This window comes from Dromaius novaehollandiae, chromosome 1, assembly GCF_036370855.1.
Source record: "Dromaius novaehollandiae isolate bDroNov1 chromosome 1, bDroNov1.hap1, whole genome shotgun sequence".
In the NCBI taxonomy this organism is placed as follows: domain Eukaryota; kingdom Metazoa; phylum Chordata; class Aves; order Casuariiformes; family Dromaiidae; genus Dromaius; species Dromaius novaehollandiae.
Genome location: NC_088098.1, coordinates 64018028 through 64068635, shown reverse-complemented (window position 1 = coordinate 64068635; position 50608 = coordinate 64018028). Strand labels below are relative to the sequence as shown.

General features: G+C 46.7%; 1 protein-coding gene across 1 annotated transcript; it reads left to right on the top strand.

The window, feature by feature from the left end:
• Nucleotides 1-23677: 23677 nt before the first annotated feature.
• Nucleotides 23678-50269, top strand: LOC112993370 (sodium- and chloride-dependent GABA transporter 1-like). Its single transcript, XM_026116971.2, has 14 exons — nucleotides 23678-23915; nucleotides 29188-29319; nucleotides 30031-30131; nucleotides 33416-33525; nucleotides 33932-34064; nucleotides 35388-35522; nucleotides 37712-37815; nucleotides 38208-38332; nucleotides 39491-39603; nucleotides 45220-45351; nucleotides 46111-46213; nucleotides 46653-46753; nucleotides 47554-47721; nucleotides 50165-50269. The coding sequence occupies exons 1-14, from the start codon at nucleotides 23678-23680 to the stop codon at nucleotides 50267-50269; spliced, it is 1800 nt and encodes a 599-aa protein (XP_025972756.2).
• The last annotated feature ends 339 nt before the right edge of the window (nucleotides 50270-50608 follow it).

The following is a 50608-nucleotide window of genomic DNA, read 5'->3' as shown; positions in this document are numbered from 1 at the left end:
TCCTTCCCATTTTTCCTGCTCCCTCCCCTTCAGCCCTCCCTTCCTCCTTTTACAGTGGAAAATGGAAAAATGAGGAGAAGAAACAAATAGCTGCAGACTTTTACTGGAGAAAAAAAACTTGAAGAAAGAAATATAAAACCAACAGCAAACAAGCCAAACAAGATGTTAATTTGTTATTTGTTGGTCACTGTCAGCAGTGTCAGCATCTCAGCAGAGAGCCTGGGCCAGAGGAGGAGGTGGGGGCTTTCAGGGATGGATAGGCATCCTCTAGCCAATGTGCTCTTACCCTCTGCTGCTGCTGAAGCCTTGCCTTTACTGAGGAGGACTCTTGAGCTGCCTAGGATGAGGTAAATCCAGAAAGGAGCCTACTCTTGAACTGGCATGGAAGCTGCAGTGTCCTGGTGAGGATTTTCTCCCACGTGGGTCTGCATAACCCGGCTGAGCGCAATGGCACAGAGATGGCCAATGACCAGGGCCGGCTGGCAGGGCCTTGTTGATGCGTGCCTGAATGAGCCCTTCCCAAGTCCTTTTTGTAATTTTGTTGTTGTTGTTCCTAAGGGAAATGTGTAATTTGTGAACCTCTCCCCTTAAAACCACATCAAAGTGAAGGTGGTTCATGGTCCTGGCCAGACAGATCTCTCCTGTGCTTGAGTAAGGGAAAGAGAAGCAGTGGCATCTCCCAGGCAGCCCCAGGGCTGAGCTGGCCCAAGAGCCTCCTGGGGAGCCTCCTTGTCCTGTGCAGCCCATGGAGGGCTGCCTCCAGGCCCTGAAGGATCAAACAAAGCCCTTCACTTTCCTGCCTGGACAAGGAGATCCTGCTCAGCTCTTCAGGTCAGGTGTCAAGGCTTGGGTCACGTTAGCCAACAAAGGTGCGACAAGCCAGGCCTAGCGTCTACCGTGTGGGGATTTTTTCATAGTTTTCACAGAAATTCTTGCATTTCTACCTTTGTCCAGCACAAAATAATATATATTTCTTCTCATTTTCAGGATAGCTTCAATTTTCATGACTCCAGCCCTCAACACAGTTTCTTCGGTGGAGGAGACATGCATTGGCATTTGATTGTGGAAGGGGCTCAGCTCACAAACCCTGCCCCTGCCCATAATGACTGTGGTAGCCTGAAGGGAGAGGACGGTGATCTGCTGCGGCTCCCAGTGAGCTAACAATACAGCTATGTCCTACTCCAGCCTTAGCTCATCTTGGCTTTTTGGGTGGACAGAAACTGTGCCCAATATAGTCATAGCACAGTGGATAGTTACTTTTCTTAACTACCAAACGGTTGGAGCTGTAGCTCTGTCCTGATTAAAGCTCTTGATTTTCCCTTGGGTCTGTGAATGTATTGCACCTTGCTGAGGGCCAGCAGAGGACAAAGGGCAGTAGGGACTGAGCTGGAGTAAATGGGGCATTTTTGTTTGTGGAAAACCTATGGGAGAGTAGTTGAGACTAATTCCTCAAATGCCAGCAATCTTGGCTTGTGCTTGTGCTGCATTAGTTATGGGTGTTCTGTCTGCAGCCACTGTGTGGTTTGTGTTTGCTGGGGCTGCCATGAGTGTTTGCTGTTCTAGGTACGTGAAGAGTGTTTGGGGAATTGGTTTTGAAGGGAGCTGAGCCTTGCCCAGGTAGCAATAGGAGACAATAGCAAAAAGACTTGGGTGCACAGCAAGCAAGGGTTGGCAAACAGGGCAGTCTGCATTCATGAAGGTATTGAGAGCTTTGGATCATCTTGTTCTTTGTTTTAGTAGTTTACATGCACTTTTGTATAGTTCACCTCTAACTACTTAGCTTAGTAGGGATTGAACAGGGTAAAAGGAAATGAATATTAATCAAAGGAGAAGATAAAATAATGTAAGCTTTCAAAAAATAAAAATTATTAAGTGCTGGACTCAGGTAGGTGCACAGCAGCAGAGCAGGAGCTTCCCAGGTTTTTGAATAAGGTTTAATGTGAAAGGTTGCCCTCTGAGGGCTCTGCATGTGTACACACAGAGCAAGCATCTCCCAGTATCCGGCAAGTTGGTTTGCTTTGACTAAGGGAGTGGCTGAACTGGAGCAACTGAGAGGATTTGAGGGGGGTCCATAGATGAGACCTGTGAGCGGCTGTTGTGGAGCTGCCTGTCCCCACCACGGCAGCCTTTGTCCCACGGAGGACCCCCAGCTGAGGAGGAGTCCTGCTCGGGAGAGGGCTGTCATCTCTTTGGTAAGAGTCACCGTTCAGCTGACACCCCACTATCGCCTTGTGCCAAGGATACTCCTGCAGCAGAGGTGATCTCCAAGGGCAGGAAGATGGTAGTTGATTCTGCTATGGGACATATATATAGCTGGTTTGTGTTGTCCAAGAGGACTTTGTGGTAACCTGCCTGCTGGGCATCAAGGCAGGGCTGGGCAGCTGAGCTTGTGAGATGCCTCAGTAGGTTGCTTGCAGGTGTGGGGGAGGACCTGGTGGTTGTCATCCACACTGGTATCAAGGGTGGAGGGAAGGGTGAGAGGGATGCTCTGGAGGCTAAATACAGATGGCTAGATAGGAAGCTGAAGATCAGGATGTGAGACCTGAGAGATCTGTGTATACAGTACCACTCAGTTCTCTCCACAGGCTGCAGAAAAGGGATGAGGCATCAAAGACTTTATTACTGAATCTCTTGCTGGGGCAGAGGGAACAGAAGAAACTGTTCTAACAATGCTTGCTATTTTGTTTTGTTTTGTTTTGTGTTTGTGGTTTTTTTTAACCTAGAATAGCCTGACCCGTTGAATGCTCTTGGAATGTGATTGTGGATCTGTTTTGAATCTCTGACCCATGACCTGTCTCTGCAAAGGAGGACATATATTTTCAGAGCTGTCTGTTTCGGTTTGTCAAGCCTGGGCTTGGAAAGTCATGTAGAAAGGAAAGAGATTCCAGGGAGAAATGCTTTCAATGGCTGTGGAAAGACAATTGTGGGCAACTCAGTCCTGTCTTGCTTTTGGTGACATGCCAAGACTATGCTGTGAAATGCAGTCTCTTAATTTTTTTCTCCTCTTTCTACAGGCTGTATAATAGTTTCCTGCCTAGTTTGGGTTACGGCCAGGACAGGGAACTTTATCCCATTGATAGGCTAGGATAGCTGTTCTGGATCAGAGGAGTGGTCACTCTTGTTCTTTCCCTGCCAGTGGCTGCTAGACTTTTCCAAAATACACTTTATCAAGCGTGTGGTTTGTGTTGTGCTGTAGAGCAGATAATGGTCCCTAGAAGAGGGCTGACTGATTAGAGGCAGTTTGGTGGCTTTCTCAAGCTCATATTTCATCAGTAGATCTTTTTCTCATGGAGAAATAAACCCATCCTCACCCTGCCAAACAAGAAACAACCTGTCACTTTCCTACATCCTGGAGGGCAACCAGCACTGTGTCTTCCAAAGTGAGCATCCCCTCTCTGTGTACAGATTTCTCTAGATTTTGAGTGCGGATGAGCTAATTGCATTGAGCAGGAGACTGGTGTTTCTTGGCAAGTGTCCCAGAGATCTGGAGTGCTGTACGCTGGGACACTGCAAGCAACTCACATGTGAGCTCCCAAAGCTGCTAAACACAAAACCCACTCAGTGGCAGTGCAAAGTGCCTTAAACTGGGAACTGTGGGTTAGCCTCCCCGGTGAGACTTTAGGACTGCAGTGGGCAGACCGTCAACTGGAAGTGGCCCCGTGCTGGGGTCTAATACCATAACTTAAGGGAAAAGTGTCCAGGCATTCCCATTTTCTAGGTTACTCTTTTGTATGAGGTAAGCCTTCTCCAGATGGGCCAAGGGGACCATAGTTCTCACTGGCAGTGTATTGTCTGTCACATAATAGGGAATGGCCATGGAGCCATTCTTTCATTCCTTCATTCATTCTTTTCAGCAATCCTTTCCCACCAGCTGTGCCTATGCAATGAGTACCAGGCACAGGTATCTGTCCTGTTGCCAGCACTGGGCTTTCCAGTTCCTGGCTGCTTTTGTAGAGCTCAGATTTAAACTTCATGCTTGACTAAAGAGGAGGCTACTGGCTAAGTAAAACTGAAGCTCATGGACAGCTTTAGTTGTCCTGTCTCATAAACCTTCGTTTCCAGGAGCCCAAGAATGGGAGTGTGTTTCTGTATTTGGGAGAGCGGTACGGGTTAGGCCTATTTAATTTCCTTTCAGAGTCTGTGGGTGGAAGATATTCAGGCCTTGAGATTATGTTGGTTTTGCAGTGGCAAGATGGGAAATGGCAGGTTAGAATTAAATTCTCTTTCTCATTTTTTGGTGAGTTACCTGCCCTACCAGTGACTAAAAGAACCAGCTTTTTGAAGTTATTTAGTGCCTAAAGTTTCTAAAGTTTTACATAATATAATTTTCTATATGAACCAAAGGACCTCCACCCTGGGCTCTTCTGCAGTTCAAGACAGTGGTGGTGTTTCCCTTGTATTTGGGGTGGGAGAGCTCAGGACCACTTTCCAGCTTCGCCAGCCTCCAGGCAGTTAGAGCTGGGCTTTGTTAATAACGAGGGTGGCTCCTCCAAACACCTCCCCTCTCCCGTTCATCTCCCAAGTCACCCAAACACTTTTAAATCTGAATCCTAAGTGTAACCCAGGTTGTTCTAGTCTGTGCAACCAGTCCAGCCTCAAGAGGGATGGCAGTTACCCAGAAGTGGGGGATGGTGCTGAGCAAGAAAGTTGTAAAGACCAGCATTCTCTATGACTGGGGTCTAATCTGTAAACCTCATGCACTGTTGGTGGCTGGGGATGTGTGCTGCTTTTCCTGAAGAGAAACTTTTGAATATGCCTCTATTCTGTTGATGCTGATAGAAGCTGCTCACTTACTTCTGGAGTGTTTCTTCAAGGCAGCTGTCATAGCCTGCAACTGGTGGCAAGCAGTAGCAAAATATTTGCTGGTCAGTCCTTGGGCTCCCACAGGGTCTCATGTAAAGATAGAAAAGCTGAAATGGGGTTCCTTTCATAAAGTTTGAGATATTGATCTGAGAAGTGGCGTATCTCTCTGTGCATGCATGAATGTCAGGGTATCTGAGGGGGAATTTTGCTTTGGTATTTTCTGAGTCTTAATTGCGCCAGACTGATGTACACGCTGTGACAGAGCCCTGGCAAGTAAATACGTCTCTGATGGCATTTCAAGTTTGTGAGCCTGTATACCCCGACTATAAATAGAGGTAGTTCATAATCTTGGTAAACCTTTCTGAAATTTCTTCCCTCTCTGGAAGAAAGGGAAGGGCATTTTATTTACCCTAGGCTGAGGCGTCAGCAGCACCTTCCGGTCATTCTGGCCCAAGTCCCACCAATAGGTTGACGTATGGCCCATCGAGTGATGGCAAAGCAATTTCCAACTGTCCAATTCTATTGATGGAAACACGTCTTCCCTGAGGGGTGAAATATGATTACTGAAAACAGGAGTTCATTTTGTATCTGTGCATCACATGAGCAAACAGCAGCAAGGCTGGAGACATCTTCTCTCACCCAGGGCCCATTGTGCCCCTTCCTCTCCCATTCGCACACATGCAGACATACCCATGCACAGAGGTGCGTGCACAGTCTCTTTCTAGGTACTCTGCTGATGTAAATTAGATTCTGACTGCATGGGGCTTTGCAGAGGGTTCAAGACTGCTTTTCTTTGGTTTGGGATACTCCTTGTCTTTTATCCCCTGCTTATTCACTCACAATTTGCCAAAAGACCCTGTCCTGGAAGGTCCCACCCTGTAGCCCTGAAGCAAAAACTCCTTTTCTTCATCCTTCTTTTAAGACGTTGTTTTCTTGGATGACTAACTTGTTTGCAAGCTGTTTATAAGCCATTAACATGGGAGTGTACCAGTGACAATCTACAGGGCTCCCACGATATCTGCAACATTTGTCCTTTGCTCCTTGACATGGTTCAAGACCTTGCCCGCCGTTCCCTCAGAGGGAGACCTGTGTCTGCGATCCTGGACTGGCTGTGGGTCTTCCTCTTCTGCCATCTCCTCTCTTCCTCTTCTCTCCAAGTCTTTGCAGTTTTCCTGATGACTCTGATACCTGAGGTGGGCAGTGATTACACTGTCTGTTGTTAACATCACCTTCATTGCCTGGCTTGCATCTCACCGCCGAATCTGTCCTCTTTCTCCCTGAACCTATGGCACCTTTTTTCCCACACCCGCAGGTTTTGGAGGTGCATAGCACCAAACAAAGCAGCTCAAGTGCTTCGCAATAAGATTTCCTCTCCCTGTGGAAAGGTGTTGGCATATGATTGTACTGGGAAGTGACTTAAGCTATACCAGTATAATTGAACTTCAACTGATTTAAAGCATCTACTTTCGAACTTTTATCTGCATAAGCCTCTTAGTAAACAGGGAAAAAAAGTCATACTCTCTACCGGCAGGACTATACTAATGATCTAGCTAGACCTAAGGACACATCTACATTTGAAGTTTGGATGGTTTACTCGGTATGCAATTTCAGTTAAATCTTCCAAAGTATGTGTGGACATTTCTATTAATGTTTCTTTTACACTAATTTCGATTTACATTAAGTCCATCAGGATCAAGTTTAAGCTATGTTGAACACAGTGTTACTTTTCACACTGCTTTTGGATGGATTAGAAGCAAAACAGCTAAATCGTCAGTCCCTCGTGGAAGCAGTTTCACTGATAGAAAGATACCCCAGTTTTTTAACTACACTTAGTGAAACAACCTGTAACCACAGGTGTATTTGCACCAATGTGACTGTTTCCACCTATTACTTTAAATGGTCTTTATACTGCAACAAGCATGCTTACAAAGTGGACTGTTCTGGTTTAATCTAAACTAACTGGTTTTGATTTAGATGGACTACATGGGTTGCTTATGTGCAGACAAGACAAGGCCTAACAGAGCTGCCTGCAGTTTCTGTCAGTCGATAGTGTCATAGCCCTTGGGTCAGCGCCTGTTAGAAGCCCTTTTCCCTGCAAAATCCTGAGGCTGGTGTCTGTGATAGCTTACGCTTCTGGTTCCTCACTTTTTAGTTATTACCATGATCAAATAAATAGGTTGGGTTACCCACGTGCACCAATCACCCTCACATGCTACTGCCAGCTTTACTGCAATTGAGGAAGGAAACTTTATGATGGTATAGCAGTCTGAGCTTTCACTGTTCTTTAGTAGTTAACAAAAGCCATAGGCATGCTACTTTGTGTGAAACAGTATGTTTTTCTCCTCCCAGAAACATCCATATTTATATTCCTATTTAGTTCTATTGAATGCAAAAGTTGATCACATACCTAGAATTACTCCACTGAAACAAACAGGAGGTGAAGGCTCTTCATTTAGAGAAAGGGTAGGAAAAATGCTACTGTAACCTCTTTTGAATAAATGCATTTTCTTTTAGTGGACTTTTCTTTCTCTGGTCCCTAATATCCCCCCTTCTCCTCCAACATATCTCAGGACTTGTGAGATTGATCTTTATTTTGTTCTGGAGTGCTTAGTCCTTCCAGTGTGGATTGTGAAAGGTCTTGCTTGCTAACTGAGAGCACGGCGATAACGAGTTGTTAGCAGAGACAGCTTTTCTCCTAAGCGTGAGTTTTCTCCTTACATGAGTTAAGCTGATGTACACAGAAGAAACAGCAGAAAAAAAGCTGAGCTTCAGAGAACTTGGCTGTTTTTCTCAGCTGATGAAGTCTTACTTGCCGTATCTCCAGTGACATTATCTTACCCGTTCTCCAGACCTCTAGAGTATTCCAGGGGAAAAATTGAATAGGCAAGTGCTGAGTGAAAGTGTTCCAACCAGATTTATTTTTCTTTCACAGGTCACCTTTAATCTCTACCAGGTAGGAGATTCCTTTACTTCACTTCTTTTTATTTTCAATTTTGTTCTTGCTGTATTTCTTTGTGTTTGTACTTCCTTTACCCTATTCTGCTTTGTTTTTGTTGCTGGCAATGAAGTGATTTAAAAACACCCAGTCTTTGAAACAAGTAAACTCCAAATGAAATTGTTCCCAAGGGCTCCTAGCAGCTGCAGGGGCAAGTGGCATAAATGTAGTTTTAAGAGCAATGGATGAAAGCAGCTGTAAATAAACATGCTGGCTGTGGAACTTACTGGCCAGATTTCCAGGGGAGGCATGGTTTGCAGCTCAGTGCCTGGGAGTGGGGCTGGCGGTCCATGAAGAATTATGAACGAGTGGGACAAGACCTCTCTATATGCCTGAGGACTGACTGGTCCCAGCTAGACTGGGAGAGATCACAGAAGGTGTCCAAAGCCAAGACTGGAAGGAGCCTTGGCTCTGGCAGCTTTCATGGGGAGAAGAGGTCAGCAAGAGCTGGGAGATGATTTTTTTACTGAATATTAGCAGCCTGACTGCTGCTGACAAAGCAACTGCAAGACACAGCCCCCCCAAGGGAGTTTAAATATGCCTTCTAGGTTGGCAATTCTCTATAGCACTTGTGGGATGAAGCTTGGAGGATTCAGCACAGGAATTGTCATGTTTTACTTACCCTCCTCTTACAGGTTTTCCCTAAATTTACCCTACTGACCACTACTTGAGCGAGGCTATCTTGGGTGGCTTGACTTTGCTTCTCAGACTAGACTGAACCCTGAGCCCAGCCAGTCAGGGAGGATGGAGGGAAGGGATCTTGGCCTGCGGGGCAGGTTGGCAGGATTGCTATGGTTGCCTAAGAGAAGGCCATGCTTTAGAGAGGTCTCAAGAAAGCAATGTCTGACAGACCTGCAGCACCAGCCAGCTTAGCTTCCCTTTGGAGCTGGTGGGAATCTTAGTCAGAGCCAGGCAGCCCAGGAGATGGTAGCAGCTCTTTTCAGTGAGTGCAGCCCTCTTACTCTTTGCAAATTATCCTCGAGTGATTATACCTCTGCTTATTTTACAATGATTGTGCTAATGATTTTTGCAAGTGAATTTTAAACCAAGAGATGGCTAGCCTGATTATTGGCTGCTTTTTCTGCTGTCATTACATCCAATATCTGCTATTCAGAAAATGCTCTTTGCACTTGTGTTTACTCACCCAGATTATATGGTGGGGTTGGGCTCTTTTGCTGGAGAGTTCCCAAGCCACCAAAAGCTTTGGAGGTGGCAGCCCAAATGCTTCAAATGCAAATACTCAAGCCAATGTGTATTTGTCTGAATATCTGCCAAGTTCCCATTTTCTGTGAACACTCTAGTGAATCAAAATTCAGTTTCATGAATGTTTATGGACAACAACCAACAGAACAGTTCCAAATCCCACCCTTGCAAACAAATTCTGCTTCTCTTCTAAGGCACGTTCCCAAATTCATTTGGGTTTACTGGTCCATGTCTGGTTCTCGCCAAGCATGAAACATCCCCATCCTCTCTTCTTTTCTTGGTTCTTTTCTTGGTTCTTAATTCTGGAAAAGAGAGGGGTTGCTTGTGTCAGAGTGATGCTGAGAGGAATCCTTGCTCCCCTGTGCCTTAAGTACCCACTGCATATTTCTGTTTCTAACTCACACAATTAATGTTCTACAAAGAACATCTGTTGCTTTCAAGCTCATTTTTTGCTCCTTCAATGGAAATTGCTGCCTTGTGGCCTGCTCCCTGTCCAGACCAGCAGTGTACGAGGTGGGGAGATGGTCTATGATGTTTCCAAAGAAAGGACTGGATGACTTTGCCTACTGAGCCTGGTGTTTCCACTTGAACTACTGCAGTTCTTAGGTGTCCCTCAGTTAAGACTATGTAGGGCACTATAAAAATGCATATAAAAGGCTAGTTCCCAACTGTAATCCCAAACCTGATTTCCTCAAGAAACTTAAAAGCTTATGTACAAGCAATTGCCTAGACTTCAGAAGGGCAAGTCATGGGCCTAAAGACTGGTCTCTGGCTAACCCAGAATTAGAAAGAGCAGGTGACACATCCCAGCAGTGGCACCTGGTTCATGTGCACATGAGGGCATCTGCACCTACAAGGCTAGCGTGGCCAGGAGCAGTACCTGGTAACTCCTCACCTGCTCTGCAAGCAAACTGCTACAGTCTCTCATCTATTTTTTTTTTTAAAGTAGGTGTCACATCAGCAATGGGGCTTGAAGAGAGACCTGGAGGCCAACAGGGAACAGTGATAAACTGGCACCAGGTATGGAGTGGTCAGGAAGTTCCTTTGGACTAATGGAAGCCAGAGGCTTTGCTATAGCTCCCTATCAAAACTGCCATTTGCAAATAGCTGTTCTAATTTGACGATTTTGATTAATTTTGATGAATTTTGATGGTTGGATGAAATAAATCTGACCTGGTAACACTGTGTTACATTCAAGAAAGCCTTTTCCAGCCCGGGGCCTACATGACTGCTGCTAAGCAAGCCTGCCAGCACAGAGAGTGCTAAGCCTCCTAAACAGTCTAGCACATTTCAGTGTTGTACCTTTGCATTCTCTGGGATATGGAACAACCTCACTACCATGAGTCTCGCTTTCCCCAAGATTTGTCAAAAAGCTCTCTGAAATGCTGCGAGTCTTGAATGACAGGGCAAAGACTTAATCTCACTTCTGCGAGACTCAGCTGGGAGTAATTCCAGCAGAGATCCACTGCTGTGACGGGCGATAATTGTTTTCCTGTTCTGCACTACCTCCTCTGTGTGCTTGTGGGCCTGTCCAGTGCTGGCTGCACTCACTTAAATGTAGGATGGATTTTTGCAGGGAGGAGGGGCAGCACGGCATCTTCACTGGCTGTTTTCTATCCCAGACAAGAGTCTAAAGGAAAGAATTCTGAGACAAATGCAGTTTAACTCTCTTTTAACTTTATTAAGTGCTAAATAAAAGGTACTCGAGATCACAGAGCTCTCTGTTAGAGGATCAGGGAGTCTCTGTCAGTCTCCACAGCTTGTTCTCAAAAGGGACTCTCACCTACAGCATTGGCTCCAACTCAGAGCAGATGCATTTTTATCAGGATGCCTGCTTGTGGTCCTCCCTTTCAGCATTTAGACCCTCCTGGGTTTACCCAGCAGAAGGAATTTTTTCTCTCCATTCTCCCTCTCTTTAGCCTTGCTTGCTCTTCTGGCACCAACATCTTTTTCCTTTGTCTGATGTCCAAAATATCTTAGTAGGAGTCTTACTGTCTCTTCCATACTCCTCTAGTGCCTGCTTAGCCTGAAACATGATTTTTAAACAAAGTTCTTTGGAAAGATGCTAGTACAAGGATAGATGGGACCATGTACAACAGCCCAAGGAGGACTAGGCAAAGATTTAAGTTGGCATATTTTCTTTCCCATCCAGATGGTTTAAGGGCTTCTACAGATGAGCTGTGGTAGGTTTAACTGTGATGGCTTATGATGTGTGATTCTCTGCTCTGAGGGGGCGTGTGGGATTCATTAAAGAGTGTAGGTTTTGCTAATTCCCTTGGGACCGTGTGACATGGTTGAGGAACAGACAACCTTTCCCATCAGGTGACTGCTTCAGCAGTGGCAACCTGTGCAGTAAGAAGGACAGGAAAGAGGGGTGGGCATCTTTTTAGGCTCTGCTTGAGTAGGTACAAGTCAGAGCTGAAAGACTAGCAGTTCAGACAGCTGGCACTGCTCATACGAGGGGCTCTATCTTGTTGAGCTCCTGTAGTTTGATTACATTCATTTGTGTGCCCGTGCCTGCCACTTCTGCACTTCTCCTTGCAGCTGGATAGTGGCATGTACTATGTCTCACCAACAGCATGTGCTTCTTCTCAGGCTCACAAGCACGAGGAAGCTCAGTGGGGAGCTGGGTTCCCCCCCGCAGGTTGTCTTCCATCGTGAATAATAAAATGTATGAGAGTGCTGTGGTGCCCTCCAGCCCGTGTGGGCACCCAGAGAGCTGGTGCAAGTGTCCGTAGTCAGGATGAAGCAAATACTTCTCTAATGGGGGCAGGAGGATGAAGAAAATTCAGGTCACTGGTTGTGTTGTCTCTGCAGCGTCGAAAGCTGCTAAATATATTTTTATTTTTGTCACTAATTTAGGCATACCTAGCTCTGCATTCACACAACGAGAAGAGCTGTTAAGTGAGAAGGTGTCATTTTTTGCAGGTGATCTCTCAGCAGAATTATACTTTAATTCACTTGTGCTCCTTCCCCAGTGCCTCTGAAAATACTGCCACTAATGAGGAGGTGCTTGCAGAGTAGTCAGTTCCCTTGCACTTGCTTTCAGAGAGACTTCTCAGTGCTCCCAGTGGATGCAGATTGTCTTGAGCCATGGAAAGAAAGGAAAAGGAAAACGAAGATTCTAAGCAACCCCTTTTAGAGCCAAGAATAGGATTTACACATTAGATATCTGGTTTTTCACATTTGGCTCCTTTCTTTGGCTAGTGGCCAAGACCTGGCACTTCAAACAAAACATATACCTCTGCCTCTGCCTTCTCCCTCTCACCCCAAAAGCCTGAACCACAGCCAATAACGCATCTAACTGGGACACTGTGGTGTCCTCCAGGATGAGTTCTCCGGAGCCTGTTTGCTCTTAGCAAGGCTGAGCTGTCTCAAGCCTGGGCCTGTGCAATTGCTGCATGAGAAAGGGCTGACATCTGAGCGCAGCAAAGACACATGGACAGAGACCAATCCTGCCCCAGTGCATGGTGCACTGGACCTCTGCATCCTCTGTGAGACTATGGCCAGCTCTGGGTGCGGAGGAGAGGGAGACCACTGCCCAGCTGCAAATGCAGAGGGCAGTGGCACACAGCACCCTTAGCAGACCCCCTCATGTTCTGCTGAAGCTGGCCCTGCAGGCACTACTGCAGCAGCACTGCTGCAGTCCCTTGCAGCCTGCTCACCTGCAGCCTCCTCCTCACATGATGCAGCACCAGGCCCTGAGTCCCTGCTCCTTGACCTCCTTCCATGCCCTTGAAGCCTTTTTTTTCTCCCAGCGACCTGTATGGGCAGCATGTTTTTCCAGTGGCTGTGGAAACCTTCCCCCGCAACAGACACACATCCCCCTCGACATGCAGAGAGTTAATTTGACTGGACATGAGCTCAAAGCTCATTAAGGCCTCATCGATATGGGCAATGAGGAGCTGTGTGGGGTGAAGCACAGGGAGTGGGGGCCGTAGCAGGAGTGGCTCATAGCTCCCCGGGCACAGGAGCCTTTCAGTATGTGTCTCCCTGGGCTGGCAGCCCCTTGAGCAGCTCCACGCACCAGGAGGACCTTGACAGGCGCTGGGAGGTAGGTGTGTCCGCTGGGAGCGAGTGGGTCCTGGTGGCAGCGGTGGCCTGCCACGGAGACCTGAGTGCTGGGGTGGTAGCTGGAAAAGGGAGCATTTTAATGAGGAGGGAGGAGGAGCTGCCTGCCCCCGTGAGCAGGTCTGGGACAGACCAAGGAAGGGCCCACTGCTAAGAGGTCCTGTGCACTGCTCCATCCTTGTTGAACTGGGTGTAGGACTTAGCACCTCAGAGGACAAGGAAGAAAGGAGGATGATTTTTTGCTTCTCAGTGGGTGCTGTAGAAGTGAACAACCAAGTGGGCAGACTCACTGGCCTGGTGGTCAGTTTGGGCAGCTTGAAGCAGGCATGCTGACCAGTGTTGGAGTCCAGCCTGAATTTACCCTCAGCCGCGCCACTGCTATGCCTTAATTTCTTCTGCTGTCTGCCATTATGACTGCAATTTCAGTTGTCCTCTTGGCTAAGAGAGATGCCAGTCACCTGGGAAGGCAGCATCCATCCTGGATGATACTGCTGTGCAGAGCAAGCTGGACGCCCCTTGGTGTAAAATGGGACGCTGCAGCCATCAACCTCTGCTTCAAAATGCCCCTCACACTAAGCAGTAGCCTGAGCCTATAGACCCTATACCACTGACAAACATGTGGTTAAGACATAGGGAAGAGCCTGGGCAGCAGGAGTGCGGCTGGACCGACAGGCAAAAGGATACGAGGGGATGCAAGAGAAGTCTAAATTTCTTATTGAGTGGTGCAGGCTTTTCCCCAACTCTGTTTCAGCTGTAGCAGTCCTGCTAAGGTTTTTGTCACTTCCTGGTCTGTCAAAAAGCCTCTGAGGTGCTCAGGACCCATCCCTGGGTTTGTTCTGTCAGAGGGGCTCAAGGTGGCTCAAAGTCCAAAGGGCACAATCCACCACACTGTGCATAGTGCACCAAGGGTGGCTGAGGAGGGCCCTGCTCCCTGCCCTCCTGTGCGCAGCAGCCACTTCTGCTCCCTGCAGGAAGCCAACATTGGCAAGCAGGGTGAGGGAGAGGAGAGAGGCTCTGTAGCAGCACCCACAAAGGGTAGTGAGGCACCTAAATGTGGAAATCTTGCTGGTCACAGTCCTTGCTGTGATTCTGCTCATGTCTGGCGGAGCTCTCAAGCATGTTTTAATTTCAGTGCTCCTCTTTCTCTTTTCCACCATCCCCTTCCAAAAGACATTCTGCTGCAGTTCTGGATTGTGTGGCGGGGACAACAAGAATCAGACCTAAGACATTTAGTTGCAAATGCATTTTCTTCTTGGGCAGCTTAATGGCTAGAAGGAACTAATGACTGAGTTCTTGTACTTAGGACAGACCTCTCCATGGTGCTGGGTCCCGCTCGTTGGGGAAACGGCATCCCAGGCTGCAGGTGACAGCCGTATCGATAGGGTCCATGAGCGGGGCATTGCAGTCCTCCTCTGTGGAGCCCAGTGATGCTCACAGAGGAGGAGCGGTGTCAGGCCCTGAAGGATCAGGGTCCTGCTAACTCCTGTTGCAGCCCCTCTATGTGAGCTTGGGCAGCTCAATGCCAAGTCGCTGCAGCTCAGTTCTCCAGCTGAGACATGGAGACAACAGCATTTCTGTCACATGCCTTGTGTACTGATATCACAAACCCTGGGGGAAGAGCTAGTCCTTTGCTGCCGCTGTATAGCACTTATCGCAATATCGGTAGGGGGAGGAGAAGGAAGCTCAAGGTGCTAAAGGAGCAGAAAAGATAATACCCAGTTAGCTGCAGGCTGATCCTAGACAGCGGGCGAAGTTGTCCTTACTAAATAATAAGCACATTTCCTGGAATATTTCCAGGGAAATCTCAGCTAAGGGGCTGCCGGCTAACAATGCTCATGCATGGCTCCTGCTGGCTCTGGCATATTGTATTTTCCACCCCCAAGAAAGCACATGAACAAATAGAGCCTCACAGCACCCTCAGAACGCTGGGGTGTCATTATCTCTCCATTTTCATGCAGAAAGAGAACAAAGTTGAGCGTCTGAAAGTGGGACACATTTCCTTTCTGCCTTGTCTGTGCTATGGCAGGAAAACATTGCTGTCCTCTTTGCCATGAAGCTCTGGTCTTTCTTGGAGCTGAATATATGTGCTTGAATGACATCTTTTCCTTTGCAAGACCAATTTTGCCCAGATCTCTGTTCCGTGACTTCATTAAAAACAAACAAACAAACAAACAAAAAAAAAGCAAATAACCACTGAAATGTCTCTGGAGATGCATCAAATCCAGCTCTACATATATATAACTACTACTTCTCCCTCCCTCATAGCACAGCCGTGCCTTATGCACAGCACTTCTGACTCCCTGCCAGACAGGGAAACTTGCCTCTGCAAATGCCGGGTCCTGCCAAGGCTGCTGCTGAAGCCCAGTGTTTAGGCTAAAAATTTCAGCTCAGGGGCCCAGTATTGGCTAAGGTAAAGGCCAGTGGGAGCTGTAAATCACACTGCACCATATATAGCTGAATTGCTACCCTGCAGCTTCTTTGCAGGGAAGAACTGAGGAATCACTGGGGATCAGCAAGGCTGTTGGCCCAGACGGTGGTGGTAATGACTGAGCAAGATGCTTGGCTGCAATAAGAATAGAACAGAGGATATAAGGCAAGTGAAAAAATTGAGTGTCACAGCTCAGCTGAAATTGCACTCGGTGTTCATTTTTAGACGCTCCTGTCCTGGTGCTGTTCTCACTGAAGTCACTGAAAGTTTTTTCCATTAGCCTCCCTGGAGAATGATTGTCCCTTACCAAGGAATAAGACAGGCAGAGGAGACCAATAAAAATTATTCCTGGGCTGTGCAAAAAAAACGTGGAAGAAATATGGGCAAAACAGTAGTTTCTGTCCTAGAGGAGGAATAGCAAGTTGGTTTTTTTCTCAGCGGAACTAAAGATATCTATTTTTCTCTTCATAATATCCTTTGTCACGCCATCTCTCATTACCTGTCCCTTATGACAGCATCCACTTCCTCTCTCATTCCCCCCAAATCCCTCCAACCACCTCACCCTCACCATGCCTGTCCCCCATGTCTCCGAGCTGCCCTCTCGGGATATGCCTGCTTCCTAGCTAGCCCTGTGCTGACTCACCAGCTCGCACATGATGCACAGAGGGGTCTGCTGGGCTCATCTCGCAGCCTTTTCAGGGTAGCACACTTATTTGAGTCTCTCTCCTCTCTCCAGCTCCTCATTCTCAAGATACTTCATGTCTTTGAGACCTGTGCTCATTTCTCAAATATGGTTGGAACTGGCCAGCGAGCTCAAAGAGTTCCTGGGGTTGGGAATAGACAGATGGATAGACACTTTGGATAAGAAAAACAGGCTAAGAATGGCTGGATTGCTTCAGGAGGGGCAAGAGAATAAAGTAGTGAAAGTGTGTAAACTTCTGGTATGGTGAAACTGGCATCCCAGTGTGTCAGCTTGCACTATACATGAAAAGGGAAATGCTTCTTAATTTAATCAGCACATTTTAAATGGGCAGAAACAGGCCTTTAATCTTTTTAATGCGGTAGTTTCACTGGGAAGGATGGAGACAGGAATGCCTTTAAGCCGCTTGTCTGTCTTTTCCAATCTTGAAGCTAGCAGGGGATCAATTTGTTGCTTACGGTTTTCTTGGAGGTTGGTGTGACCTGTGGCCTGGTGCTGGGCTGTGTGCTGGTCTAGCTGGCTGGGTAGGATTGGGTAGTCTGCAAGAGCTGAGGAAGGGCTCTGCCCACTCTCCGGTCTCTGGGAAACCCTTCCTACGCCCACCCAGAGCTGCTCTGGGCCTTTTCTGTGCAAGGCTTTTGGAGATTAGAGTTTCATCAAGGCCAAGATCTTTGGCAGATGCATGCTGCTCATCTTTGGCATTCACAGCTGTGAGATGATCTTTAAATAAGGGCATTAAAATAGTTTAATGCTTCTAAGGAAAAGCACAGAGGCTACATTATTTGTGTCATTCAGCTACAGATTAAAAAAAAAAAAGAAAAAAAAAGAAACAGACACAAAAACCCCTGCTTTCCGCAGAAGCGTGAAGCAGAACCAGCCACTCGAGGCGGGAGTAGTAGTGGTAGGTGAACCAAGGTCTTCTGTAGTATTTTACTTCACTTCCAGATATAGTAGTTAAGTTTCCAAACAGCTCTCTCAAGTTGGAGAGAACCGTTAGTTCTGCTCATGCATGAGAGAGCAGGGCCTGACCTGCATTGCAGCTGCTTCCAGTTGCATTTTCCAAGTTTCAGAGAGATTTACCTTCCTCCTGCTGTGATGGAGAGCAGGATTTTCCCCTGTAGGAAGAAGAGCCAGAGGAGATTTAAATGGGCCTCCAAAGCCACAGAGGAGATTGCAATAGCTGACCCAATTCTTTCTGTTTACATAATGCAAGAATTAAGGTGTCAGTTGACAAAGTTACCAGGCAGTAGACTGGAGCCAGAAACAAAAGCTCAGAGGTTTTCCCCTCTGTTTTCCCTGAGCCATGAGTCTCTCCCAGGTGCTGCAGGGTGACGTTCCTAGCTGAGGGCTGCAGCAGCAGTAAGTCTCACAGCCAGGGGTTTTCCAGTGGGCTCTAGACGTATTCTGGCCTCACTTCAACATCCCACTTGCCTAAGGAGCTATAAAACACTGCCCATCTCTGCGTCATGCTCCTCCCTCCTTAGTTGGAGAGCGTTTTGGTGTGGTGTCAGCCAGAGCTAACCTGCAGCAGTATCTGGAGAGATTCAGGTCATACAGAGCTGCTGGCAGAGGAGGGAAGCTGGACAACAGCCAAGGGTCAAATGTGGACCTCATCAACCCAAATGCCATGCAGGATGGTGGAAAAGGAGGGTGGAGGTGAAGGGCAACCCAGCAGCTGCATCTCATATTAAAGGCAGCTTATTTTCCTCTCATGTGCTTTATTAGTAATAATTTCTCTTGTAACCAAGCAGTCAGATTGCTTCAGGGGAAAGACAGATTAAAGACTGGGCAGCTGTAGGTCTCAGCTTCTCCCTCAGTATATGGAGTGCTTTGCAAAATGCAAGATCTGTCTGTTTGACTCAGCTGAGTATGGAGACCCTGCTTAGGGCAGCAGCCCACGCTGCTCCTAGGAGTCCCAACAAGGAGGAGGCTCCGTCCCTGCCACTGCTGTTGTTGGGAGGAGGATGAATAGCATCAGGCCCTGTCCTCAGCCCTGCTGCCATGCATGGGGTGAGGAGCTGTCACAGTCCTCCTTGGGTACCTTCTGCAGGAGGCATCCTGGCACACTGAGAGTCCTCCTTGCTGCAAATGTTCAGCTGGCAGCTTGTGAGATTGGGGAGGGAGTTTTCCCTGTGATGTGGTCTGGCTTCTGGGTGTGTTTTTAACCTTCCTCAGAAGCATCAGGCATTGCCCAGGTCGGGAGATGGGATACTGGGCAGACGGGGGGGGGGGGGGGGGGGGTATTTTGGAGAGCACAGTCAGATGCCTCCTGTATGTGTCTTGCCTGTACACTCAGGGACAGGTCTGGGTCTGGAGGGGGCTTTTCCCCAGACATTTTGAAGTTTCTGGATGTCCTCTGAATCATGGTATCAGAGTTCCCTCTTCTTTCTGTCAAATGTGTTTTATGGATGATAGGGAACCCACAGGTTCAAAGAAATTCCTTAAAAAATGTATGGTCAAGGTTTTTCAGATTTACACCCTCCTGCCCCCCCCCCCCCCCCCCCAATTCAGTATTGTTTTTTCTTGTTCTAAAGAAAGCAAATATTTTCTATAGAAAAGACATTTGTTCAAAAACATCATCATCCTGGTAAAAGTCTTGCCAGAAATGCTTTGGCCAGATCTAGCTGCACGTTCACTGCGCTACTTCTTCACAATTATTCAGCCACAGGCTAGTGTTTGGCTTCATCTTCTTTCTCTCATGTGAGACATAGCAAAACACTCAGATGACCCACATTGGATCTCTGGTGCACGCCACCGCCTTTTGAAGGCTCTGCTTGCCCTGAGAACGGCTCAGCAATGTCAAGGATTTCACAGGCGCAGGAAGCTCAAACATATGCTGCTTCTGCCACGAGCAGAAAATCAGCATAGAGTCTGTTGTGGCCTGATCAGCTGGTCACAGCTCTAAACAAGAAGCAAAAGCCTTGGGGCTACTTGGCTGTCATTAAAATGGTGTGGATGGAAGGAAAAGTCTAATTGACTGAACAACAGCCTGCACCATGTAATTAAACTAATTGTGGCTGTACCTGCATGGGTCAGAAGTGATTTGTGTGGTTGTTAGAGCACTGACAAATAAAAGGTGCAGAGGTGTGAAAGTATTTTTTACATGCATTTCCACATGTAATTTTGCTGTTTCGTTTCAGGCAATTTTACGCCCTTGAAATTTTGGTTTCTGTCAAATTTGAGGAGACTGTTAATATTTCACACTAAAGCAGGGGAAAGCAAAAAGGTCACTGTTGTTAACAGTTTCAGTCTGCAGCATCTCAAGTGGAGACAATACATTTTCAGGGCTATTTTCTTATTTTAAGTGATGTTCCTCAAAAAAGGAGGGAAAGAATTTTTTTTTCCAGACTCTGTTTCAGCCCAGTTCTGCATCGACAGGGAACTGTGGAATTATTTTTAATTAACAGCAGAAGTTAAACAGCAGAAGATTAGGCCTTCTAAATGACTCCTTGAAACTCAAGTCACTGTTTTACTGCCACAGATTTATGTCCCTAGCTTTTGGCAATTACTTTGAAAATCTTAGCTTAAGTTTATGATGTATTTAGAAGAAATTGCAATCAGAAACCTCCTGCAGTGTCATGTTTAAACTCTTTGACCTTGTCTTCAGGACCTTGCAAAGCACAGCCCACCTCCAGCTTGTAACTCTGCTCTTATTGATTATCATTTTTAGTCCTTTGGGCTTTTTACTGTGCCCACAGTGCTGTGTGCTTTCCAGAACAAATAATGTGACATGACAGAGAGCTGTTGAACAGACCCTGCTTTCTCTAGGCTGTCAGCACCGAGCAGAGCCCCGCATTTGTACTGAAGGAGACTCATGTGGCTAGGCAGAAGGCTGTTGCATTTTGTCCCAGTAGGACCACTTGTCTGGTGTCTATGTTCATTTCTAAATATGAGAGTCACACACCAAGCCTGGGAGCAGCCAAAGCCTGTTCTTTTTACTGGTATTTTTCATGTGTGTCCAGCGAATGGGCAGGACCCCAGTCAGTCTGGGGGATGTGTGTGGGCCCTGCTGCCATGGCCGTTCAGCAGCTCTCAGGGATGCTGAGCCCTGAGGTGCTCCCTGGAGGGCAGGACCCTGGGAGCAGCCCCGTCTGACTGCTCTTCACGGCATCTTCTGTTGCAGTCAAGGTTGGATTTTAAGTTGTCTGCTCTTGGGTGCTGGTACTTGGTGAGCAACACCTGGAAGAAGATGCGTAAGAAATGGTGAGATGGTGGTCTTCCACAGCCTGGCAGCTTTTCACCTCTTTCTCAAAGTGGGTCACATTTCCTGTCCCTCTGCCCCTCACAGAGCATCACCCTGCTCTTCAGTGGAAAGGGAAGGGCAAAAGAGGAGATGCCCAGGGCTAAATGTCTCTTTGATTCTCACAGTCCTTGGTCACAGGGAAAAAGTCCACCTAATGGTACTAAACCCCAAAATGCAGGTGCAATCTCTAGCTCAGGGGGCTGGGCACGCTAAGAGAAACACCACTTGTTGTGTTACTATATTTCTTGCCTAACGCTCTGCCACTGTCAGGGACAGGACTGATGGTAGCATGAACCTTCAGTGGGTCCATTTCACTGTTTTTCTGTTATGTCTCTTGGCTGTGGAGAAATTTCTGTAAACCTAGTTAGTGTTTGGCACTGGAATAGAGTTTAATCTTCCAGAGCTGGAGATAAAGGAAAGACCTGCTTCTTGGGTAAGAAGAAACCACCAGTATGGTCTGCTGCTCCTCTGTCCTCCGAACATCAAGTGCCTGAATTATGGACAATGACCGTTTTATTACAACATTGCTCGAGAACTGTGAAGGCAAGAAAGAAAGAGCACAAGAAAAGCTGGATTTTTTTTTCTATTGAAGATAGCAACTTGCCTACTGTTTTTTTGCCTCAGAAAAAAATGAGTCAAAATGGCTTCTGCTGAGCCTAATTTGTCTCCAGGCATAGCTAATTATCCTGACTTAGCCCAGCTCTGAATTCTTCCCAGGGGTTTTGGTGCTATTTCTTCTGTTTTGATTTATAAATTATCTTTATTTTACTTTCCTCCTACACATTCAGTACAATCTTTTTCCTGTGTGCTTTACTGAAGAGCCAGGAATTGGTGCGACAGTGCTATCAGAGTGCAGGACGGAACAAGGATCCATTAATTAAAGCCTTTGTTTGGGGCGTCCAGAAATGCTTCCTGGCACCTGTGTGGTGGGCTATTTGGAACTGGCTCTTCTCGCCAGGGGGGCCTTTGCGTGCTGTCACTTCTGGGTTTACCTGTAACCATCCTTCAGCTATAAAGGAGTAGTGTGGCTGTTACAGCCTTTATCATCAAGAAGTTTTGTGGCTTCTCCACTGGCATATCAGAATAAATTACAGTTATTTTCTGGTTCAGCCATTCTCTTTACAATTGATACAGTTTCTCTAATCTCAACGAGGTTCTCAATTCTACTGAGGAAGAAAATCCATCTGTTGTAAATTATGGAGTGTCAGCTGTAGTAAGAATCAACTCATTCAGCCTGAGCTTAGGAGATCCAGCTCTGTTCAGAACACTTTAGAGAAGTTAGTTAATGAATACTTGCAAGCTCCTCATGGGACAAATAGGTACCATTTGCTTATGAGATGAGACTGACAAGAGTGAGTAACTCAAGTAAGTCCAGCTTTAACCGCTTGAGTATGCTACCTCTTCATAGCATTGTTTTGTTTCCTGATATCCGCTTCATATGCATCCATATCAGAATGTTTTCATCAACAAGCTTTTCTGGAAGACTGTAATTCTGGTCACAATTATAGCTCTGGAAGGAGGCTTAAATTCACCATTGTGTAAAATGAGCCGAGAACCAGGTGAGATCAAAGGCCATTCTAGCCCCAAATCCTGTCTTCCGCACTGGCAAAAGACAGGTAGTGAGGGAAGAGAATAAAACCAGGAAACGTACAGAGTGAGACTTCCCTAGAATATTCCCTCAAGCCCCAACAACTTGCAGCTCACAGATTTCCTAAAGTAAGGATACCTCCTAAGGGTAGCCCCTGATGTATTTTTTTTTCCATTATTTTTCCCATTACATTCCTTTCAAAGCCATGTAAACTCTCAGGATCCACAGTGTTCAGGAGTGGGGAGCTTCACTGTATACCTATGTATTATGTGGAATATCACCTTTTGCTCTTTTTGTGCCTGCCATCTGCTATCTTGAGTTAGTTCCCTGTAGTTCTTGTGTTACAAACAGTGAACACATTTTCTATGACATTTAGAGACCTCTGTCAGTCATCTCTTCTACAGGACAATGAATCTAAGTTTTAGTCATTCCTCATATAGAAGTAGTTCCACACTTCTGTGCATCCTTTTAGCTCTCCTCTGTGCCTTTTCTAGCTTTCCAATAACTTTTGTGAAGGGAAGGGAGAATTACACATAATTTTTGAGATGTGAGTGCAATATGGTTTTATACACTGGTATGGGAATGCAGTCTGTTATCTCTTTCTTTCTGGATTGTTTTGGTGCACTGGTTACATACTTCTTAGGGCCTCAAGTCAATGGAAAAATGCCTTTTATTTTGAGTCAGATTCTTCTGCTTAATCCTCAGGACTTTGATCCTGACTTAGCGAGATTTGGGTGGTCCACAGGCTGCCTCTATTCAGTAATGAATATCACCTGAATACCACCTGGTGATTACAGTATTGCACATGGCCTGGTGTACAAAGAGGCATGGAGCAGATGAGGGGTTTCCTCATGCCAAAGGGGCAGTCCCTACTTTGTGCTATGCCCACCCCTTGGAGAGCACTGCATGGCCTTGATGACCCCACTGTCCTCAGGGGTATTTCCATGAAGCATTTGCAGGAATCCCTCTTCTAGGGCAAAGGATTCCAATCTGGGACGTGCCCATATCGGAGGTGCCATTGCAAAGTTATGCTGCCCCAACCAGGCATAGACCTGTTGATGCCGCACAGTCTCTCTGGCAGACCTGCGGTCTTGCAGTCTGTTTTGGGCCCCGGACCTGAGGGATGTGACACCTCAGGCACCCCCTTCTCCACTGTCACTCAGACATGCTAGATATTGTCTGTCCCTGTTGTGGTCACCTGCAGGCAGTTGACTACTATGACTTCCTTGCATGCATCCTACAGCTTTTCTTACAGAGGAGGTCCTGGGATAAGGGGGAGATGAGATAAGAGGTGAAGGGTTTGCTATACAGCGGTAATAATCGGGCTTGAAACTATTGTTATCACTTTGTGTGAACAAGGGTCCTTGTTCAAAGGGAGCAAAATTATCCTCTCTTCATTCCTGGAGAAAGCAGTGGGGATCAGAGAGGCTGCCCTAACGTGCACAAGACTATCTGATAAGTCCACCTCAGCCTCAGTGTGGCCCTTCCCTAAGCCCAAGACACTAACGGAGCATAATTTCTCTCTTTACTTTTTTGTCAGGAGCTTTGCTCAGCTCTCCCCATTTCATCTGAGCTTGCCTGGGGTCGAGGCTGCCATTTCTGCTCCTCCAGCCCCTAAGCAAGAGCAGCTGTGCACAAGAGCCACGATGGGCAAGATGGACAATGCATCTGTGGAGCTGAATTCTCCCTCCGAGCTGAAGCAAGCAGCCCTAGAGGAGTCGGAGCCCATCGCCCCAGAGGCCATGAAAACCAAGAAGAAGAAGGAGATCCCAGACAGAGGTTCCTGGAAGGGGAAATTTGACTTCTTGCTGTCCTGCGTAGGCTATGCCATTGGGCTGGGCAATGTCTGGCGCTTCCCGTATCTCTGTGGCAAGAACGGAGGAGGTGAGAGTGCAATGCTTGTGCTCGCTCTTCCCTGAGCAGCCCTTGTCACTTGAATGGGCTTTGGTTTGCTGTGAGTCTAAGTAGCTGGTTTCCCAGCTGAGAAGTCTCTCGTAATGTGAGTTGAGTTATGTGGACACTAGCTCCCATAGTCTGTGGCTTAACTGGCAAGTGCTGGTTGGAAAGAAACAGAACAAAGAAATATAAAAAGAAGTTTGAGTTTTGCAAAGCTTCTGCCATCCAAACATGCAGGGCTACAACAAAGAATGTCTGTGGACCTCATGTTTTACAAGGAGGGTATACACATGTACACATGCACCCAGCTGGATGCTGGTAAGTTCCCAAGGAAAATAGGTCATATCTACTAACAGTGGGTTTCTCTTCAGTCTAGGGTGTTTTCAAAGGGTAACCATTTTTGCTTTGAGTTTGATTTGTATTTCTGAGGATGTCTGATTAGAAGCTTCACATGGACCATAGCAGGGCCATGTAGAAATACATACATCATGAGCACACACACACACATATATGAGGGTCATCATCTGCATTAACAGTCTTTGTGCAGAGCTGTAGCTAACTTTCTCCACTGTTGTAATAAAGGTTGGTCTCTGCTCCCCATGTATCCATACTCTCTTATTAGATACACAGTTAGTGTGAGGTGGTTCCCAGATGAGGGTAGGAAGAAATAGTAGCAATGTTTTGTGCTTCTGGGCAACAGTAGTTTCACCGTAGGAGGACTTCCAAGGAGTCCTCTGGATGGAAATGAGCTTTGTGTTACCACAGTGCTGTGAGAAGGGTCCCAGTAACCATCTATTTTGAAAAGACTGGAAAACTGAGGTCATGAGAGGAGAAGGCACTTGGTGAAGGATTTTAGTAACTATATGATGCATTTGGTAGTGGTGCCTTTCTCTGTGGATCACTAGTAGCAGCATTTCTGACCCTTTTTTGCCCCGCTACATCTCTTCCTTGCCAGTCCTCAGCTAACACCTTGCTAATCCCTTGCAGGGCTAGGCAGGCAGATGGGAACAGTGCTGGGCTAGAAATCAAGAGATTTGGGAGATCGGTTCCCTGCTCAGCTACAGACTGTCTGCCTGACTTAGAAGGGGTCAAAACATACACCCTTGTGTCTCAGCTACTCTCTGTAAAGTAGACTATTTCTTCATCCTCAGCAGGGAGGTGCTTTTGTGAAGGGGAACATGTGCCTGCTTTGATGTCAGTAGAGCAGAGAGCCCTCTCTTCTCCACGCCCACCTCTCTCACTGGTTTTGCCTCTGTTGCTAACATGACCTTCTCTCTGCATGAAATGCTGCTCACCTCCTTGAACTATTTCTCAAACTTCCCACACTGAGTCCAGACTCCTCTTCCTCACCTTTATGGCTACATATATAAATTTAGTAGTGTCTGTTAATCTTCTTGTGTTGCTCTTTGCTTTCCTCTTATCTCTTGCTAAGAGGTTGCTCAGAATCCCTGTCTCCAGTGTCACATTCATTCATGCTGCTTGTAGGGTCTCTGTTCACTCATCTACTTGACACCTTTTCTCTCTTTCAGTTCCCCTTCAGATCCCCTTCATCTCTTGCTCTCAAGACTTTTCCTTATGCACAGCCCACTGTCTCCAGTCCATGTTGCAGGTTGTGTAGGTTCACTCTTCTCCTGCCCCCTCGGAAAGGAGGAGACAGGTCTAGCTGCTACACAACCATCTGTCCATGTAAATCCATGGCATTTAAGGGGATCTTGCCCCTTTCTCTGAAGCACGCAGAGCTAGTCCCAGCTGGAGGCAGGACAGTACGTAGGCTAACAGCTTCTCCATTTTGACAAGACAGTTTCTATTCTGGTGGGTCGCTGCGTACAGAGGTGTGAGCATGCGGCTGAGCCAGGCAAGGTTTGGGGGAATCAGCCAGAGCCTTGCAGGGGACCCAGGCTGCCCATTGCCGGGGCAGGCACTGGTTTGCCACTTCCACTGAGGCGTGTTGTGGCCCCTCACTGTGGCACTTCTCATACAAAACTAGCCCCACAGCTAAGCCACAACACAGGTGCGCAAGAAGCTTGGTTTTTAGCACAGACTTTGCTCTGTGACTGCTGTGTGATCTCAAGCAAACCGTATCAGCTCTGTTCACGGCTCAATCTCTTCACACAGAGGTGGGGATGATGAAACCTATAATTAGATGAAGGCTGTTTTGAAGCTAAAATAAATCCTATTTGCAAAGCTAGCTGAGACCCTAAGATGGATGTGCTGTAGCCGTGCAGAGCACTATTATTAGCATTAGCCACGCAACACAGGCTGATCTCTGACCTGGCAGCTGCAGGCGCGTAGAGGGATCAGCGGGCTGTTGGTGAAAACACTGGACAGATGAAGCAAGGGGATTTGTGCCTGGCTGCGCTCAAACGCCCTCCGTTGCGCAGCGATCTGCATCACTCACTCCTCTGGCTATTTCTGCAGCCGGCAACGCCAAGCCGTCAGTGGAGGCTGCTGATGTCTGAGACGGGCAGGAGCACTGACGCATGAAAGTGTCACTGTGAGCCAATCCAAAGTGGCAAGGAAGGACCGGACGGTGTCTGATTCGCAATTTGGTGGTCGCAGCCCTCGCGCTGCCCCGACGGAGGCACCCCGGGAGCGGAGCAGACTGTGGGTGGGATGCTAATTATAGCGCCCTGCACGCGTGCGGCTCAGAGCGCGGCAGCGTGGGCTGCTTCCATTACGCACAGGCAAATTGAACTGAATGGAAATATTGTCGTTTCGCTTACCGCTGTCACATTGTATCAGCTCGTGGCTGATTTGCTCTGCATTGTAGTTGGGCACGTAATTAGCGGATGTTCGCCCTGGGTACAGCGGCCCCGCACGAGGCCTATCCACTGCTCAGAGCAGGCTTTAGCCAGAAGTGACGCCTGGGCTCTGTGCCGGCTCTACACAGAGCCGAATGGGCCTGGCTATGACTAACGCTCCAGCCTCTACACTGATTTCTAACCTTGTGCAAGCCTTTTGATGGCAACAGGATTTTACAGGGCTCTAAATTGGTTCAGTAGGTGCTAAAAATTGCCTGTGAGATCCGGAAATTGAACAACTTGAGAGAGGAACATTTCTTTAAATAAGCAGCATGCACTTCGCAATTACACTTTGAGGCTCTGACCAAAGACACGTAACTGCCTGTAATGCTCAACTTCTAATTCGTGGGCTGTTTGCTGTTGCAAGGATTAATTACGATTCCTTGCTGCATGGCGTTAGGAGCTGGAGACTCCAGATTGACCTGAGGCGGCACAGCAAGTGCTAGGAGCTGTATAATCTTTCCCTGCTTCCAGGAGCCCGTGCTCTGAGCAGACAAGACAGGACAAGTGCTATTATCTGTTTGACACATGACATTTGCACAGAGGTTTGGACTGAGCCAAGGTCAAAAACAATATCATTTGTGACAGGGCCAGGAACTGAAACAGATCTGGTGTACTAATTTTATGTACAAATTCCCAGGCTAATTTCAACTCTGGCTGTTCAGCATCTGAGCATGTTATTGGCGCCCACTCGGGGACCTGGCCCACTAGAGCCACTTGCCATTTGCAACAGTTCAAGGCTGTGGTATGGTTTGCAGCTTTTCCCCTATTCTATAGGATCTTTGTCAAGCCAGGATGAATGACCTGAGTCCGAAAGTTTTTGGTTTTTTTTTCCTCAATAGTCCAATAAAACCTTTCACCTACAAACTTTCCTAGCCTGCCGTAGACAAAAAAATATAGGATTGTCAGGGCAGTGGCCAAACTTCATCAGCTGCTTGCACAGAAACGAGCTAAGCACTGTGATGGCTGATTAGCTCAGTCTCCAAACTCTACAATGAGGCAAAATGGTAACGAAACAGTATCAGTAGCCTGGAGGTCTGGAGCTGACTCTGGCTCCCTCCAACATTTGCTGAGGGACTGGACCTCATCTCTGCCTTGCACGCTGCTGTTGCTGGCGAGAGCACTGTGACGGACATGGAGTGGGCAGCGCTTTTCCTGCAGTGTCACTTGAAGCTGCTTGCTCCTCCGTGCAAGGCTGCTGTTGAAGCTGAGAGCCTGTCTTTTTATGCCAGCTTGCAATTCAGGCTCATGGTCATCAAGCTGCTGGCCTAGAGCATGTTTTCTCCCTGCTGCCTGCTGCCAGCTCTTGCTGCACAGTGCCTGCCGAGGACTCCTGTGCCACCGGCAGGTGCCAGCCTCTCAGCCAGGCTCAGCTGCCCATTTGGCAAGCAGGCGTACTGAGCTGGGTGCCCCCAAGCTGGCAGCCCCGGCTGCACGACGCCGCGTTCTTGCTGCAGAGATCAGCTGAGGAAGCCCAGCCCTACTGGGCCACGAGCCGAGCTGCGGCTCTGCTGGGTCACTTTGCTTACTGGCTTGATATTTGCTTTCCCATTAATACCTGAACAAGATGACTCAAACTGGCAGCCCACCCTCACCAGGTGACGCAGAGATCAGTGCCATCCCAGACACTGCCATCTGCTTGTGAGCAAATTGAAAGTTCCCGCTCTCTGCCCCACCAGGATCTTCTGCTACAGCTTGTCCTCCTCAGGGATGATAGCATGCTCCAGGACATGCCCTAGAAATCTGGAAAATGAGCTCTGTCCCAAGCCCTAGAAGTCAGGATGACATCAGCATGTATGGCCTTCAAGTCACATGGCCAGGCTCACCTATCATATTTGCTCATATAGTGATGGAGTGCAAGTAACGTCTGTACTAGATGGCTGCACTACCTCACTTCTAGCAATGAGATGGTTTCTGTAGTGTCCATACAGAGGAATAATGCTTTCCTCGGGATTTCTAACCATAAAACCTGGGAGAAGGGAGGGGTGGTGGGGATAAATAACGGGTTGTTATGTGAGCATACATAGTCTTAGCCATAGCTTCCTTAAAACACTGAAACGGCTGTGAACGAAGAAAGTAGTGTCTAATGCCACGAACTCCTACATCCTTTCTCCTGAAGGTAAAGAAATGGGTGCTGCTGTGGGTAAGAGAATCAATGTCAATTTTGGCTTTGTTCTCAGAACGGACTTAGCTTTGCCAAAATATCTAACTGAGCCTGGCTTCACACAGCTAGTGATTACATATGATATGTCTTCATATCACTGTGAGACATATATGAGGGGAGGGCAGTGGGGATCTTAGTGGGAGACTGACTAAACATACTAACTCCAGTGTCCAAGCAAGTCATCATCCAATGGACACCAGGGAGATAAGAAATCTAAGCTGGATGCATTTACTTGTTGGTAAAATGGAAAGGGATGTATCCTAGAGCTCTCTGATAACAATGCACCTTTTTTCAGGGGCCTTCCTCATTCCCTATTTCCTGACGCTGGTGTTTGCTGGGATTCCCCTCTTCCTGCTAGAAACTGCTCTTGGCCAGTATACCTCTGTGGGTGGACTGGGAGTCTGGAAATTAGCACCAATGTTTAAAGGTACTGTACTGTAAGTCTGTGAAGCTGATGGCACGTAACTAACTTCAGACAAAAAAAACCTTAAAGGGTTTAGGAAGTAAGTCCCTGGGGACTGGAGTGGGGTGGTAGGTCAGTGGCGAAGTTGCATCTGATGTTCTCTGATGTTTATGAGGCTGTCCTTCACCCTTCTGCCCGGAAGCACTAACATAATTGTTCTCTATCCAAGCAGTCTTGCACGGTGACAGAACACCTCATGAGCAGCAGGGACTTGATGAAGGGGCTCTAATTGCAGAAGACCTGTCCCAAGCCCCTCCACGTGGCCTTACTTAAACTGAATGGGAAAGCTGTACAGGCCAAGATGTGAACCTGTTGCTGTGTCCAGAGTAACAGCAGTCTAGAAACTAGTGGTGCTAGTACACACTAGCTTTGTGTTTAGGAAAGAGCGTTTCTGCCAGGGAAGTGAATGGACCCTGTTTTCATGGTGCTCTGCTCATAAAGTCTGCAGGATACTGAAAAATAGCATTGTATACCCCATGGAGATGGGCGGGTGAGAAATGTGGTGGAACAAACCTCCCTTGCTAGCCAGCGAACTTGAGGGTGCAGCATTGCTGTGCAACACACTGCATCTAAGAGCTCGGTTGTCACTTTTTCTATCCCTGCCATGAAGCCCGTTGTAAGAGAATGGTGTCTGGGAAGAACTGGGCTGATGCTGCTCTCTGCCTCCTTTTGCAGGTGTGGGGCTGGCCGCTGTGGTTCTCTCTTTCTGGCTGAACATCTATTACATTGTTATCATTGCCTGGGCACTCTACTATCTCTTCAACTCTTTCACTGCGGTGAGTCTCAGACATTTCTATGGTGTGGCACTGGCTGTAACTGGTCCCTGCTCCCTGTTTTCTAGGGAAATGTGTTTTTACCATGAAATGCACAATAATCGTGTGCAGTTTGTACAGAGAGTCTTGGTCAGCACTATGCTGGGTCCTCCCCTTAGAGGTTCCTCAGCTCTGGAGCCAACTGTTCAGCATTGGCTGGAACAGATGTTCATTTTTGGAGAGGATGGTCTTTCCCTTCTCTGAGAACTATTCCCCCCTTCACATAAAACTTTTAAACGCATCTTGTATCTCTATCGTATTTCTAGAGTTACGTGAATCTAAGAGTTGCACATTACAAAGCTGGTCTTGTCACATGTTCTTATTACCCAGGAACTTACTTCTGGCCTTAATTAGCCCTCATTTACACTGCTCTAGGTAAATGAAATCCAGTGCAATTTTTTCTGCTGGGGAGATGATTCCAAAAGTATTTAAACATCTGTTTGCAAGTGCCCCTTATTTCTGTCCCTTATCATGTGCTTTGGTGTTTATAGTAGGTTCCTTTCCCTTAGCAGGTTTTTTACCATGCAAGATTAGAATCATACCCCACAATAATTTCTTGTTAGCTGAATGACTTATGTCAGAACAGTGACTGAGAACAGCTCCCTTAACTCTCTAAGCAACCTGCAGCCTTACAGACACCAACGCCATGGTTTTAATGGGATTTTTTTTTTTTTAATTTTGATATAACCCTGAAGTGCTGTTATGGACATTTTATAGCCCAGTTTCACTTTTTGTTTGTTCAAAATATTTCAAGTATCTATGAACTCTTTTGCCAAAATATTCTGTCCCAGCTCTGCTTGTATCAGCAATATACACTGTAGGCTCTTAGGTGCAAGGTAAAATTGTCAGTAGTGGAGGGTTAGGTACATCTGCAGGGGGTTCCCAAATACACAAAAGTCCACGCCAAAGGAAGCCATCCCAGTGCTGGGTGCATCTTAGGATGAGGCTTTGGGAATTCATTCAAAGCCATATAAACATTCAGGTGTCACAGACCTGATGGGGGACAGTAACGGTGTCTCTATGGATGGCTCCAGATGGCTCCATGGATTGCTCCCGAAAGAAGCCCACATGCAAATCAAAGTGGAAGGTAGATGTTCATCCACTGTCTCCCCTAAATTTGGGTTAGCAGGATTTTGAACCTGAATAGGGAACTCAGTTTTTGTTCTGCAGTTTCAGTTCTCTGAAATTCAGAGGAAATGGAGCAGCAACAAAACGACGAAGCGCTCACCCCTCCCATCGGAGCTGCTGTCTCTGACATGCAAATCTTTTTGTCGAAGGGCTGCTGTGACGAGCTGTTACATTCGCTTCAGTGCATTTAGCAAGTTCACGGGGAAATCACTAGGTGGATGGAAATAGCCTGAGTGGCCACTGAGTTGTCCCTGTCCTGCCAGGCCAGCTTGCTCCTTAGAATGTATCTGCTGCAGTGAACTGATTTAGATGGGGGATGCAGGCTGCCCTTAGAGGCACTGATGCCACAAAACACTTAAAACACAGATAATATTTCTAAAGGAGTCTGTGTTCTTAGAGGAATAGGAATGGATGCAGACATGCTTTTGCAGGCTCTGTTGAACTGGAGCCTTAAGTTTTATCTGCAAAGGGAAATCATCCAGAATAGCCTTAATCTGCATGCTGTGGATATGTCTGCACTGCACTCGGGCAATGAGGTTGCTGCTTGTGCGGGTGTCTCTGAGCTGCTGTCGCTGGTGGCCTTAGCCACGGCACTACCTGGAGTGGGCTAGGCACCTTGGGTGCTGGTACAGCCCATGGTTCTGTGGATTCACTGCTCACAGTGCCAGAGCTGGCTGGATTAAATCTGTAGCGGTATGCTGCCATCACACCGCTACCCACCATGTAAGCATACCCTGGGGATCCCTTTGCACTGCTTATAATCAGGAGAGGAGAGAGCATGAAATATCTACTACACTTTACATTTAGCCTGACTTTATGTCACAATAATTTATCCATATAGATAAGCACTTCGCCCCCAATTCTCAATGCCTTGTGGCTTTTTAAAGACTGAAGTTTGGTATAAATGATAGACAAGAAACAAATCAGTTATTATTCTCCGTGCAGTAAATTCCAACCACTTACTAAGTGAAACGAGCCAAGACTTGTAGTGATTATAAACACAATATCCCCCATGTAATGAACATGTGAGATCTAAGAATGAGAAGAATCATAGCAGCTATTAATTACCAACAAGTATTTGGAAATGGTTTTCTATCTGAGCAATTGCTATCATTATACTAAGGTTATGGTATTGCCCTAATCATGTCTTGATATTATTTCCTGGATAAGCTGTGTCACTATTTATTATTATTATTTTGAACAACTGTTGAATGCTTTTGGCTGCTGGGCCCTCAGGATGGGCCATCCACGTTCCTTGTCCTTTACACTCTTTGCAAAAATTTGGATTTCAGTTTAACAGGGAAAAAAAAATCACTTCTTGTTGTAAACTTTGTAAAATTTTACAAATTATATTTTACAATTCACATTGTAAAATCATGTGAAATCAGAGATTTTACACTAAAAATTACCATACGTAATTTTTACAATACTCCGTAAGTTGGCTCATGTGAAACTTGTTCACAGCTGTGCAAGAGGCTCCTGAAAGAGCTGGGCATAAAATCACACATTCCTGCGGCAGGGTAAGGCTGGGTCCACAGTGGAAAACCAGTTGCTTCCCATCCTCTTCCTTCACTAGTAACTCTGTTATACCTTCTGCGTTTGCAGCTTCAGACTTGGCAGATCTCCCACGCTCCTGCTCAGATGTTCCCTGAAATTTCCCAGAAAGCTGTGCCATTTCCCTGCTTTCCTTAGGTCCTGTACGGTCTTCACACCACCTTTCCTGTGCTGCTGTGCTGTCACCTTGTAGCTGTCCTTTCTTGCTCATGGCATGTCTTGCACTTCTCCAGGGGCTTCCTGCCATGTCTTCATGGCGCCAGAGCTCTTCCTACTTCTCTGCTCCCCTCCCTGGGAACCTCACATTTTGTCTTTTATTTCACCCACCGGCCCTCCCTGTCAAACAGCCTCTCCCCCAAGTATCCCTGGATCCCTCTCCCCACTCTCCTGTGGGTGTCCGGGCATTTCCTCCCCACTCCCTGCAGAATATCCTCTGCCTGTGAGATGCTGCAGGGTGGTCTGAAAGGAGGAAAAAAACATGGCTAATGAGTAACGGAGTGCGAAGGATGGAATTGTGGTGGGGCAGAGCTTTTCCTAGTGGCTTGATGCCCTGCTGCTCCCAGCAGGACCTGCCATGGCAGAACTGTGGGAACGCCTGGAACACTGAGCGCTGCTTCTCCAACTACTCCCTGCGTGACACCGCCAACCTCACCAGCGCCGTCACCGAGTTCTGGGAGTACGTTCGCATGCAACGTCAGGTTTTTCCCCCTTGCCAGGGCCCTCTCCCTCCTTGCCAGGGCATTTCTATACCCGTCCAAGCACCACCTTAAAAAGTCCTCAGGATGGCATTGGAAAGGTCCATCAGCCCATTCCAGCAGGCACCCAGTTGGGGCCTGGGGCCCTCCCACTATGGGGTGTGTTGTGTAGTAGTATGCTGGGCAGGCAGAGGGGATAGCCACCTCTCCATGACTTCATCTTCCTTTAGCCCCTCGTGCTGAGTCTTAGGTTCCTCAAGGCCTTTGTGGGCTCCTGTGCATGTCCATGCCCACCTCACCCTTTGCCCTTCCAGCCACCCACAGGAACTCTGGTGACTCTGCCCCTAGGCTCAGACTTTCTGGTGACAAAACCTCTCCCCTTTGTAGGAGGAACATGCATCAGCTCTCTGGAGGCCTGGGGGAACCAGGCAATGTCCGCTGGCCGCTCGCTGGCACCCTGGCTTTGGCCTGGGTTCTGGTCTATTTCTCCATCTGGAAAGGCGTGGAGTGGACTGGAAAGGTATTTCGCAACAGTCGGGTATTTCAGTATTGCTTTTACTGCTGCGCGCAGATCGTGGCTGTTGAAATGTACTCCAGACTCAATTTTGCTTGAGTGCCTATAACTAAGGTTATGGTGTTGCAAAGCAGAATTGCAGTGGATGCTAATACATTCTTGACATTTACCTTTCACAGTTTAAAAACTGCTACCATGTTTGCAGTAATTTTCATTTATGCATAGAAAATAACTCTTCACTGTAAAGTCATGGGCTGAATGCCCTATCTTTTTGAATGACTTAGGAAGAGATTTTGAGAAACTACTTATCATATCTACCTCAAGATGGTGAGGCCTATTTTGAGCTTCCCCTTTCAAAAATCAGGTTCTCTTAAAATGCTCCCAGCTGAAAACCCAAACTTACCATCTCTTTTGAAAATCTTTCTATTGCCCTTTAGGTACTGGTGGGAGATCTTCAGATGAGAGGCATATTGTTATGCACTATGTGGCATTTCAGACTAGCACAATGGAAAAGTAATTACTTAGTTTAGTGATACAGTGATTCTGAGTTGTTTTATTTAGAGCACAGCTTTGAGTAGTGTGACAGCATTGTGAAAGGAATAATCTAGAGGAAAGATCAGAAAGAAGTGCTTCATGGGTAGATCATTTAAATTGTTAACTTGCCTAGTGGTACTTGAATGCTACCTTTTTTCTACACGACTGCAGCACAGGCCTGGTGATTGCCATTACAACAGCTGAAGTCAAACAAGCACTGACTAACAAGAATTCACTGCTGTGGGATGGTAATACTTGTGATTCCCTGAAATTGTGTTGGAAAGAAAGTGCTGGAACCAGGACAACTAATGTTGCTTTATGCATTTGACTAGGGAAAGACCAGCTTTTGCATTGCAAAATAAGGATGTGATGACTTGAAGGGATTACTTTTGTAGACTAAATTTATCCCTGTGCAGTTCCCTTGCCTTCGGGCAACTCATACAGAATTTAGCCTGCTATTTTTGTAATTAGCGAGTCCTTTAGTGTCACTGGCAGAGAGAAACCTCAAACAGTCAGAAATGTTACTTGCATAGGAACAGAAGACAGAAAATGCAAGGAAGATGTCAGCACTCTCTTGCCTAACTTGTGAGCCTTCAATGAGAGGGCTGTGCAGTTAATCCGCTTCCCTGATTGCCAGGCTCGTCAGAAACCAGCAGTGTGCTTGGAGCCCATTTCCCCACCTCACATCAGGACAAAATGGAAGCAACCATTAAGTCAGGAAAATGCAGTCACAGCTGTGTCCCAGCATGCTAGGCACCGAGCAACTAACGACTTCTTTCCCCGTGTCTTTCACAGGTAGTGTATTTCTCAGCCACCTACCCTTACTTCATGTTATTTATTCTTTTCTTCCGTGGAGTCACCCTACCAGGAGCCAAGGAGGGAATCCTCTTTTACCTCACACCAGACTTCAAAAAACTCTCTGAGTCTGAGGTTTGTAGCCTAATAAGGAGAGCTTTTACATCCCTGTTATCTCTGCATTAATGTTCCCTTGGCACTTTCCTTCAATATTTTAAGAAGAGAATATTAAAAATAAAATGAAATAGTTCCCCATTTGAGTAGTCACAACCTTCACAGTTTGAGACCAAATTGAAGGGCAGGCCCTCAGTGGGTAGAAATTCGTGTAGCTCTATTGTAATCAAGAAATATTATCCATGGAGTGATGAGAAATTATGCCAACAAAGAAACCTCCCCTCTGGGTTGGGATGGCCTCATTGCGCAGATTATTTTAAGGCTGGCTATTTGGCCTAGATCTGGCAGTCCCAGAGAAAGGACGATGTGATAGCGCTGGTGCGGGTAGCTCAGAAGTAGTGCAAGCTCAACTATACACACAGCAGCAATCTTTAGAAGAGTTTAAATGACAAGCGATGGCCAGTAATGTTGCTTGATCAGTTGAAGCACAGAGGTGACCAAAGAGAAGCAAGGAGACTTGTAAAGAAGAAGTTTCTCAGGCAACAGTCTCTGCCTCTTCCACCAGCTGTGCTCCCGCAGCTCTGGAGGTCACCAGTCACATGTGAGCAAGGACAACTGAACAGCCTCAACATCCTGTGAGGTCCCAGTGATCTCTCCTGTAGGAAACTCACCCTAACCATATTGCCAGCTGTGTCAGTGCTAAAGCTGGAAATAGGGCTCTCTAAACTGGAAGAGTAGTTTTTTTTAAATATTATGCAATTAAGAAACGAAGAGTTTGCAATCTTTTCATGTGCCTTCTAGGCTCTAAGACCTCAAGGTACCCTGGGACCAGCTTTTCAAGCAGTCCTGCGTGGTTGTTTGCACAGGAAACTTCGTGTTGAAAAATCAAAGACACACTAATGAAAGACTAATGGAAGGGGGTAAGAGCAGCATGTGGGGCTTGTTCCAAGGCAAGCACCACTACTGAGAGGGCAGCTGTGAGAAGGTGAACCTACACACAAATTCAGACATTCAGCAAGGCCTTTCTGACATGAACTGGGTGCTGAAGGATGTGGTGCAGGACACCTGGTGCATGGTGCTTTCTCCACCTCTGTCCATTTTTGGAACCAGCCTCATGACAGGTCTTTGGGAGATTTGGGTGTGTATGTTTGGAGCTGGATAATGTATCATTCTTGCTGCATTTACCACTTGGGAAAGAGGCAGACATCCTTCTCCTCCCACTCCTCTGTGGAGCACAGGTCTTGCTCTCTAGCAGTCTTTTCTGTGACGCTGCAGGTAAGAGAGGCAACTGTCATGTTCTCTAGCCCAGTGCCCTATGTTAAAAACACCCTTGCCAGCCTTGCTGGCTCCTTCTTCCCATGCAGAGAGAGGCAGACAGCCTGCTGACCCCAGCAGAGCAGCAGGATGCACTGTGTCTCCAGGCAGCTTTGTGTGCTGCGCTGATGTCTGTGCTATGCAAACACAGCTCATCGCCATCCTAAAGGCAAAAGAAAGCCACAGTCCCCCTTACTTTCCTCTCTTCCTGTGCCATCCTCTCTGAGTTCAACCTTACCCTGGAAATGGATATTCTGAAACACGGGAAAACAAAGAAAATCTGTTCAAGTGTGCCCAGGCCTGTTAGCAGTAACAGTTACAGGATTCAAGGCAGTTCCTGTGAGACTTCAAACTGCTGGCCTAAGCATTTCCTATTAGACTGGGTCAAGAAACCCTAGCAACACAGTACCATTGGGTCCAGACAGCCTCCGTGCATTGGACGGTAAAACCTGGAGCACAGTGGGCTGGATCCAGACCCTTCGCTAGCATTGACTCTCTCAATGGAGGCATTGCAGGTGATGTGTGCGCCACATGGAGTCCTCGTTGCAGCAGGCACTCCTCATCCAGCTCAACCCAGGCGGCAGTTTTGCAAAAGCTGAAGGGAGTGATGGGCTGCTTTGTTCAGAGGTTGGTATTTGTCTCCAGAGTGCACCAGCCCTGAGTGTTCACTAATTCAGCAAAGAAAAGCAACCAAGCTTTTGGCTACAGCAGCTGCAACACTTTCTCTGATAGATAGGATAAAAATAAATTTTTTCACTGTATAGAAAGGGTATCTCATCCCTCCCTTTCATGCCAAGCTATTGCTCAAAGGAGAGATGGCAGTCGCGCTCGGTGGGCTGGATCCACTGAGCTGGCAGAACAATGCCATAGACTCAAAACTAGCTCCTTCTCCGCAGGTCTGGATGGATGCAGCCACACAGATCTTCTTCTCTTATGGACTGGGGCTGGGCTCCCTGATTGCACTAGGAAGCTACAACACTTTCCACAACAACGTCTACAGGTCTGTTGAGTTCTTCCAACCCTCTGCCCAGTGGGAATAGGAAAGGCAATTGCCTTGTGCTGTGAGCACCATTGCCTTGGCCATTGAAGCTCCGATTTGCCATTGCTGGGACTAGTCCTGTGAGTGACTGCTCACTGGTGCGGGGTCATGGCATGTCGGTAGTGCCTGATCTTGACTGTCCCCACCCTGTCAACATGCAACCTATGAGGAGCACTTTGGTCTCTCAGAGGGTCCTATGACTTGCAGCACGTTGAACAAATCATCCACTTTACTCCTACCTCTCTCCAAAGCATAGAAACCGCTCTCCTCAGGCCTTATTTTTTGTTTACTCCACGCTTAGCTCTTTGGTAGAGTCCTGCAGATGGTTTCTTTTCTTTCTTTTTCTATTCCAGAGACTCTATCATTGTCTGCTGTATAAACTCCACCACGAGTGTATTTGCTGGATTTGTTATTTTCTCTATTGTTGGCTTCATGTCTCACATCACAAAGAAGTCAGTCTCAGAGCTGGCCTCTTCAGGTAAGCAGGTACTGCAAGTGTTGCATTCAGAATAGCGCTGTAAATCAGATGCAGACTTTATTCCCAGCCGTGTCTCTGTGACACCCACTCTTTGTGCTTGTATCTCTCTCCTTTGTCACTTAGGGGTTGTTCCTGTGTTAAAATGGAGAAGAATCAGATCTAACATTTCCTGGGAAACCCTTATACATTGTGCACATGCAGAGGGCCAGAGCTTTTTTCTCACATTGATGTAATGGAACCACTTCACACAACTGAAGGTCTTCCCCAGGAGGTTACCACAAAGCACCAAAAATAGGAAACCCAGTTTCAAATGCAACAGCAGCCTTTAAGAACAATTTGTCAGAGAGGATGGGATGCTTCCAGGCCTTTCCCAAATGGGACCCAAGTGTATAGCCTTATCGCAGCAGCTGCACAGAGCTGCCCCTGTGGAGCTGAGCATGCCCTCCCACAGAGATGGGTCTCTGGCGCTTGGTGCTGATGCTCACTGCACTCCAGTTCCTGCTGCTAGGGGAATCTCTGCCTGGTTTTAATGTTCACCTTGTTATAGTGCTGAAGTTTCATGTGTTTTTGCTGAAGAGGAATCTTTAGACTGTTTGCTTTCTAAAACCGTCCTGTGGAGAGTAGGTCTTCAGACACTAGCTGTGTTTTCAGCAGACTTCATCAAAACTTGGAGTCTCTTTTCCATGGGAAATTTTGAAATTGTAATTTCAGAATAATTTTTTAACCTAGATGGAACTAACTGAGTTTTTTTATACAATGGCATATTTTGAAATTGTTGTCTTCTCAGAGAAAGCTTTCATCTCAAGAAATAGCATTTTGTGATGGAAAAAAAGCTGTCAGAAAAGTTATAACCAGCTCTGACTCTCAGTTTGTTTTCTGGCAAAGTGCTCCAGCTCCATTTGGGTACAATAATTTGATGACTTTCTTGCTTACAAGAAGAGAAAAAGCAAAGAGTTTCTCCAGTCATTCCTCCCTCCTGTTTCAACCCCTATGCAGCCCCACAGAGTTGGTGTGTCATGGGTGAAGAATCAGGTTTTTGTAGTCCTTATGCTGAATACCTGCAATTCTTGACTGTCTCTGATTAAGTGTTGCACTTATTTCAGACTTCCCGTCAAATGCTTTATAAACACATATTTTTCTCTACTTTCATTACTGCAGGCCCTGGACTGGCTTTCCTTGCCTACCCACAGGTCGTCACACAGCTGCCCTTGTCCCCGCTCTGGTCAATTCTCTTCTTCTCTATGTTAATGATGTTAGGTCTGGATAGTCAGGTGAGAAAACCCAGGGACAAAGCCGGGTAAGAAACAGAGATATTTTGGATGTGTAGGTGGCTTTCCTTTCTATGTTTTGGAGACAGAGCTAAGCAGAGTCACTTCTTGCTCTTAACTGTGAGATTCAGCTAAGTGAAGCCAACCCTTCTGTGTGGTCACCTGCTCTGCTCTCTTTTCCTAATGTGGGCATATATTGCAAGTGATATTGCAAGACAGACCTGATCACTGCCTAATGTTCTAGTCACTGTCTGTTACCAATTAAAAATAAGGGTAATAATCAGATTCCAGTGGACCAGCAGAACAAGTCAGCCTTATAAGATGATCAACATTTTCCTATAGCAGGATCTTTGGAAAGCTTTTCTGCATTCAGATCAGTTATTGGCCCTAGTGAACTGCCGGCACTGCTACAAGGGCACAGTATGTCACGCTCTTGCTGGACATCCCTTTGCCAGGTGACCCTGGAGGCTGAGCTGACTGACAGTGCACAAGCTTTAAGCAGAGCTAATGGGAAACTATCCCTCCAAATACTTTTGGGCAGGGAAAAGAAGAAGAAAGATTTCTCTCAAGTAGTAACTGCTTTTTTCTTTCTGTAAGGTATGATTTTTTTCCCTTCAAAATAGATGTGTGACATAAGAAAAATCAGTATTAAATGTTTTGTTTTGTGTCTGCATGACAATAGCTTGTATTAATCACAGGTCTCTTGGCATTTTGTGAGAATTTCAGTTTGGATACTTTGGATTTCCTTACTGTGTCATGGAACACCTTGGCCAAACTGCATTTCCTGTGAGGCACGGTCAAGAAAATGTCATTCTTTTGGCTTATTTTCATAGTTTAGGCTAGAAAGTCTTGATTATCTCTACTGCCAAGACCTGGAAGGAACATCTCTGCACAACATACTGATCTTCAGCTAGACCATAGCGCTATGGTGCAGTACCAACAGGTTGCACTGAGAAAAGCTGTGATGTGGCATTTGAATCAAGGCCATCCCACAGTTCAGGAATAGGAGCTTGCTGCAGTGTTTCAGCACTGTTTTTAATAACAAGAGTGACTTCAGCAGAGCTACAGCTCCCCAGATACTTTCAGCCTGACTCCTTTGCTATTGGATAAGTCTTCCAAGATATTTGAGGAGAAGCAGAGTGGAAAACAGCTGGATGCAGCAAAAGATCCCTCCCTTGTCCCCCTCTGAGCTTTTCAAAACCAAAAGCAAATAGTCTGTGTACTTTTTACACGTGATGATATTTTTCCAATAATTCAGCACAAAAGTGAAGCTGTCAATTATGGTAAGCCTCCCTTTTGATTGGAATGTGTATCAAAATCAAAGGCTCCCTCAAAAGCATGTGACTGGTCTGTCACATCCTCTCCTGAGCCCAAATAGTCTTTCCTTACAGCTCAAAATTTGAGTACAAAATGGATGCTCTCCCAGATTACATGTAGCATTCATAAACCCAGGTCTAATTTATAATCAGAGGCAGACATATTCCTGAAATGTCACACCTGCTGTCCAAGAAAATCTAATCAACCAAACCTGATTTTCAATTATGGAACACTCCCATAAACAGATCATGAAGCTCACATCTGCATTACCACAGACATTATTTAGCAAATAATTTCAAATAACGACTAAATGCTCCGAAAGAAGCTACATTTACAGAAAATGAAACAAAACAAAACAAAAAACCTCTCCCTGGATTATTCACTCAGCTCTGGTAAATAGTTTGAGACATGACAATAAGCCCTCTAAGCACTGCGTGGAATTTATTATTTGCTGCATTTGCTTCTCAAATACCACTTGAAATTCTCCATGTCCCCTATGACAGTTAGTCTCAGAGGGCAGACAGTCCATGGGGTGCTATCATTGCCTGGAGCAGGAGGAGGAGGAGGAGGAGGAGGAGGAAGTGCAGTGGGAGAATAAAGCATCAAAAGCAAAACAAGCTTTTAAAAAAGTGCAGATAAATACATGTGCAGAGGCTTTCTGTCTGCATGCTGGAGCTCTGATTCAATCAAATATATGATTTAGAGCATAGCAGCTTATGCATATAAAAGAAATAACATGCACGGGCTGTAACAGCTGAAATTGCACATGCATTTTGAAGCACCCAGCTTTCAAAAGGACGGTTTGGCTATGTGCTGACTAAATATCATCTATGGTATTTATGGGGTGGAGGGGGAAGCAGCTATTTTCCATGTGAGTCAGCAGCCCAGTCCTGCGGCATGGCAGGGCTGCAGGGTTTCTCTCCCAACCCACACAACTGTGGGCTGCTGCAGGGAGCAGCCGACCTGGTGCTGCTGGTTGCAGCAGGTGGGGAGAGGTTCCTGGGCAAAGCGGAGACCGCACAGTGGTGAGAGTAGGTACATCCATGTCCCTTAGCTTTGATAGAGAGTCTTTTGCAGACCTGACACTGCTACATCCACCTCCTTCTACCAGGAGAGGCATCACAAATTGCCACCTATTGTGCATGCAGTTCCTTGAACTGGATAAATGACTTATATTGACAGACACACACCTCCCTCCTGCCCCCAACTGTCACTCATGTGTCTCTGTTCGCTCTGCCTCAGATCTAGCCAGGGTTTAGCTCTCTTGCATCTAGACCCTCTTGCGTAATATGGTAATGCTTTCTTTAACCTACCAGTTTCCAGGTCAGGCGTTTTTCTCCCCAGGGGAGCCAGCAAGCCTTGTGACTGCAAGCCTCCATCTGTCCCGTGTGAGGCTGCCTCACACAGGTTATTTGTGAGGGTTTCTGGCTGAGCACTCAGCACCTGGCCGAGCTGCAAGACCCGCTCTTGGGGATCTCTGCTGCACGTCTGTGTGCTGTGGTGAAATTCCCCATTGACCCTGTGGTCCTGGCCGGGGTGCTCCTTCTGGCCTGCATGGGCTGGGGAGGCCAGCACAGTCCCACACTGAAAGATGGTGGGAGAGACACTTTCTCTTGCTGGTCATTCAGGGTGAAGTACCATCGAGATAAGCTCCCAAGCCCAAACTGTCTGACCCACGCAGCTCATCTAATGATTAATCCCCTAAAGGGAAAAAAGAGTGGAAGAGAAACTAGAATGGAAATATAATCTTTAGGAGAAAAACAGGATCATGGGCTGAGGCAGGAGGAAAAAAAGGAATATGTACTAAAAACTGTGGCTATGGACAATTGGTGAGAAAAGTGGAAGTTTTTGGAAAGCGGACTGAAGTGTGCGTGCATGCATGTGTGGGTGTGCATCCATACACTGCACAAGTGCACACACAGGGTGAAGGAGAGCAAAGAAGGGCACATCGCAACGACCAGGTGCTCCTCACTCCTGAAAACCAGTCTGCTTTTGTTTAGGTGCCTACACATCTTGTGTGAGTGTATAAGCTTAGGTATGCAGGCTGGGAAATTTGGTCCCCAGAGCACTTAGGAAATCACGGTCCCCAGGGTCAGAAAGGTGAGCCTCCTCAGACCCCCGTAGTGCATCAGCTCTGAAGTTTGAAGCTGACATCAGGCAATTGTCGGTAAATGGTACAATCGCCACTGCCTGTTTTATGGCTAGGAAGGGCAGTGTCCCACCATTTGGTTCCTCATTGTATTCATTGCACACCACCTTAGTTTCAGTGGTAGGCAAAGAGATTTGAATTCAGTTTGTATCACTGTTCCAGCCATCCTTTCCCCATCACCTGTCTCTCTAGCTTTCTCTCTGCAGTTTCCCTCACTTTGATTTCCTGTCCTTCTTCCTACACCAAAGGGCTGTCACCTCCCTTCCTTAATCTGAGGTGTCTTTTCACTCACTTCCTCTTGGCTGGGCACCCATCACACATACCCTCTGCCCATGACCCTTCTCCCTCTCTGCCTTGCCGCTGCGACCTGGCCCACACTGTCCTTGCAGATGCCCATCTCTCTCACCATGTCCTGTACTTCTCCCATCCTCTGCCCTGACACCTGCGGTTCATCGCGCCCAGCTCAGCCCAGCTGTCACTCCTGCAGCGCCTGGCTGTCTGCAGAGTCTCTCACATCCACGTGAAAAGAATAGGTTGTGACAGGTCTTTTTTTTCTTTTTTTCTTTTTTTCTTTTTTTCTTTCTTTTTTTTTTTTTTGTCATGCTGACTCTTCACCACTGTGGTGCCAGCTGCACCTTTCAGGCCTGGCTGTCCCTAGCAATGAGCCGGGTGGGATGGGGTGAAGAGCTTGCTGGCAGTGAGTTTGAAAGCAACTTAACCCGTGCCCGGATGCCAGAAGATGCTTTAATAGCACTTGTATCCAACTTAAAAGGCTTAGTTCATTAAAAATTCAAGTTCAAGCAATCGACCTTTGGCTCTTTGGGAATACTGGCTTTCCACACTGCACCATGTGGATAGAAAATGCTGGGCAGAAACACCACTCTTTGACTCACTCTATGCCTACATGAACGTCAGCTCCAGACGCCAACTGTGTGCACCTGTATGAAACACTCTGCTGCTCTTTGTAGTCTGCCTGTCTCTGCCTGCACCTCTACAGATAGTATTTTTTTATTCTTGCCTCCCTATTCCAAGCAGAATCTAAAAGTGCCTGTACAGTCCTCTTCTGGAGCGCTCTCTCCGGAGACAGAGAGGTCCCTGACATCCAAGAGTAATGTGTCTTTCATTTTCAGTGCACTGGCTTGTACATTTGCTGAGGGTGGCCAGGGAAACTAGGATCTTGCTGCCCTGATATACTTCCCAGTATATTTGCTGGAGGCATGATGTGCTCTCTGAGAACTGTATGTTACCAGTGGTTTCTGGGAATGAGATATAAAAGTGAATCTCGCAATGTAACAAGAAATATGAGGGAAGGATGCACTTCACATATAAAAAGTCAAACTATCCTCAGGCCATAGGGCAGAACTAGCAAGAAAACTGATTGAGGGTAACATCCATGGGGACATTTTTATGCTTTATGGTGGAAGACAGCATTAACTTACTGTGCCTGGTATAATATATATGTATATGTGTATATAATATATATGTATAATATATAATATGTAAGTGCTGGCACAAGCCAGCCATGTGGTTTTAGCACTAGAAAGGCCACATGCTGTGAGGACAGACTTTTAATGTACTATGTGCACCTAATGTAGTGTGCTTGAAAATGGAAAATAAAATCAAGGACTTGGCAGACAGAGATGATGTTGCTATTGACGTGCATGTGAGACAGGACTCTGGGTAATGCAACTCTTTAGTAAATGTTTAGTTCATTGAACAAGAAGAGCATTATTGTAATACACTGAGAGGAGCACATATGGGAAAGAAGGAGCAAGCAAGGTCTCGCACATGTCCCAGCAGCGGACAGACACATTGCTGTGACAGAAAGCCTGGCAGTGCTGTCCCTAGTGTGAGTGGGGGGAGCGGGGAGGTGGGGAGGCCCAGAGTTTTGGGGGGAAAAAAGAGGAAGCTTCCCACAGGAAGGCAGAAGGTGGAGGTTTATCTCCACTAATATCTCCACAGCTTTTATTTCCGCCTATATTCAGTGGAGGAAGAGAGGCACTTTCAGATCATTCAAGCTAACTTCTTCTCTTCTACTGTTTACAGAGTGCACTTAAAACAATGAAGTTCCCAACACAGGAGTTAAATTTAGGTGGTGGGGAAATCAGGCTAGGATGCTGATATATGTTCTTGATGTATACCTTTTCTTGCAGTTCTGCACTGTGGAAGGGTTCATTACAGCCCTGATGGATGAGTACCCTCATCTCCTGAGAGCCAGGAAGAAGGTTTTCATTGCAATAGTCTGTTTGATCTCTTACCTCATTGGATTCTCCAATATCACCCAGGTACAGCTAGCCGTGCTTATACCTCCATTTGTGGCACCTTTCTATTCACCTTTGTATATCACAGCAGTACTGGAAGCTTTTGGTGAAGTGACGTTGTCCCTAGGAGCCATCTTAAGGCTGGACAAATGGGCTCACTCGTCACTACCATGCCTTAAGCAACCTAAGACACCTCCATAACTGTCACCACCATCCTGTAGTCAATCTGTCCTGTTCTCATTTTCTCTTGTTTTTTGCAATAAGGCCTCAGGTCAACAAAACCCAAACTGAGAGACTGCTTTTTGGAAAGGGTTATGAAAAAGTAAAGAAGACAGGTCTGTTGGGGCCCTGAACTCATGAGGCTGAAGCCAAGGTTCATGTGTGAGGAGGTGAGGGCTGACTGGCATGCAGACAATTTGTGGAGCTCTGTAGGTTCATGAGGACGTAAAGCAGCAAAACTCCTGGGAGGAGCAGAGCAGACTAATTTAAGTGACTCCATCTAAAACAGAGAAAAGTAAGAAAGCCAAATGAAGGCCTCCTTTTCTCCTCACTGTTGGCGATGCCTGAGCAGGCTAGCTAAGGCTGTAGACTAGCGTCTGCAAGAGCACACCAGTTTTGATGCCGGAAACAAGACTGCAGTAGAAACATTGCAATGCTAATTTCACTGTCCAAGAAAATTAATATTAAAGCCGGCAGACATAGATAGTACCAGTCCAAACAGCTGGCTGATATTGTCTATGATGATCAGTAACTAAATTCCTTGAACCTGGTTTGTCTCCTCAGGGTGGCATTTATGTCTTCAAGCTGTTTGACTATTACTCAGCCAGTGGCATGTGTCTTCTCTTTCTTGTCTTCTTTGAGACCATCTCGATTTCTTGGTGTTACGGTAAGCACAAAAGACCTGGTTCCTTCATTGTCTCTTTGGGTATGGTGGGATTTTCAAAAGCCTCCCACAGTGAAGCCAATGAAAGCTTTGCAATTGAAAATATTTTAGGCTGATAACTTCAGAAAATCAGGAGCAGGAGGCTGTCCCCTCACTTCTGCAGGCCACCAGTCAGAGGACATGTTCACAGAGACCTCTGTACAAACTGGCAGATGCCTAGGAGCCTCTCCTCTAATTTCTCAAGTGGACAACAGGAACATGGAAGCTGCTAGCATGAATCTGCTGGTGTTCACTCCCCCACACCCTCCCTCCAGAGAATACTTCTCTATGCCACAGTGTTGGCATCTTCTTGCTGTGGCTGGCCTGTTCTGTGTCATGACAAGAGGTGATGAAAATGGCACTGAGAAGAGGTGTCTTTTTCAGTGCTTATTTCTTCTTGTAGGTGTGAACAGATTTTACAAGAATATCGAAGAAATGATTGGCTACAAACCTTGCATGTGGTGGAAGATCTGCTGGGCCTTCTTCACACCTCTTGTCTGCTTGGTAAGAATAGAGGGATCCTATTTGCAGAAGTGGATCCCCAGAGGGCTTCTTAGCTTGGATGGGATGTAGGGCAAACACAACGTTTTTAGTCCAGTATAGATCTGTCCACAACTGCAAGATGATTTTAGGCAGACCTGAGATGGATAAAGTAATACCAGGATTCTCTTTCACTCTGCCTGCTGGAAAATACGCAGAAGAAAGGCTACAGAATGGCTGTTTTAACCTGGATGATGCTATCAGTTATTTATTCTTCTTTCTGAGATGCCAAAAGGTAAACAAATAATTTACTGCTTTAAAAAGCCATTATTGGTGCTGAAGAAGGCACTCAGCTGCTCCAGGTCCAGCCTCAGCCACTGCTAGGCTTGTGAAAGCAAGAGACATTAGCAAATACAATATAACCGACTCTGGAGCAATTTCACCTTTCTTGGTTTCCACACTCCTAGTAAGAGTTATGCTGGGAATGGTGTGAGAAGGACAACGATATGAAGTTCAAGGCTCCTGAGACAGTTGGTGAGGAAGCTGTTAACAGGCTTAGGACTTGGTATGAGGGGTACTGCTTGTCCAAGTAGTCTGGTGAAGAAGGAAATCGGGGTATTCCAATTCCAGGTTTCCACATAGGAAATTCAGGGAAGAAATTGTATAAAATTGCCATTTGGTGGGCTGAGAACATCCGAGGCTAGTTTAAGGAGCTGCTAGATTGCTGTAAGACTCTTGCGAGCTAGGAGGATAATGGAGTAAAGAGTGAATAGATGGTCCCTGATTTTGCACATCTTTACCTGTGATGATTGTTTTTTTCCCAGGGTGTGTTCTTCTTCAGTGTGGTAGAAATGACCCCTCTGACACTGGGAAAATATGTCTATCCTGCATGGGGACAAGGCATTGGTTGGCTCATGGCTCTGTCGTCCATGGTACTGATCCCAGGATACATGCTGTACAGTTTCTTCACCTCAAAAGGGACTCTCCAGCAGGTATGCCTGACTTGACCACTCCTCTTCTGCTTTCTGCTTAGTGTAAACTTCCCACTGAACTAAATCAAAGGGGAGTCAAGCAGACTCTGCACTGCGCTCCTCCGCCGAAGTCTGTTCGTCAGTGTACTTCAGGTTGGGGCTGCAGGAGCTGTGCGCATCCTCTCCTCCAGAAGAATACAAATCAGTCCCAGCACAGGGCAGTATGTGACTGGCTGTATCTGGCCGTGCAGATAGACCTTCAGGTAGTCTCTCCTTGGGTGAGATTGCTGTTGGTGTCTTCCACTGTGATCCCTTGTCAAACTTTGTGTCGTCATCATCACAGAAAGCGAGCCGTCCTCATGGAGGGATGAGATGGATATCTCACCTGGAGAAATGTAGGGTGCTGGAGCTTTGCAAGAGGTGCCTCAGTGGTTGTCTGGGAAGAAATCCTTGAGATTTCTTGACCCCGAGAAATCCCAGTTCCCAGCCAGCTCTGGCTACAAGCATGGTTACCTGGCAGTTCTCAGCGGAGAGATCAGCATCCACTGAGCATGAAGCTCACAATAACTAAGGGCTAAGACCTAGTAATGAATCAAACATGAACAGTAGCAATTTGTCATGTGCTTTGCAGAGGGCGCTCAGTGAACAAGAGGGTTAAGAAGCAAGGCAGACTTTTCTGCAGGACTCACAGTATCCACAACTCTTTGTTCTTGTTTAAAATGGGTTTTTTCTTAATTCGAACAGGGCTTTATAGAGCAGTGAAGCATGGTTTCTGTATATCATACCTAGTAATTACTGTTAAGATCTTATTTATAATGTTGACGTTCAGTCTTAAGAACACCGTGCACAAAGTCCTTGACCTGATGACATCATCTGCAAGCTATGGGCATAATAAGCTACTACCGGGGTGCTGCTTTGTTGCACCAGCCATAGACTCCATCTGAATCCCATGTGTTTACTTCATGGATGCCTTATTTTGAACGATGTTTATTCAGAAATATTTTGGCTGAATTTGCTGAGCTAAGGTTAGCCTCAGGCTCCTGGGGTCAGGTTCCAGGTGGGATTGACTTTCTTTCCTCCCAGCTATCCATTTGGAGCAGCTCTGCTGTTGGAACTGGGCTGGTTTGGTATCTCATATCTGCTTCGCACTTTTGGTCTCTAGTTTTAGGTCAGTTTGGGGTTTTTACCATTTTTTGCCATTGGTGTTGGGATCATCATTGAGGTTTCTGCAGGATTCAAGTCAGAGCACTATGTCAAGCCACTTTGGTGATTCTGGATTGAGGGTCAAGGCCCAGACCTCTTCCTTATGGTCCATAGATCCAGAAATGAGCAGCAGATGGCAGTAGGAAGAAAGTATGCCTGTGTGCATGTGTGTGTGTGTGTGTGTGTGTGTGTGTGTGCGCGCGCGACAGAGAGACAGAGACAGACACAGAGGGAATTTTTGGCCTCTCATATATACAGATCCTGGATTAGTCTGTAATAGAGCTGAAGCTGGAGGGAAATTAGATGCCAATGCAGAATAAAGTGGTTTTGACAGACAGGAAAGATTATAAGTCATTTTGATCCTACTGAGCATGAATGTGAGGGGGGAAAAAAAAGACCGTGAATGGCAGAAGAAGCTCAGTGAACATTTCAGAGACTTCACCCAGCAACAGCCACTTCAGCTGTATTGGAGAGTAGGAGCTTGTTTCTCTTTGCTGGAAAGGGCTTCTTCCTGGCTTAGTGATGTCTATTCAGGTCAGGCTCAATCCTCCTCTGCCTTCTCTTTTGCAACCTAAAGCATCAGTCCCTTTCTGACAGGCAAAAGTGATTCATTCTTCTTCATCACTCCTGATGCTCAGTCCGCATGCCTCCAGTAATGACTCGCCCCTCTGTATTTTCCTGGGTTCTTTCTTTGTTTTACTTAGCTCTATGGGTTTTATTTGATCCCTTCAGGGTGGCATAATCAGGCATCAGTGCTGGTGCAAAGGTTGGTACAGGTGGACTGGTCTGACCTGTGTCAGAGACAAAGACTGTAACCTTGCCAGCATGCTGCATCTAGTTAATAATGTTTTATAATAAACTCCAGCTGAAAAAATATGGAAACTGGGAAAATGGGTCTGTTCTGAAGTCTGTGACATTACAACCCTCTCTTGTTCCTACTTGCTGCTGATATTGCCTGGTAACAGTTTGCCCATGTTTTAATGGTGATCCCTGTATTTCAGATAAAAGTAGAAGCTGCTGTGCTAGGAGCAGTACCAAAGTAAAAGCGTCTTGCAGACTTGCATTGAACTGCTGAATGGTGCTGGAGGAGTAATTTTAGTAGTGTGCTCCATCACCTCTTGCTGTAACTAGGGCCACCTCTGAGGCCTGGGGAAAGCAGTCCCAACCCTCTGCTGCTGTCATGCTCCAGATGTCTCACTGCTATTTTCTCCATGAAGCCCACCCAGCAGCTTACGTGCACTCTTCCTTTCTTCCCGGGCAGCGTTTCCAGCAGATGACACAGCCCAAGCCAGACCCAAGCATGCAGAATAATGGCCTCCAGCCAAAGACGTCATTGAATGGGAGACCCTTGGATGCTGCTGTCTAGGAGAGCCGGATCTCTTTGCCCTGTCCTGTAGCTGCTCGTGCCACACTGTCCCTCGACCTCCTCTGGCATGGCTCGTGTGTCCCTGGCTCTACCGTGCTGTTCACTTGGTGAAGAGAAGACCTGGTGGAGGAGGCCATCCCATGCCTCTTCCTCCCAGCCCAGCTTATCAAGGCTCTGCACGAGCTGCCACTAGGACATTGTGTGGTGACCGCCTTTGTCATGCAACCTCCTGGTTTGGGCTCTCAGAAAGCAGCAGTCCATACCCAAGTCCTCCTTTTCCTGACAAGAGGTGATGTTTCCTAGACAGCTTAGACTTCTCATTGACCATTTCTCTGCTCT

What these genes read in the sequence shown, in the direction of transcription:
- LOC112993370 (XM_026116971.2), top strand. Translation starts at nt 23,678, where the DNA reads ATGGGCAAGATGGACAATGCATCTGTGGAGCTGAATTCTCCCTCCGAG. An exon ending in GCCGTCACCGAGTTCTGGGA is followed by an intron (nt 33,526 to 33,931) that starts GTACGTTCGCAT and finishes TCCCCTTTGTAG; the next exon opens with GAGGAACATGCATCAGCTCT. An exon ending in AAAAACTCTCTGAGTCTGAG is followed by an intron (nt 35,523 to 37,711) that starts GTTTGTAGCCTA and finishes CCTTCTCCGCAG; the next exon opens with GTCTGGATGGATGCAGCCAC.